The sequence below is a fragment of the Triticum urartu genome, chromosome 1, assembly GCF_003073215.2.
Source record: "Triticum urartu cultivar G1812 chromosome 1, Tu2.1, whole genome shotgun sequence".
Lineage (NCBI taxonomy): Eukaryota > Viridiplantae > Streptophyta > Magnoliopsida > Poales > Poaceae > Triticum > Triticum urartu.
Window position 1 is genome coordinate 443,514,981 of NC_053022.1, and position 72,089 is coordinate 443,587,069.

Sequence of the window (72,089 nt, forward strand, 5' to 3'; positions counted from 1 at the left end):
GGGAGGCCCTGCTCATGACGTACGGCACCGGAGCGTGGCGGCTGCCGAACTGGCCGGAGACGAGGCAGACGGCCTCCCTCCGTCGATTGCTAGCTATGGGAGCACTAGGGAGATGTCCTGAGGTCGCCTGAGGGTCTAGACGAGCTCGGGGGCTCCTTTTATAGGCGGTCGAGGTCGGTTCCCGCGGCTGCGGATAAGAACGCCGGCGAACCGCCGTTCTGTTGCTGGCAGGGCGACGTGGCGGCGACGGGCGGTAGCAGACGGGCTCGTGGATGAGCTCGAGCTGTTCCAGAGGGCAGCTGGCGGGCGGCTGTGGCTTGGGCGGCGCTGCCATGGCAGGGGCATGTTGCGGACGCCGGCGTGCCGCCAAGAGGGCTCTGACAGCGGCGTTGTAGGGCGCCAGGGGTGGCTTGGAGGGTTCTGGTGAGCGGACGAGAATGGGGCGCGGCCCTGCGGGCGAGCAAAGGCCAGGGGCAAGACGCGGCGGCTCGGTTGCGCGCGTGTGCAAAACATGCGCTCTGGGCGCGCCCAGAGCACGCACGCTACATGCTCGACAGAAAGCCAGGGTGGCTTAGTGGGCTTGGGTGAGGCTGGCAATTAACAGGTCTAGGTTAGAGGTGGCTAGGAGATTAGTGGACATGGTTGTTAGGTCAGGGGATCATGTTCACAACGCAAACTAAAAACTAAGCCAAAACTGGCCATGCCCACAAGGTGCTCGACAAAATGCCGTGGGCTTCTAGGCATCTCTTCTGGTGGCCCAAATCTCCAGGTTGGGGTCTCTTTAGGTGCAAGTGGTGATGGAAAAGTTATTTGGGTAAAACCAGAAACTTGCTAGTGCAAGTTTTGCAAATTTTCAGTTCTAGATAGAAAATAAAGGCTGCTATTGTATGGACCAAAAGTATTCCAATGGGTCCAATCTCCTGGACTTAAGAGTTTGGTAGGCTGGTCTATAAGCAGGAGAAAAATCAAGGGCAATAGGGCAAGATAAAACATGGTTGCAGTACAAAACACCAAACTAGACCAGAATGATGATGAGGATGATTTGCTCAAATTTTTCAAAGAACACCGATGGGTTTTTGCATAAAGTTGAATTATACACTACTACTAACATCCCCCAATTTTGGTGGAATTTTTAAAGAAATATTTAAATAGGTTGTAGTGCAAATGGAACTCTAAAACTTACGAAAAATCATTTTTTTAAGAAATAAAGCTCAGGAAAAATAATTGTAGAAATAATTCCACTAGTAAAAAGAAATGGTCTTGGGAAGATATACAAGTCCAACAATATTTTTGAAAGGTTTCCACCTAGAAGGAAAAAAACTCAAAAATTTAGAGGGACAGAGTGATCTAAAATTAAAAGATAAAACCATAAAATATAAATTTTAATTTCCTGGAAAAAATTTTAATTAATAAATCAAGGTCAAAATTTTGGGGTGTTACAATAATACCCCCCTTAAGAAAAATCGCGTCCTCGAGATTTGCTAAATGTTGTTTCGAAAATATTAGTTCTACTAACACAAAGTGACATCACAAAAATAACCATCCTACTCATGCAATAAAATGTGGCTACTGTGAGTGGGCAATTTAAGTGGTGTAAAACTACAGTGTGGAATACTGGCGCTGGGCGGAAAAATCTATGGTTGGGGAAAAACGAGAAATTTCTACTTTTGGTTACAGTGAATTTAGAATAAATTTCTAAAACACGCCGGTCGTACCCGAGAGCACAGTGCTCTCTTTGGCTGACAGGTGGACCCGGGGCCCACTGTCAGTCTCTTCTTCTACCTCTGGCTCTCTTTTCTTCCTCTCTCTCGCGTGCTTTCCCGCGCTTTCTCCACCGGCGACATCTAGCGCGTAGGGCATCTAGGCCGTACTGCAGTAGTGTGTGGCGCGCTAGCTGCTGGTGCAGCGTGCACTCACCTCGCGGGCCAGTGCGCTATCGGCACTGCTCGTGGATTCGCCTCCGAACACCGGCGATCGAGCAACGAGCGGCGCTGGTGGACTTCGCCCACCGTACACCGATCTTGAGCTATAAAATGACCGAGGTGCTCCTTTCTTCTTCCTCACACCTGGCCTCGCTTCTCCTTCTCCTTCCTTCTCCTCCATTTCTGTTTGCAGGAGCTCGAGACGAGGCTCTAATGGCGGAGGTGATGCCGGACTGGTACATGATCCTGATGTGCGGAGGGTTGGCGGCATTGTTGGGGTTCTCCGTGCTCTTGTGCGTGATGATCCTCGATGATCATCGCGATGCTGCCGCTCGAGTGTTAGCTCTCTGCGGTGGCGGTGATCATGAGGATTAAGTGCGGTGTCGGGTGCTAACTGTTGTCAGTGTGCTGGAGGCAACTTGCACCCGAATAATTACCCACAAATCTCTCCTTCAGAGACGGTGGTGTGCTAGGGAGGTGATCAGTTAGGTGCAAAACATGCACGCGGATCTGTAATTAGTGCACGTGGTCGAGTGGTTGTGGTTGTGAGTCTGCTGTCGTGGTGCTGCATGAATAAAAATCTATGTCATGAAGAGATATGCGGGTTTGCGGGAGGGATGTGCACCACTGCCCAATATTTCGAGGTGGATGGGGTGATCCTCGATTTGAGCAACTCGTACTGGGATGGGTAAAGTGTCGGTCTTAGTGTCGGTCTTTGGAGGAAAAATTGCTAAACCAGAACATTGATCATGACTTGGGACATATGATGATTATGATTATTATTACTATAGCCTAACCATTGGTATTAATTGAATTACTGAGTATCCCTGGGACGGTTCTACCTCCAGGATATTCACTATGATTATTCTCTTATAAGCCCTTTATGTGGTGTCGCTCAGACGCCCGACTGTGGCATGCTTGCTATTTAATTATTTATAAGCCCTTTATGTGGTGTCGCTCAGACGCCCGACTGTGGCATGCTTGCTATTTAAATTACTTATAAGCCCTTTATGTGGTGTCGCTCAGACGCCCGACTGTGGCATGCTTGTTATTTAAATTACTTATAAGCCCTTTATGTGGTGTCGCACAGACGCCCGACTGTGGCATGCTTGTTATTTAAATTACTTATAAGCCCTTTATGTGGTGTCACACAGACGCCCGATGATACGTCTCCGTCATATCTACTTTTCCAAACACTTTTGCCCTTGTTTTTGACACTAATTTGTATGATTTGAATGGAACTAACCCGGACTGATACTGTTTTCAGCAGAATTGCCATGGTGTTGTTTTATGTGCAGAAAACAAATATTCTCGGAATGACCTGAAACTCCACGGAACATCTTAGGAAAAAACAATAAAAAAATCCTCGCCAAAGATGAAGACTAGGGGGCCCACACCCTTCTCACGAGGGTGGGGGGTGTGCCCCCCCCCTAGGGCGCGCCCCCTACCTCGTGGGCCCCCTGGAAACCCTCCGACGCCAACTCCAAATGTATATATTTGCTTTCGGAGAGAAGAAATCATCGCGTTTTACGATACGGAGCCGCTGCCAAGCCCTAAAACCTCTCGGGAGGGCTGATCTGGAGTCCGTTCGGGGCTCCGGAGAGGGGGATTCGTCGCTGTCGTCATCATCAACCATCCTCCATCACCAATTTCATGATGTTCACCGTCGTGCGTGAGTAATTGCATCGTAGGCTTGCTGGACGGTGATGGGTTGGATGAGATTTATCATGTAATCGAGTTAGTTTTGTTAGGGTTTGATCCCTAGTATCCATTATGTTCTGAGATTGATGTTGCTATGACCTTGTTATGCTTAATGCTTGTCACTAGGGCCCGAGTGCCATGATTTCAGATCTGAACCTATTATGTTTTCATGAATATATGTGAGTTCTTGATCCTATTTTGCAAGTCTATAGTCACCTACTATGTGTTATGATCCGGCAACCCCAAAGTGACAATAATCGGGACCACTCCCGGTGATGACCATAGTTTGAGGAGTTCATGTATTCACTATGTGCTAATGCTTTGTTCCAGTTCTCTATTAAAAGGAGGCCTTAATAACCCTTAGTTTCCAATAGGACCCCGCTGCCACGGGAGGGTAGGACAAAAGATGTCATGCAAGTTCTTTTCCATAAGCACGTATGACTATATACGGAATACATGCCTACATTACGTTGATGAATTGGACCTAGTTCTGTGTCACCCTATGTTATGACTGTTACATGATGAACCGCATCCAGCATAATTATCCATCACTGATCTGGTGCCTACGAGTTTTCCATATACTGGTTCTCGCTTATTTTACTTTCCTGCTGCTACTATTACAATCACTACAAAATACCAAAAACATTACTTTTGTTGTCTTTACTTTTGTTGCCGCTACCACCACTATCATATTACTTTGCTACTAAACACTTTGCTGCAGATACTAAGTTTCCACGTGTGGTTGAATTGACAACTCAGCTGCTAATACTTGAGAATATTCTTTGGCTCCCCTTGTGTCGAATCAATAAATTTGGGTTGAATTTCTGGCGCCGTTGCTGGGGAGCATAGCTCTATTCTTTGAGTCACTTGGGATTTATATCTGCTGGACACTATGAAGAACTTGAGAGATCCAAAAACCAAGATCTATCCCTCAACTACGAGGGGAGGTAAGGAACTGCCATCTAGCTCTGCACTTGATTCACCTTCTCTTATGAGTAAGTTTGCGACACCTACACCTGCTTATGCTATTCGTTCTGATATGTCGCATGTTATTGATGATGCCACTTCTGCTATGCATGATACTTATGATGAAACTGCTTCTATGCCTGATACTACTGTGCCACTTAGTGATTTTCTAGAAGAACGACTTGCTAGGGCTAGAGAGATTGAAAATATTGAATCTGATTATGAAGATGAAAGTGATGATGAAGAATCACTTGTTATTCCTGAGGGTTATTTATTTGATCAAGATGCTTCTTTAGCTATTTTAGCTTGCAAAGATAGATATGAGCTTAAGAGGTTATTAATTAAATGGAACAAAGAATCACTTAGAGATAAAATGAAACCTGACCCTGATTTTGCTACTTCACCTATATGTGTTCCTGATAAGGATTATGAATTCTCTGTTGATCCTGATATAATTAATTCGGTTGAATCTGATCCGTTTTATGGCTATGAATCTGAAACTGTTGTGGCGCATCTTACTAAGTTAAATGATATAGTTGCCTTGTTCACTAATGACGAGAGATCACGTTACTTTTATATACTCAAAATATTTCCGTTCTCATTAAAGGGTGATGCTAAGATATGGTTTAATTCTCTTGATCCTGGTTGTGTTCGTAGTCCCCAGGATATGATTTATTACTTCTCTGCTAAATATTTCCCTGCTCATAAGAAACAAGCTCCTTTGAGGGAAATATACAACTTTGTTCAAATTAAAGAAGAGAGTCTCCCACAAGCTTGGGGGAGGCTTCTCAAGTTGCTTAATGCTTTGCCTGATCATCCTCTTAAGAAACCTGAAATACTTGATATCTTTTATAATGGACTAACCGATGCTTCCAGAGATTACCTGGATAGTTGTGCTGGTTCTCTTTTCAGGGAAAGAACACCGGATGAAGCTGAAATTCTATTGAATAATATGTTGACAAATGAAAATAATTGGGCACCTCCTGAGCCAGCTCCTGAGCCATCTCCTGCTCCAATTATTGAGTCTATTCCTAAACCAACTCCGAAGAAGAGAGGTGTTCTATTTCTCAGTCCCGAAGATATGCAAGAGGCAAAGAAATCTATGAAAGAAAAGGGTATTAAAGCTGAAGACGTTAAGAATTTACCTCCTATTGAAGAAATACATGGTCTTAATATACCGCCTGTTGAAGAAACATATGAACTTAATTATTTATTTACTAAAGAACCTCCTGATCCTGATATCCCGACACAGGTAGTAAAGGTAAATTCTCTCTATAGATTTGATGAAGGTGATATCCCTCACAATAAGCCTGCTAGGAAATGCTTTGATGAGTTTGATAATTTTATTGTTAAATAAGAAAATTTCAATGCTTATTTTGGTAGACAATTGAAATATGATTCCGATATGCTTAAATACTTGGGTGATTATATGGCTAATATTAAAGGTGAACTTAAAATTGTTAGCAAACATGCTTCTATGGTTACCACTCAAGTAGAACAAGTACTTAAGGCTCAAAAAGAAGTGCTTAATGAAATGAATAATAAGAAAAATGATTATGCTGTTAGAGTGGCTACTAGAACTGGTAGAATGACTCAGGAACCTTTGTATCCTGAAGGCCACCCTAAGAGAATCGAGCAAGATTCTCAAAGAAATAATATTGATGTGCCTAGTTCTTCTAAAAAGAAGAAGAAGAAAAATGATAGAACTGTGCAAACTTCTAGTGAACCTATTGCTGAACCACCTGATAATCCAAATGATATTTCTATGTCTGATGTTGAAACACAATCTGGTAATGAACAGGAACCTAGTAAAAATATTAATGATGATGTTCATGATGATGCTCAACCTAGTAATGATAGTGATGTAGAAATTGAACCTGTTGTTGATCTTGATAACCCACAATCAAAGAATCAACGTTATGATAAAAGAGACTTTGTTGCTAGGAAACATGGTAAAGAAAGGGAACCTTGGGTTTAGAAACCCATGCCTTTTCCGCCAAAACCATCCAAGAAAAAGGATGATGAGGATTTTGAGCGCTTTGCTGAAATGATTAGGCCTATCTTTTTGCGTATGAGATTAACTGATGTGCTCAAAACAAATCCTTATGCTAAATATATGAAGGATATCATTACTAATAAAAGAAAGATACTAGAAGCTGAAATTTCCACCATGCTTGCTAATTATACTTTTAAGGGTGGAATACCAAAGAAACTTGGAGATCCCGGAGTACCTACTATACCTTGCTCCATTAAAAGGAATTATATTAAAACTGCTTTATGTGATCTTGGAGCTGGTGTTAGTGTTATGCCTCTCTCTTTATATCGTAGACTTGACTTGAATAAGCTGACACATACTGAAATATCTTTGCAAATGGCTGATAAATCAACTACTATACCTATCGGTATTTGTGCGGATGTGCCTGGTGTGGTTGCAAATGTTACTATTTTAACGGACTTTGTTATACTTGATATTCCCGAGGATGATCGTATGTCTATTATTCTTAGAAGACCTTTTCTTAATACTGCAGGGGCTGTTATTGATTGCAACAAAGGCAATGTCACTTTTCATGTTAATGGTAATGAGCATACGGTACACTTTCCGAGGAAACAACCTCAAGTTCATAATATCAATTCTATTGGGAAAATTCCATCAATTATATTTGGAGGTTTTGAATTTCCTCTCCCTACTGTCAACAAGAAATATGGTGTTCTTATTATTGGGGATGTGCATATCCCCGTTGAGGTAACTTAGTGTTATTCGAAATTTCTCCGGTTTCATGATTATCGGAATGAGTTTGTTAACAAGACTTGATCAACCTTGTTAGTGGATTCTTTTTGATGAGCATGAGATGGATGAAACTAGAAGCACAAACTTCTGTACCCTCTCTATACTTTCTGTTATTTATATTAAATAAAGTAAAAATAGTATTTTCTGTCTATTTCCTGACTTATCCATGCAATATAAAATTATCCCGAAAATAAAAGTCCTTAGAATGCCATGCCAATTTAATATGATTTTTTCGGGAATATTTGAGGATTTACTGTGCAAAAATTACCGCAGGAGGAGCTGCCACCTGGCCACGAGGGTGGTGGGCGCCCCCCTAGGGTGCCCCCCCCCTAGGGCGCGCCCCCTGCCTCGTGGGCCCATGGTGGCCCTCCTCCACTTATCCCAGCACCCATCTTCTTCCTCTAGTCTCACAAAAACCCAAAAAACCAACTCAAGCACGAGTTCCAGTCACTTTTACTGCGATTTTCGATCTCCTTGCTCAAAGCACCTCTCGCAAAACTGCTTGGGGAGATTGTTCCTTGGTATGTGACTCCTCCATTGGTCCAATTAGTTTTTGTTCTAGTGCTTTATTCTTTGCAAATTTGTGCTGCATAGGTGACCATGTTCTTGAGCTTGCATGTCAAATTTATATGGTTCTAAGTAGTTCTAATGATTGATATAGGCTCTAGGCACTTGTAGGAGTAGTTGCTATCAATATTATTGAGTTTGTTTTACTTTTATTTTGAAGTTACTAAAAATTTCAGAATTTTTCAGAGAAAAACAATATGCTTAGGAAGATGTTCCAAGGTGGTTCCTCTAAGAAGCAAGGACCCATGATTGCTATGCACGATGCTGACGAGGATCCACCAAGAGACGCTCCAGTACGGCCTTGCGAATGGCCGTCGGAAAATTTTATGGACCGTGCGGGAATTAAAGAAGAATTCAAATCATATTTGCGCAATGCCGGTCTTGAGGATTTTGAGGCTAACAAATGCCCCCAGTATCATGATCTCACAAGTTCATTTGTGAGGTGGTTTGAGTATTCATCTTCGCGTAATTTTCCTTCAGTCATGTTTGATCTTTATGACAAATCTTATACCATGAACCTAGAGGATTTCACTCTTGCATGCAAACTTCCATCATGGGGTAGTGTTAGGGATCCCCCTAAATCTGAATTTAGAAACTTTCTTGCTAGTATAACTGTGGGGGAATCTAGAGATATAATGCAGGCTACCATAGGGAGCATTCACTTTCCTGCTATACATTATTTTGCTCTCTTCATCGGTAGATGCATAAATTCTAAGGATGAAGCATGTCACATGTGTGTCCCTGATCTTAGCATTCTTAGGAGTGCTGTGTTAGGAGACCAATCTTATCATATGGGAGCCATTGTAGCTCGTAGGTTGCATCATAATAGGCATAATGGAGATTTCTTTGGAGGAATTTATGCAACCCACTTAGCTCATTTTCTTGAGATAGACATTCGTGAGGGTGATATGGAGTTGCCTCCTGCATATTTAGATTATGACTCTATGGCTTCGCACCAGTTTGTCGAGAGGCCTGAATCACCTCTCTTATATCGCTTAATTTTTGATAAACGACGTGTTTTCCGTATTACTCTCCCTGCTCCTGCCTTCTTTGATTCACAGACAAAATGAAGATATGTTATTACCAGAGAGGAGGCAGAAGAGTACGAGAGGAGAGCGGAGGCAGCTCGACTCCACGCTGCAGCACAGCAGGCGATAACCGCTGTACATCAGTATGATCCCAACTATTCCTCCTCATCACAGTACGACCCCAACAACTATTATTATGGATATCCGCCAGGCCAGCCGTGGCCATAGAACAACTTAGGACAAAAGCCTAAACTTGGGGGAGTACGTATTTCTCACTGACATTACATTTATGCTCACATACACTCATTGCTAGATGTCGGTGCTCATACTTTTTCACTGTAATATCCATGCTAGTTTATTTTCTTTTTCCTGTTTTCTTCTTGTGTGTTTGTTAAACCTTAAGAAAAACCAAAAGATTGGTAGTAGTTTATTTTTCTGCTGTAGTAGTAATAATTAAAAAGAAAACTCAAAAATATTTCCCGTTCTTTTTTTGCTTGTTGGGAGCTTTCCCGTGTAAATAGTTTTATTTCTTTTCTTTGGGGGTCGATAGGAGAAGACCATAAATTAAATTGTTGAAGTGGCTCTTATATGCATTATTGTTGATCTGACAAAAGAGCCCATATTGCCTTGTCTTCTCCGGTTTATTGAATCCTTGCAGATTCCAGCTTAGTCCAATGCACGTGCACTATTATTATTATTCACATCATTCGGTCGTGCAAGTGAAAGGCAATTATGATGATATATGATGGACTGACTGAGATGAGAAAAGCTGGTATGAACTCAACCTCTTTTCTTTGTGTATATATGATGAGTCCCTCATTCTTGATTCAGCTTATTATGAATAAACATGTTTGCAATGACAATTAGAGATCATAGTTGCTTGTGCCATGCTTGATTAGCTATGCGTTATAATGGTTTACCTTGTGTGCCAACATGCTATTGAGATGATTATGATGTGGTATGATGGGGTGGTATCCTCCTTTGAATGATTTAAGTGACTTGACTAGGCACATGTTCACGCATGTAGTTGAAACAGAATCAACATAGCCTTCACGATATTTATGTTCATGGTGGATTATATCATACTCATGCTTGCATCCAATGTTTATTAATTTTAATGCATGTACATGGCTGTTGTCGCTCTCTAGTTGGTAGCTTCCCAGTCTTTTGCTAGCCTTCACTTGTACTAAGCGGGAATACTGCTTGTGCATCCAATCCCTTAAACCCCAAAGTTATTCCAGATGAGTCCACTATACCTTCCTATATGCAGTATCTACCTGCCGTTCCAAGTAAATTTGTATGTGCCAAACTCTAAACCTTCAAATAAACATTCTGTTTTGTATGCTCGAATAGCTCATGTATCAACAAATGTTGTCCTTATCTTCCGAGTTAGGCGGGTTATTCTCAAGAGGAGTAGACTCCGCTCCTCACTCACGAGAAAATGGCTGGTCACCAGGATGCCCAGTCCCGTGCTTTATGCAAACTAAATCAAAATTAATTGCAAACAAAACTCCCCCTGGGACCTGATGTATGTTGGAGGCACTCGTTGTTTCGAGCAAGCCATGGATTGATGCTTGTTGGTGGAGGGGGGGTATAAACTTTACCATTCTATTTGGGAACCGTCTCTAATGTGTTTGGCATGGAAGATATCGCCATCTCTTAGTTGTTACGTTGACAATGAAAGTATACCGCTCAAAATACAATTTATCTCTATTGCAAAACCGAGCTCTGGCACCTCTACAAATCCCTGCTTCCCTCTGCGAAGGGCCTATCCATTTACTTTTATGTTGAGTCATCACCCTCTTATTAAAAAGCACTAGCTGGGGAGCGCAGCCGTCATTTTCATTCATCACTCTTAATTTATATTGGGTATGACTATGATTGGATCTCTTTTACCATGAATTACAATGTCTAGTCAGTCCTTGATCTTTAAAGGTGCTCTGCATTTATATTTTGCGGTCTCGGAAAGGGCTAGCGAGATACCATCTTGTTATATCATATTATGATTGTTTTGAGAAAGTGTTGTCATCCGAGATTTATTATTATGACTTTCTAGTTGATTATGCTATTGATATGAGTAATTGTGAGACCTGAGAATTATTGCAAGTGTGGTTAGTTATGATCTATGCTGAAAACTTGAATGCTGGCTTGACATAGTTACAACAACAAGAGCAAACAGAGTTTGTAAAAGTTTTTCTTTCTTTCTTTCAGTTTGTCAACTGAATTGCTTGAGGACAAGCAAGGGTTTAAGCTTGGGGGAGTTGATACGTCTCCGTCGTATGTACTTTTCCAAACACTTTTGCCCTTGTTTTGGACTCTAACTTGTATGATTTGAATGGAACTAACCCGGACTGACGCTGTTTTCAGCAGAATTGCCATGGTGTTGTTTTATGTGCAGAAAACAAATATTCTCGGAATGACCTGAAACTCCATGGAACATCTTAGAAAAAACAAAAAATCCTCGCCAAAGATGAAGACCAGGGGGCCCACACCCTTCTCACGAGGGTGGGGGGCGCCCCCCCCCCCTAGGGCGTGCCCCCCTCCCCCGTGGGCCCCCTGGAAACCCTCCGACGCCAACTCCAACTCTATATATTTTCTTTCGGAGAGAAAAAAATCAGAGAGAAGAAATCATCGCGTTTTACGATACGGAGCCGCCACCAAGCCCTAAAACCTCTCGGGAGGGCTGATCTGGAGTTTGTTCGGGGCTCCGGAGAGGGGGATTCGTCGCCGTCGTCATCATCAACCATCCTCCATCACCAATTACATGATGCTCACCGTCGTGCGTGAGTAATTGCATCGTAGGCTTGCTGGATGGTGATGGGTTGGATGAGATTTATCATGTAATCGAGTTAGTTTTGTTAGGGTTTGATCCCTAGTATCCATTATGTTCAGAGATTGATGTTGCTATGACTTTTCTATGCTTAATGCTTGTCACTAGGGCCCGAGTGCCATGATTTCAGATCTGAACCTATTATGTTTTCATGAATATATGTGAGTTCTTGATCCTATCTTGCAAGTCTATAGTCACGTTATGATCCGGCAACCCCAAAGTGACAATAATCGGGACCACTCCCGGTGATGACTATAGTTTGAGGAGTTAATGTATTCACTATGTGCTAATGCTTTGTTCCGGTTCTCTATTAAAAGGAGGCCTTAATATCCCTTAGTTTCCAATAGGACCCCGCTGCCACGGGAGGGTAGGACAAAAGATGTCATGCAAGTTCTTTTCCATAAGCATGTATGACTATATATGGAATACATGCCTACATTACATTGATGAATTGGAGCTAGTTCTGTGTCACCCTATGTTATGACTGTTACATGATGAACCGCATCCGGCATAATTATCCATCACTGATCCGGTGCCTACGAGTTTTCCATATACTGGTTCTCGCTTATTTTACTTTCCCGCTGCTACTGTTACAATCACTACAAAATACCAAAAACATTACTTTTGTTGTCTTTACTTTTGTTGCCGCTACCACCACTATCATATTACTTTTCTACTAAACACTTTGCTGCAGATACTAAGTTTCTAGGTGTGGTTGAATTGACAACTCAGCTGCTAATACTTGAGAATATTCTTTGGCTCCCCTTGTGTCGAATCAATAAATTTGTGTTGAATACTCTACCCTCAAAAGCTGTTGCGATCCCCTATACTTGTGGGTTATCACCCGACTGTGGCATGCTTGTTATTTATTTTATTTGTAAGCCCTTTATGTCCATTGCAATCTCGTGGCTATATAAAAGGCCACCTCGTGATCTTCCCAAGTACCCCTCACCTTATGCACAACACTCACAGCCATTCCTTGCCATGCCAAGCCCTGGTATTTATCTGAGAACTCCAGATGCAACCCCATGTAGTTTTGTTAAAATATTGTGGGACTTTACCTGCAGTACAATGAGTTCTACCCATCCACCCCAGTACGAGTTGCTCAAATCAAGGATCACCCCATCCACCTTGAAATATTGGGCAGTGGTGCACATCCCTCCCGCAAACCAAAACCAAGACCCAACGGAAGTCCCCTTCGTGGGGGAATCTATGCCGACTCCGCAAATGGCCATAGAAGCTGATGCGTACGAAGCGCTTGCTCGCCTTCGATTCGCGGTACCCTATGCCAGCGAACTAGGGTATTATTACTTCCCGAGCCGTGTAGCACCCGGAAGAGTAGCATCTTTTCCCGGTGGACGAATTGAGAGACACCCAGTACTGGCCAACCTTGCCCAGTATGTCATCGCCCAAGAGCGCTTGACCCAACGAGTAATGGGTTATCTCCAGAGCCTCACTGATTTAAATCCTCAGATCGCCATCGGCAGACCACTGAGGCCCGACCAAGGGAGACGTGTTCTTCGACTAGTCAACCCGCTTCCCCTGATAGAAGAGGAGTGTGCCCCAGTACCAGAGACGTTTTCTCAGGACCATGTCTATTTGCCGTTTTCATTGTAGACGTCACTGCTATGTTTATTGTCCCAGCATCTAGTCATGTGTTGCAACTTATGCGTGGTATCCTAAATTTGTGTGATGAATTAAATATTTGGTTTCAATTAATGTGAGTAGTTTTTACTGCTGTTAATTTTGATTAACTAATTTCACTCTCGGTAGATTCTGAAGTGAGATTTTTCCCTGAGTTGTTGTAGCGTATATCTCTTCGCGACATAGATTTTTATTCACGCGGCACCACGACAGTAGACTCACAACCACAACCACTTGACCACGTGCACTAATTGCAAATCCACGTGCACATTTTGCACCTAACTGGTCACCTCCCTAGCACACCACAGTCTCTGAAGGACAGATTTGTGGGTAATTATTCGGGTGCAAGTTGCCTCCAGCACACTGACAACAGTTAGCACCCGACATCGCACTTAATCCTCATGATCACCGCCACCGCGGAGAGCTAACACTCGAGCGGTAGCATCACGACGATCATCGAGGATCATCACGCACAAGAGCATGGAGAACCCCAGCAATGCCGCCAACCCTCCACACATCAGGATCATGTACCAGTCCAGCATCACCTCCGCCATTAGAGCCTCGTCTCGAGCTCCTGCAAACATAAATGGAGGAGAAGGAAGCAGAAGGAGAAGCGAGGCCAGGTGTGAGGAAGAAGAAAGGAGCACATCAGTCATTTTATAGCTCGAGATCGGTGTACGGTGGGCGAAGTCCACCAGCGCCGCTCGTCGCTCGATCGCCGGTGTTCGGAGGCGAATCCACGAGCAGTGCCGGCAGCGCACTGGCCCGTGAGGTGACTGCATGCTGCACCGGCAGTTAGCGCGCCGCGCACTACCGCAGTACGGCCTAGATGCTCTACACGCTAGATGTCGCCGGTGGAGAAAGCGCGGGAAAGCACGCGAGAGAGAGGAAGAAAAGAGAGCCAGAGGTAGAAGAAGAGACTGACAGTGGGCCCCGGGTCCACCTGTCAGCCAAAGAGAGCACTGTGCTCTCGAGTACGACCAGCGTGTTTTAGAAATTTAGAAATTTATTCTAAATTCACTGTAACCAAAAGTAGAAATTTCTCGTTTTTCCACAACCATAGATTTTTCCACGCAGCGCCAGTATTCCACACTGTAGTTTTACACCACTTACATTGCCCACTCACTATAGCCACATTTTATTGCAAGAGTAGGATGGTTATTTTTGTGATATTACTTTGAGATAGTAGGAGTAATTCTTTTCAAGCAGCCCTTAGCAAATCTCGAGGACGAGATTTTTTTCTTAAGGGGGGTAGTGTTGTAACACCCCAAAATTTTGACCTTGATTTATTAATTAAAATTTTGCCAGGAAATTAAATTTTTATTTTCTAGTTTTATCTTTTAATTTCAGATCACTCTGCCCCTTTGAATTTTTGAGTTTTTCCTTCTAGGTGGAAACCTTTCAAAAATATTGTTGGACTTGTATATCTTCCCAAGACCATTTCTTTTTATCAGTGGAATTATTTCTACAATTATTTTTCCTGAGCTTTATTTCTTTAAAACATGATTTTTCATAAGTTTTAGAGTTCCATTTGCACTACAACCCTTTTAAATACTTCTTTAAAATTTCCACCAAAGTTTGGGGATGTCATGTGATGTTCCCACACCACTTTTATGCAAAAATCTATTTTAGTCATTTGGAGATTTTGAGCCCTACCCCAAGTTTTCAAATCTGGTCCAGTTTGTAATTTGCACTACAACCTATTTAAATATTTCTTTAAAAATTCCACCAAAATTGGGGGATGTTAGTAGTAGTGTATAATTCAACTTTATGCAAAAAAAACCATTGGTGTTCTTTGAAAATTTTGAGCAAATCATCCTCATCTTCATTTTGGTCCAGTTTGGTGTTTTGTACTGCAACCATGCTTTATCTTGCCATATTGCCCTTGATTTTTTCTCCTGCTTATAGACCAGCCTACCAAACCCTTAAGTCCAGGAGATTGGACCCATTGGAGTATTTTTGGTCCATGCAATAATGCACTTCACTTTCTGTCCAGAACTGAAGATTTGCAAAACTTGCACTAACAAGTTTATGGTTCTTCCAAAATAGCCTTGCCATCATCACTTGCACCTAAAGAGATCCCCAACCTGGAGATTTGGGCCACCAGAAGAGATGCATAGATGCCCATGGCATTCTGTCGAGCACCTTGTGTTCATGGATAGCTTTGGCATAGTTTTATGTTTGCACTGTGATCTTGCCCCTCTGGACAAACCAGCATGTCCACTAATCTCCTAGCCACCTCTAACCTAGACCTGTTATTTGCCAGCCTCACCCAAGCCCTCTAGGCCACCCTGGCTTTCTATCGAGCATGTAGCGTGCGTGCTCTGGGCGCGCCCAGAGCGCAAGTTTTGCACACACGCGCAACCGAGCTGCCATGTCTTGCCCCTGGCCTTTGCTCGCCCGCAGGGCCGCGCCCCATTCTCGTCCGCTCGCCAGAAGCCTCCAAGCCGCCCCTGGCGCCCTACAGTGCCGCCGTCAGAGCCCTCTTGGTGGCACGCCGGTGTCCACAACACGCCCCTACCATGGCAGTGCCGCCCAAGCCACAGCCGCCCGCCAGCTGCCCTCTGGAACAGCTCGAGCTCATCCACGAGCCCGTCCGCTAGCGCCCGTCGCTGCCACATCGCCCTGCCAGCAACAGAATGGCGGTTCACCGGCGTTCTTATCTGCAGCCGCGGGAACCGACCTTGACCGCCTATAAAAGGAGCCCCCGAGCTCGTCCAGACCCTCAGGCGAACTCAGGCCATCTCCCTAGTGCTCCCATAGCCAGCAATCGACAGAGGGAGGCCGTCTGCCTCGTCTCCGGCCAGTTCAGCCGCCGCCACGCTCCGATGCCGTACGTCGCGAGCAGGGCCTCCCCAGTTCTTCCAGCGCCACCGTCCGACTCCCCTCAACCGTGCGGAGCCGCCCCACCTCTCTAGCCCGATCGGGAGCCACCATAGCTCGAGACCCCGATCCACCCGAAACCACCGTCCGCCGCGGAGCTCGCCGCCGGCGACCCACCCCACCTTGCCAGCCTATCGACCACTGGGAGGACCGCCCTGGACCAGTGGATCCATCCCCGCCCTCAGAATCTCGTGGGGAGCCGCCGTTCGTCGGCGGCAATCGTCGGAGCCCCGCCACCGCTCGGCCAGAGAAGGAAGGAGGGCGTGGGCGACTGGTCAAACCTGACCAGTGGACCCGACGGCCCCACCTGCCAGTGACCCCAGCTCTGTCGACGTGTTTTAAGTGGAAACGTAAAACACAGGAGTACGTCTTCTCTGTCTCGAAAGCGTATTCTTATTCGAACCGTTTTTCTTTTTCTGTTTAATTTAAAAACAGATTTGACTGAAACTTTGACTAGCTATAACTTTTTAAATATAACTCTGTTTGACCTGATTCTTTTTTTGTTGTTTCCCAAATTCCATCTAGTTTATTTCCATATTTATTTGAAAATTTTCCAAACAACTTTTTTGTACTGTTTTGAAACTATGTGTTAATTTAAATTTTCTTAAAATAGGATTTTGAAGAAGGAAGCAACTTTCAAAAAGTGCACCCCCACTTGCATACTCTTGAAGGCAAGCATTCTGAACCCTGGCATAATATTTTTTGTGTGTCGTTCGATGATAATACGACACCACCTTGACATGAAGTGTTTGGTATTTTATGTGGTGTTATGATCATATTCATGAGTGCATAATGATGATTCCTTGCTGTTGGAATTTGATATGCTTCTGATAGTAATCACCCTTGTATGCCTTTCATGCCTATCGGGAGGAATCCGGGAAACTCTCTGTCTTGGGTAGACATGAACTTGTCTCTAATAATTCGTTGAGACGATTATGTCCGGTAAGGCATGGTGAGGTATGATGAGTGGTGATTCTGTTTGTTGGTGTGAAATATATTTGTTATACTAATCCTGCAGGGAATGCCTTAATCTCCTGAGTCGACCGTAGATCGAGTCTTGTTCCAATAACCCCCATACTTGTTTCGTACTACCACTTGTCCCTGCCATAGGTAGGGTACGGTTCAGTAAGTTGTCAACCCCTTCCTAGCACACACCATACAGAGAGGCCATGGTGGAAGATACTAGCTGCATCCAGTAGACATGCCACCTGGTCCGGGGGCATGGGTGTTTCCGGTTGGAGCCGAGGGGGTAGCTCCCCTAGTTTGCGCGCGTTATAAATTTTGTGATCCCATGCTAGTCGAGGTTGTAGCCTCCCCACTTAGAGTTTCGCTTAACGGGTGTCGTGGGTGATTCCAGACACCGGTAAGTTAGGCTGGTGTGTGCGGTCAGGTGTGTTTTCAATTAAAAGACCGTAGACGGAATTAGCCCCAATGGACTAAAGGAATCTGTTACTCGTGGGTAAAGAGTACACCCTCTGCAGAGATTATATCTATTCGAATAGCCGTGTCCATGGTTAAGGACTATAGTCTGGGATGGGTCAAGTGTCGGTCTTAGTGTCGGTCTTCGGAGGAAAAATTGCTAAACCAGAACATTGATCATGACTTGGGACATATGATGATTATGATTATTATTACTATAGCCTAACCATTGGTATTAATTGAATTATTGAGCATCCCTGGGACAGTTCTACCTCCTGGATATTCACTGTGATTATTCTCTTATAAGCCCTTTATGTGGTGTCGCTCAGACGCTCGACTGTGGCATGCTTGCTATTTAATTATTCATAAGCCCTTTATGTGGTGTCGCTGACGCCCGACTGTGGCATGCTTGCTATTTAAATTACTTATAAGCCCTTTATGTGGTGTCGCTCAGACGCCTGACTGTGGTATGCTTGCTATTTAATTATTTATAAGCCCTTTATGTGGTGTCGCTCAGACGCCCGACTGTGGCATGCTTGCTATTTAAATTATTTATAAGCCCTTTATGTGGTGTCACTCAGACGCCCGACTGTGGCATGCTTGTTATTTAAATTACTTATAAGCCCTTTATGTGGTGTCGCACAGACGCCCGACTGTGGCATGATTGTTATTTATTTTATTTGTAAGCCCTTTATGTGGTGTCGCTCAGACGCCCGACTGAGGCATGCTTTATATTATTATCCTTTCGAGGCGTCGCTTCAGACACCCGATCGGTGCATTCTAATTCTACTCTCTGATTGCATATTCATGTTTGACATGAATAACCTGCTTGCGTGCATCATGGATTTTTATTTCGTGACTGACATTGTGATCATGGAATATTTCAGAGCATGATTATCATTTGTTATATTATACATGTGTTCATAATGTTTGCGAGTACATTCAAAGTACTCACTGGCTTGTCCCTGGCTATTGTCTTGGCTAGATTTCTTGCATGGAGAGGAGCGTTGCGATGACAGCCCCAGAACCTACGCAATGGTGTTAGCAGCCTTGCGAAGATAGGAGTTATCCAGGTCAGTTGTTCCTGTGGGAAATGGAGTCCCATAGACACTGACGAACCACAAACCGCTTCCGCCATCAGCCACTAGAAACCTTGTGTTGTACTCATAGGCCAGAATGGTCTTGTACTACATATTTTGTATTTTTCTTGGAATTTATGTATGAAGTTGGTGCCTCATCAGCTAACAGTAATCCTGGGGCTGGTGAGCACAAGGACCATTTTCTGGGAAATATATCCTGAAAAACCGGTCGCTACAAGGTTGTCAGGACCGGTTTTCCAATAAAACATTTATTGAAAAACCGACCATTATATCAGACCAGTATAGAAGAATCCTCCTTACTGGTAGACAAATCCTTGATACAGAAATCCATAAGTACTAAATATTATACAAGGTTGAGCTGAGGCTGCTCAACAATTTATTACAAGCACGCCGATATTATACATAAAGGCGGATATGACACAAAAGGTACGGTGGCATAACTACTGACTCGTAATAAAAGTGGTGGTGGATATGTCATAGTGAAGTGGGTGACATGACTCCAAAATCTTACAGTTCATCAAGCGCCGGAGTGAGGCTCGGTGATTTTATTAGGGTAGCGGAAGCGTATATAATACAAGTGACCAACTCCAGGATCCCACGGGACTGACTGGGACTCCTCTAGGTGTCGGACTCGCTATCATACTCTTCATCCACAAGATCGCCTTCGTCAACATCTGGCCAAATCAACAAGCCAGGTGAGTACTTTGAATGTACTCACAAGACAGTTTGGACATAAGATATAACGAATGCAAACATGATGCACATGAGCAGACTAGTAATGCGCACTCAGATAATAAATTTGCACTGCATGTTAAATAAAAACGAAGTCAGGCGGTAGTCCTCCTGAAATCCCAATAAAATAGTTGAAGAGCGATCGGGTGTCTGAAGCGACGCCTCGAAAGGAAAAATAACTTAACATGCCGCAGTCGGGCGTCAGGGTGACACCACATAAAGGGCTTATATTGAAACGTAAATGACAGTACGTGCCACAGTCGGACATCTAAGCGACATCTCGAAAAAGGGCTTATAATGAAAGTAAATAACAAGGATGCCGTAGTCGGACGTCTGAGCGACATCACATAAAGGGCTTATATCAAAAGTAAATAATAAGAATGCCACAGTCGGACGTCTAAGCGACATCACATAAAGGGCTTATATCAAAGTAAATAACAAGAATGCCACAGTCGGACGTCTAAGTGACATCACATAAAGGGCTTATATCAAAGTAAATAACAAGAATGCCATAGTCGAACGTCTAAGTGACATCACATAAAGGGCTTATATCAAAGTAAATAACAAGAATGCCACAGTCGGACGTCTGAGCGACATCACATAAAGGGCTTATATCTCATCATTCGAATTCAAGTAGCTCATGAAGATAACGTCATTCCACGGAATACTCGGTACATGATAATAAACTGGTTAGTCCATCCACAGGAATAACATTCGGCCGGGTTTACCACTCTCAGTTTCATGCTTATTCTCTGGAGACTGTCACTGAGACTGACACTGGGACTGATACTGAGATTGACACTAATATGTTGATCAAAGTCCTTCACCATGGACATGGTTACTCGAATGGTTTTGACTCTGCAGAGTTTGTACTCTTTAACCACAGCCAACGGATTTCAGTAGTCACAAAGGACTAGTTCCGTTTACGGTATCTTAGGAGAAACACATCTAACCAGTACACACCCATTCCACATTCCGCTGCCAGGAATCACCCTAGGCAACGTTCAAGAAAAACTCTAAGACGGGGAGGCTACAACCTCGAATAGCATGGGATCAAATTTATATCGCGCGCTCTAAGGGGTGCCCCCCTCTCGGTCCCAACCGGAAACACCCATGCCCCCTGACTGGATGACGGGCTTTAATCCAGGGCCATGGAACCCTCATCACGGCCCCTCTATTTTGTGTGTACAAGGAAAGAGGTTTGCAACTTACTAAACCGTATACTTTGTAGAAAACATGGTAGACTATTGCTCTATCCTGAGTGATGTATTGTATAATTACGGCTTGCGTGTAAGATATGTACTGAGCGGTCCTTCTCCTTGCACAATCAAGTATTTTCTTGAAAAATCTTGGAGTTTTTTTAAAAGAAAAAAAATTCCGCCTTTGTAAAATTATTTATTTTTGCCACTCAGTTTTTCTCATGAATTCTGCAAAAATACCCGAGAGTGGAAAATGCCTTGTCCCTGGACTCGTTCCATGCCAAGTCCGCCGGAAGAAAATTATGGTACCCAGACAAGTAACAATTTCACACAGGGGCAGTCAAGTCAGCAAGGCAGTGAAGCAGCATTTTCTCAAGTATGCCGCCTTTATGAGCAAAGTCAACAGCAGCATCAAGAAATGATGAACCATGTTATCAATATGGGAAATCACCGTGAACCATATCAGCAGCATTCCAAATTGTCTGAACTACAAAAGACACGTCCCCCAACGTTCTCTCACACTGATAGACCTCTTGAGGCCGATGATTGGCTTCGAGACATTGAAAGGAAGTTAATTATTGCACAATGTTCGGACCGTGAGAAGGTACTTTATGCACCTCACTACCTCACTGGAGCAGCTGCATCATGGTGGGAAAATTTCCTACACATGCACCCCAATGAAAATAACATCACCTGGGAAGAATTTAAAGAAGGTTTTCGTGGGGCGCACATTCCCAGAAGCATTATGAGGATCAAGAAAAGGGAGTTTGATGACCTCAATCAAAGAAGCATGACAGTGACTGAGTACAATAGTCAGTTTACTCAATTATCTCGTTATGCCAATGAAGAGCATATGACTGAAAATAAAAAGATGGAAAAAATTTCTAGACGGTCTGGCACCAACACTTAAATGCCAGCTGGTCGTACACACCTTTCCGGATTTCAAAACACTTGTGGACAAAGCTATTACATTGGAAAATGAGCGCCGCAGCTTGGAGGATTTTCGCAAGCGCAAAAGGGACAAGACTACTCATGCTTGCAACAACCGAAACAAGACTGATTTTCAGAAAATTGGAGCGAACAAATCCACAACCATTGTTCCACGCCCAAGAAAAAAAATTCATGCAAGGGACAAGGATTTTACATATCACCCAGGTGTTACTTGCTACGCTTGTGGAGAGGAAGGACACTATGCCAAACAGTGCCCAAAGCCAAGAAACTCGGCCCCCAAGCCGAACAACCGTGGAAATAATTCAACACCCAAGCGTAACAACTTCAACCCTAATAACAATCACAAGAAGGGTCACTTGAACCATGTGACCAAGGAGGAAGGATAGAATGCCCCGGATATCGTACTCAGTACATTCCCAGTCAACACAATACCTGCCACGGTTTTGGTTGATTCTGGAGCTTCTCACTCGTTCATTTCAAAGAAATTTTCTTCGCAACATGATTTTTCGATGCTTCCCTTGGAAAAATCCATGACCATCAAGTCCCCCGGGATTAAGCAAATCACTTAGAGTTACTGCCAAGGTGTGGTTATTGAGATTGAGGGACTAAAGTTTCAGGCAAACCTCATTGTATTGGAAAATAAGGGACTGGATGTTATCCTCGGAATGGACTGGTTAACCACCAACAAGGGATTTATCGACTGCTTCAATCGGACTGTAAATCTGACTCATCATCACGGGAAGACGATAAAAATTGCAGCTCAAGAAAGACCAATATCACGGCAACCAAGGTTGAACAAGGTGGACATTTCAGAGTTAAGAAAAGTTCCAGTGGTGTGTGAGTTCCCTGGCGTATTTCCCGAAGAACTACCAGGCATGCCACCAGACCGAAAAATAGAGTTCATCATTGAACTAGCACCTGGAACCACCCCCATTTACAGGAAACCCTATAGAATGGCACCCTCCGAGTTGGTAGAATTAAAGAAGCAAATAAAAGAATTACTGGACAAAGGATTTATACGGGCCAGCTCCTCACCTTGGGGTTCACCAGTATTATTTGCCAAGAAAAAGGATGGGACACTGAGATTATGTATAGACTATCGATCACTCAACATGGTCACCATCAAAAACAAATATCCGATGCCACGAATAAATGATTTATTTGACCAGCTCGCACAAGTCAAGGTTTTCTCAAAAATTGATTTAAGGTCGGGGTATCATCAATTAAAAGTACAAACAGAAGATATCCCTAAGACAGCATTCACCTCTAGATACGGATTATATGAATTTATAGTAATGCCGTTTGGACCGACAAACGCCCCCGCATATTTTGTCCACCTCATGAACAAAGTGTTTATGAAATTTATGGACAAATTTGTTGTGGTGTTCATTGATGATATTCCGGTATACTCTAAGACACTAGAAGAACATGCTGAACATCTCAGAATTGTACTGGGAGAATTAAAGAAACATCAATTATACGCCAAATTCAGCAAATGTGAATTTTGGTTAAGACAAGTTGGTTTTCTAGGCCACGTATTGACCCAAGAAGGTGTTGCCATGGACCCAGAAAAAGTCAAGGCCGTACTTGGCTGGAAACCACCAGCCAACGTAACAGATGTACGAAGTTTCCTGGGGATGGCTGGATATTACCGAAGGTTTATTGAGGGGTTCTCCACCATAGCAAAACCAATGACACAGTTACTCAAGAAGGATAAGAAATTTGTATGGACTGAAGCTTGCGAGAAAAGTTTCCAAGAACTCAAAAGGAAATTAACAACAGCACCAGTATTGGTTGTACCAGACATACACAGAAGTTTTGAAGTATATCGTGACGCATCCCGGAAGGGCCTCGGATGCGTACTAATGTAAGAAGGCAAAGTAGTCGCATACGCTTCCAGGAAACTACGAAGGCATGAAGAAAATTATCCTACTCATGACTTGGAATTGGCAGCAGTCATTCATGCACTCAAAGAGTGGAGGCACTTTTTGCTTGGAAATCGTTGTGAAATATATACGGACCATAAAAGCCTCAAATATATTTTCACGCAACCAGAACTCAATTTACGACAACGATGCTGGTTGGAATTAGTGAAAGATTATGATGTTGGCATTCACTACCATCCAGGAAAGGCGAATGTAGTGGCAGATGCTCTTAGTCGAAACCCTAGCTCGGGCAACGACAATCTACAGAACTTGAGACCTGAATTTCAGCAGGAGTTTGCCAAACTCAACTTGGTGATGGTCACTGAAGGCAATGTGTCAAATTTGGAAATACAGCCCACCCTAATGGAACAAATTAAGAAGGCTCAGCATGGACACCCCAGCATCGAAGGCATAAAAAGAAAAGTGAGTCTGGGCAAGGCTTCAGAATTCGTCGTAGACGATAAGGGAATATTATGGTACGGAGACAGACTTTGCGTACCAAATATAGAGGACCTCAAACAGCAAATTCTAGCCAAAGGCCACACCGCTCCATATTCAATCCACCCTGGAGGAACCAAAATGTACAAGGACATTCAGGAAAAATTTTGGTGGCACGGTATGAAGAGGGATATAGCCACATTCATTGCATGTTGTGATTCATGTCAGCGCATTAAAGCCGAGCACGAAAAACCAGCAGGACTATTACAGCCAAACATGATACCTGAGTGGAAGTGGGACGAAATTGGAATGGATTTTATTGTCGGACTACCTTGGTCACGACACGGAAATGATGCCATATGGGTCATCACAGATAGATTAACTAAGGTGGCACATTTCATCCCAGTAAAGACAACCCACACCACTCAGAAGCTTGCCAAACTTTATCTCTCCCGTATAGTCTATCTGCATGGAATTCCAAAGACTATAATATCCGACAGAGACACTCAATTCGTCTCTAGATTTTGGGATCATTTACAACAAGATCTGGGAACTCAACTAGTATTCAGTACAGCATACCACCCCCAGACTGGAGGACAAACTGAACGTGTGAACCAAATTTTAGAGGACATGCTAAGAGCATGTGTTCTCACCTATGGAACCAGTTGGGAAGAAAGCTTGCCGTATGCCGAGTTCGCATACAACAACAGTTACCAAGCCAGTCTACAAATGGCACCTTTTGAAGCCTTGTACAGGCGAAGATGTCGTACCCCATTAAATTGGCCAGAAACAGGAGACAGTCGTATCTTCGGCCCAGACATGCTCAAGGAAGCTGAGGAGAAAGTTAGACTAATCAGGGATCGACTCAAGATAGCCCAGAGCCGACAAAAGAGTTATTACGATCAAAAACATCGTGAAGTCAGCTTTGAACCCGGTGAATATGTGTACCTACGAGTATCTCCTATGAGGGGTCTGCAACGATTCAAAGTTAAAGGAAAGCTAGCACCACAGTTTATTGGACCCTTCTGTGTGATTGCACGAAGAGGCACAGTGGCCTACCAGCTAGACCTACCCGAAGAACTATCAGACGTCCACGACGTGTTCCATGTCTCATAGTTGAGGAAATGTGTAAGCAACCCAGAAAAGCATGTCTCACGAGAAAATTGACATGCAACCAGATCTCACCTACACGGAACGTACAATAAAAATATTGGAGGAGTCTGAAAGAAGGACCCGTCAGAAAACAATTAAGTTTTTCAAGGTCCAGTGGAGTAATCACACCGAGGATGAAGCAACATGGGAAAGAGAAGATTTCCTTCGGGCAGAGTACCCACACCTATTTGAGGATCAGCTGAAATCTCGGGGGCGAGATTTTTCCTAAGGGCGTAGGTGTTGTAACACCCCAAAATTTTGGTTTTGATTTTTATCAACTTCTTTATTTGATTTAAAGAAGGTCACTTGAATTTTTCAAAAAAAAAGGGGCTCATCTTCTCAAATCTTTTTATGACAAATATTTCATGAGTTCTTCCCAATCTTGATTTTTGGTCTTGAAGATTTTTCATCTTGTGTTGGCTCAACACAAATAATTTTGGAAGGTTTTTACAATTCCTTTTTATTAAAAATAATTCCTATAAATTATGAATTTTATTCTTCCCCATTCAAAAATTACTCTCTTGCCATGACCTATGTTGAAAACTTTCTTCCAAAACCCACCTCCCCACTTTGGGTCAAGTCAAGCATCAAGTCCAGCAAAGTTCAACTTCCCCTAGATTTTAATTCTATTTATTTTAAACTCAAAATCTTTTCCTGCCATTTATTTGGACCTTAGTGATTTATAAAGGAACTACTAGATTTCCTTTGAGTTTTGGTTCCAAATAAATTCCTCTGGCTAGTCCTTAGTGTCCTCAACCGAGATCCATCAAGATCTGCTAGTCCACAGTACAAATTTTTCAAAATTTGCTTGCTGCAAGTTTGGACCGGATTTGCCATTTTTGGTGAATTTCATTCTTTTTCTTTTCCAAAAATTCTGAGATAATTCAGGCAGTCTCCAGATGCATCAAGAGATCACTTCACCAAGTTTCAGCTCTAGAAAAATTTCCCACGTGCATAAATCATTTCGTCAAACAGGTGGCCGGCACTATTCCTGTCAAGTTTCAGAAGTTCAGTGTTGGGTTCAGTCGTAGTGTCGTTTTCGTCAGGGCTCTTCGTCAATCTCGCCAGTAGCTGCCTTGGATCGTTGCTCGCTGCTCCTTCTTATCCAATGAGCCGCACGGTTGTTTGGCCGGTCGCAAGCGTCAGTGGCGACGTGTCATGTCAACTCCGGCGTCTTCCGCGGTGGCAGAACCGCCGTGGCGACCAGCAGGGGCCAGCCCTGCAGTACGGCGCCGTCCAACACCGCCCACACCACCAGGAGCCTCCGCGTGGCCGTCCTCTTCCCTGTGCGTGCTGCAGAACCGTCGCTGTGGCCTGAGAGGCGCAGAGCGCGCTCTCTGCCGCCGACGAGCCTGTGAGCTCTGTTCCGTCGAGGCCTCGGGAGCAGGCCAAATCCAATCAAGCTTAGCTGTTGAATGGAACCAGTGAACCAATCCGAAGGTGCCCAGTCACCTAAACCTCCAGCCCGACCACTGCCTCGCCGTAATCGCTCGCCGGAGTGATCCCGTTCTCGGCAACCGCCTCGGGCCGACTATAAATAGAGGCCCCGAGCTCGCCTTCGACCCAGCACCACTCCTCCACCTCACCAGAGTCGCGCCTAGCCGCTAGAAGGACCTCGAGGAGGCCTTCTTCCCCAACTCCAGCCGCCACGACCCGCTCTAGTAGCCAGCTTGATTCACTCGATTCCTTGCATAGCTCTAGCTCAAACTTGGGGAGGAACCTCCTAGTGCACCCACTCCCCTAACTCGTGCTTCAATTTGGCGTTTGCAGCTCTCTTCGGAGGGATCCATCCTCGACCGAACCGCCGTCCGCCGGAGTGGAAGCCGCCGTCGGCGTGGTGCTCGCCGACGACCAAATCCACCACCCACCGACGCGGAATTGTCCCGTGAGTGCAACCATACCCTTGCCCTCCTCTGGATCGCCGTCGATCGTCGCCGGCGATCATCGTTTGCTTCGGCCGGCGGTCGGATTTTAAACCTGACATGCGGGACCCCCTCGTCAGCCTCTCCTCTTTTATTCGAAACATTTTCTGAAAGCGCCTTTGGGCAAAGTACGTTTTCCCTTTGGGTTGGCGTATTTCCAACCGAAACGTTTTCTGTTTTTTTAAGCTAGCCCCTGGAAAGTTTTTGTTTCATCACAGATTAGTCCCTGGACTAAAACCTTAATAACTTTTAAACAGAAGATGATTTTGAGTTGATTCTTTTTCTGTCATCTTTATTTTTCTATCTAGTTTTTTATAATATTTATTTGAAAAATATTTGGAACAATTTTTATGCACGCACGGTATTTACGTTAGTATCCGATTTCTTTTATAACGTAGATACCGAAGGAGGTGATGGAGCCGCAAACTTCGCCGAGCTAGACTCTGACTACTCCGAACCAGGCAAGCATGTTTGAACCTTTGATATGATGAGTGTTTTTCATGATTGCTTAAGTGGTTTTCTCATGACATGTTTATAAGCATTTGTGAATGTTATATTTCATGCAACCAAGCTGCAAGTGAGCTTCGAAATTCGATGTGTTCATATGATGGTGAGATAACCTGATCATGTGGTGGCATGATAGGTTGCAAGCTGGTATTGTTGAATCATGCCAGTTTTATATCAACTGTTTAACTCTAGTATTAACGTGGATCAAGTCTTGTTCCCGTTCGTCCCCTTCCGTGCTACCACATGTTTTCTGCAAAGAATACGGTTTAGTAAGTTGCAAACCTCTTTCCTTGTACACACAAAATAGAGGGGCCGTGATGAGGGTTCCATGGCCCTGGATTAAAGCCCGTCATCCGGTCAGGGGGCATGGGTGTTTCCGGTTGGGACCAAGAGGGGGGCACCCCTTAGAGCGCGCGATATAAATTTGATCCCATGCTATTCGAGGTTGTAGCCTCCCCGTCTTAGAGTTTTTCTTGAACGTTTCCTAGGGTGATTCCTAGCAGTGGAATGTGGAATGGCTGTGTACTGGTTAGATGTGTTTCTCCTAAAATACCGTAAACGGAACTAGTCCTTTGTGACTACTGAAAACCGTTGGCTGTGGTTAAAGAGTACAAACTCTGCAGAGTCAAAACCATTCGAGTAACCATGTCCATGGTCAAGGACTTTGATCAACATATTAGTGTCAATCTCAGTATCAGTCTCAGTGTCAGTCTCAGTGACAGTCTCCGGAGAATAAGCATGAAACTGAGAGTGGTAAACCCGGCCGAATATTATTCCTGTGGATGGACTAACCAGTTTATTATCATGTACCGAGTATCCCGTGGAATGATGTTACCTTCATGAGCTACTTGAATTCGAATGATGAGATATAAGCCCTTTATGTTATGTCGCTCAGACGTCCGACTGTGGCATTCTTGTTATTTACTTTGATATAAGCCCTTTATGTGATGTCGCTTAGACGTGCGACTGTGGCATTCTTGTTATTTACTTTGATATAAGCCCTTTATGTGATGTCGCTTAGACGTCCGACTGTGGCATTCTTGTTATTTACTTTGATGTAAGCCCTTTATGTGATGTCGCTTAAACGTCCGACTGTGGCATTCTTGTTATTTACTTTTTATATAAGCCTTTTATGTGATGTCGCTCAGACGTCTGACTGCGGCATCCTTGTTATTTACTTTCATTATAAGCCCTTTTCAAGATGTCGCTTAGATGTCCGACTGTGGCACGTACTGTCATTTATGTTTCAATATAAGCTCTTTATGTGGTGTCGCCCTGACGCCCGACTGCGGCATGTTAAGTTATTTTACCTTTCGAGGCATCGCTTCAGACACCCGATCGGTCTTCAACTATTTTATTGGGATTTCGGGAGGACTACCGCCTAACTTTATTTTTATTTAACATGCAGTGCAAATTTATTATCTGAGTGCGCATTACTAGTCTGCTCATGTGCATCATGTTTGCATTCGTTATATCTTATGTCCAAACTGTCTTGTGAGTACATTCAAAGTACTCACCTGGCTTGTTGATTTGGCTAGATGTTGACGAAGGCGATCTTATGGATGAAGAGTACGATAGCGAGTCCGACGCCTAGAGGAGTCCCAGTCAGTCCCATGCGATCCTATTGTTGGTCACTTGTATTATATACGCTTCCGCTACCCTAATAAAATCATCGAGCCTCACTCCGGCGCTTGATGAGCTGTAAGATTTTGGAGTCATGTCACCCACTTCACTGTGATATATCCACCACCACTTTTATTACGAGTCAGTAGTTATGCCACCATACCTTTTGTGTCATATCCGCCTTTATGTATAATACCGGCGTGCTTGTAATAAATTGTTGAGCAGCCTCAGCTCAACCTTGTATAATAGTTAGTACTTCTGGATTTCTGTATCAAGGATTTTTCTACAAGTAAGGAGGATTCTTCTATACTGGTCTGATATAATGGTCGGTTTTTTCAATAAACGTTTTATTGGAAAACCGGTCCTAACACACGCCTAGCTTTGTTTTAGCTAATAGGAAGGCTAATTTGATCTTCGGTTGTTTTCTTCAAAGCCCTAATACTAATGTTGAGACTTTGTTCCATAGTCCTTTGCATCCTCTGTGACACATATTATGTGGTCACACTGTAGTGATCTGAAAGAGTCCTAGTTTGCTCATAGCTATGGGCCACTATTTTTATGATATGCCATGGCTGACATACCCCAGGCTTCAGGCGAGCGACAACTCTTCCAAGGCAACCCTCAGCGGAATGGATGCAGATGACCTTCAACTCTTTTTTATCAGACTGCTCCACTCTATGCTGGTGTGGAGGGCGATTGCATAGTTATTTATTGTCTGGTAAGCAGATTTGTTGTCTGGGAAAATCTGCCCAACCTGTAGACTTCCCGCTTCTAGTCCGGAAACAAAGTGAAATTCATTGACGATGCTCATAACCTGTAAAAACTTAGGTTCCAATGGTGCCGCGACCGCCCTCTGAGGAGGAACAACTTCTTATTTCTTCCTGAGTCCGAAGAGGCAGAAGAATGACCAGCATCGTCATCGTCTAGCGCCTCCGGCAATCTTCCACATGTCCGCTCAAGTAAACGATTGCAGACCAATATCTTGTGCCATACACTTGGTTGCCGCCTGTCGGTTCTGATGGGTCGGCGCTAGGGGCTGTTGTGATGGCCAACTCGGCCTCACCACCGCTGCTACTACATCCGGCATCATCATTGATAGAAATGAACTCCACATACACCATCGGTTCTCCAAACATAGAGCAACTAGGATTGCTTGCAAACCTCATGTACGACCCCCACAAGTTTTCTCCTATGACCTGCCGCAGACCCCAACGGGCAACTGTACCATCATTACATCCGACAACGACAAAGGCCTCCATGGTCATTTTCTTTCCATGCATCTCAAGGCCAAACGCCGCTCAGATGTATCTTCTGACTGCCGCATAATCTAGTTTGACCATGTCTCTCACTACCACTGTCGTCGATCCGAACATGGACACATCGACCCCGGAAGGACCTTCACGTACAACATCCCCATATAGAACACTAACAAATTTTCCATTATGTATAACTGAATCCTTTCCAAGTCCTCTAACACCCCCACTGATTTAGGTCGTCAGATCACGCGTCTCGGCTGTCCCTGACCGTCCAGGGCAAGTTTTTGTCACGTGTGGGCTGATCCTGGTACGGATGTCCTGGGCCGCTATTCCCGCGGCCGAATCGGAAGAATCTCGTTCACTGGCATGCGCTAACGTCGGATGCCGATTGCCGAACAAACAACGGCAGCGGCCACCTCTCGGGGAAAAACTAGGCTAGGCGCCGACTTCACCGATCTGATCCTCCGGCCCCGATCTCAATCTCTTCCTGCTTGTCAAGTAGGTCGTCATCCACATGTGCATTGCCATCCAAGTTCCAAGATGGCTGCTGCCCTGCTGCACTTGCTCCATGCTGGTCGTCCCTTGCCTACAGGTACAGCTCAAGATGGCCGCCGCCCTGCTGCACTTGCTCCATGTTGGCAGTCCCTTGCCTACAGGTACAGCTCAAGATGGCTGCAACCCGGCTGCACTAGCTCCATGTTGGTAGTTCCTTACCTACAGGTACAGTTCTCCTTTCCCCTTACGCAATATGCCTAGGCTACAGGGGAATGCCATCGAGCAATACATGAGAATCCCAAAAGAAATGGCTGCAGACGCTCTCATGCAGCTTGCTAGGTCTTAGAATATCTCCTTTGCGTGAGAGCTTTGACATGATACAAGGCCCTTGACAATTATCACTGATACACTCGATTGAATCATGTGAGTTCCATTGTATCTATTTGATCATTTTTTGTCTACTTGTTCAAGATATTCCAAATAAAACTCAAATTTCTCTTGTTTCTTTTATGTACCATTTGATCATTTTTTTAAGTGTAAAATGTATGTTGGTGATACTTTTTTAGTTGGTTCTTTCTCTTTTACAGAATTGAGCAGAAAGAAAATGATATAGCTTTTCATTTGCTTTAACAATGAAAGGTTTGAACTTGGAAAATACTTCAATTCTGTCACAGGAGTCTTGTGCATTTAATCCTGAGGGGAAACCACATGCAGAGAAATTCAAGAAGTAGTTGTATAAGACTAGCCACAGTGGGAATAACTTCAACAGTAACATCGAGTCCAACTCAGCAAATTGCTTATGTGGCAATGAGTTAATGAGGAGAGAGGTAGTTTGAGTAACTTAGCTAATTACTGTAACATCACATGTCCCAATGCAATATGAGTCTATAACCTAATAAATGAAGCTTTGCATGACACCACACTTATGTTACTACCCACTATGAAGGTAGTAACATAGTCTAGGGATATGTGTATGTTACTAGTGTATGTTACTCTCCATTGTGGCTAGTCTAACCAGGTTTACTAACATCTATGTGTTTCTCTTATTTATATTGTGCATTCATTTATATTTTTAATTTCTCTCTTCATCTCTTGAAATTAGTACAGTAACCAATCCACTTTCTGATTTTCTGTGCAGCAACTATACTAGAAGCTGGCATGCACAACGAGGATGGTTACGTGCCTCTTTAGGTCATCCAGTGTTACATTAATTCTTTTCTTAGCACTAATTTGTTAAAAAAATATAGAATTCCCTCTTTAAAAAATATAGAATTCCCTCTTTGGAACATCTCAATTTAATTTTTTTTACATTCCAAAATAGTCAACTTTTTTACATAACATTTTTTTGGCTCACATAATTCTTGAATGCCTTCCATGGGATGACAGGAATCTTGCTCATCTAGCAAAATAAAAGATAACGAAGAAATTTGGAAGGTGGGAAAACTTGGAATTTCTCGGAGGTATTGTCATGGCGGTGCCCACATAGTTTGGGAAATTTTGCTTTCAGCTTGGATGAAGCTTTGTCATAAAGGATGGCACATACAATCTTAAAGGCAAGAGAGTTTAGTTGCTTAACTAATAAGGTTTATACTACCTCCTTTTCGGTCTATATGGCTCAATTTGTAAATCTCTCCAACCAAGGTAGATGGTGAGTGGTGAAATAAATTTCGTAGTTTGAAAAAAATACTTGAAATGAGGGAGTATATGGTTAGTTTTTTGTTGATCCTTGCATGCAGTGATTTAATGCATTTTGAAATCTAAACATGTGATGATGAGTAGTAGAATTGATATAAAATGGAAAAGGATTTTTTGTAGATGAGCCATATAAACCAGAAAGGAGGGAGTACATCTTGCGGTGGATTCAACCTACAAACCTCATAAAGTGCGCCCCCAGTGTCTGACTAATCAAACCCTGAAAGTTTTCGCTAATGTTATTTAAAAAATTGTGTGGTTACATGTTTCCTACAATTTTTTGGTTACCATGCATTTCCTTCCCATTTAATAAATGCATCGCACAATATAAATGCTCAAATTTTAACTTCCGAGATAGGGCAAAGTCAATAACAGTGGAACATAGTATGTTAAATGTTGGTTTCTCTGGCTTATATGATGACAGATTGCCCCGCTGGCGCAGCCTGAGCCCACTAAAGATTACTTTTGTAGTACTAAGAAAATATTTAGCCTAGGAGAAAATAAGTAAAGAATAATATTTTCCAGGTTATGAGCTTATCCTTTCTGAAGCTTGGCCAGCTTCGATTATCATGAACATCTATGACAATAATAAATTGAATATTTCTCCTTTTCGGCTATATTTGTAGTGGACTTATCATTTGTATGGGTAAATGTAGTTTACTAATTCTGTGAGAAGTACCAAGAGGACACATTGTTAAAATTGGAACTATTTGTAGCTCTTGACTTTCCTGGTTAAGTCGTTGTCGCATGGAATAACTCTCTTTGTTCTGCCTGTTTAGGATAGACTCTGACTTAACCAACTTCGGCACTCTGAATTCTGCTACAGTGCTCTTCTCTAGCTGCTGAGCTCCCTCATTTTGTGGGATTTAGTTAATCTACATGCATCCCTCTTATATTCCACAAAGTAGAAAGTTGGCAAACTATTTGACCATGTGTAGGATTAGAGGCAATTATGAGTACAACACTTACTTATTTCGTTACAGCCCAAGCTAAGATATCTTAATTTTATAAAAGATCAAAGATACATAATCAGTAAATCTACATGCTTTCTAATATCATATTGCTACATGTTAATGATTTGTGCTATACTACTGTAGGATGTGGTCGTATTTGATCGGATTTTTTGTCGAAAAAGACCCTCTGGCCAACACAATTGACAAAAGGACTACCTATGTATCAAATTGACAAAAAAGACCCCCTCAACGGTGGCGGCAGGCGCGGCGGCCGACACGTGGCTCCTGCCGCCACGCTAGGAGGCGGCGGGCCCTACCACCACGCGCTGAGGCAGGCGGCCGACTATTACGTAATTTCCAGTGCGCCGGGAGCCGGGACGGAACGGGGCCGGGCATGTGGGCCCTGCCGCCACTCGTCGAGGCGGTCGGCACTGTTGCTACTGCGTGCATGCCGACAACACCTACTGCACACGCGGCGAGGAGGTGGGCCACACCACCACTCCCCGAGGCAGTCGCGTTGTTGCTGCTGCTCGCGGCGCGACAACTTCGCTGTGGTAGACGGTGATGATTCCCACATGCGGACGACGCTGATTTCCACGGACAGGAATCCGATGTTGTGCGGTAGGTGAATTTTTGACGTCTTGTGCCGACACTCTACGGTGCTCCTCTGCACTCTCTTTGCTTCCCTGCGTACACTCTCCACTCCACTCTGTGTGGTTCACATGTCGTTCGGCGGGAATCGTTTCTGGCAGTGATTCCGCTGCGGTGCTGCCCGTTGTTTGATAATTCCCACTGCTTTCTATGCAGACGACACCGATCAAAAGCAGTGCGTGATTCCTACCTAAAGTTTTGCTCATCGGTTGTTGCGGCCGACGCGACAGCACCAAGGCATGCTATGCCGACACTGGTTGCACAGTTTTGAATCACGCGTATTTCACACCTAAAATTTCATCTATTCACGCCTATTTTCTCGCCATCATTTCGTGAGGCCAAGGCAACAGAAGAAGCTGGCGATGGAAAAGAAAAATATCCGCGTTGGACTCAGTAGATACATGTGCTACTATTTTAAATTTCGCAACCATTTGCATCTTAATTTCGGCAGTTTAATGTAGCTTTATTTCAGTAGTTAAATGTAGTTTTATTTCAATAGTACAATGTATCTTATTTTCAGTTGTGCCGTATCCAAATGTCTTATTTACCTTATTTCCTTCTTTCTTTCTCTCCCCACCCGAAAACACTTTAATAATACAAACTAATTATCAAACGTTGTGCAACAACTACAGCATCAAATTAAGATCAAACATAATGACCGTACAATAAGGCAGTACAAACTAATAATGCAAGTATATCTGAATTAAACAGTAGAAATGAACTTAAAAACTAAAAATACAGCTTAAAAACTACATGAAGGCATCATCGTCATCCTCTGTCGATGCAGAACTCTTGCTCTTCGACGATGCAGAACTCTTGCCCTTCGACGATGCAGAACTCTTGGCCTTGGTACTCGGCGTGAAGATATCGTCTTCATCCTCGCTGTCCATAGTCCATAAAAAAGTATTTTCTGCTGCAAACTTTAGGTATGATTCACCCTTACTCTGTTGCTTCATCCATTTTCCATGCAACCTGAGAAGTTCTTTCTGTATCTCCTCAAAGGTCCTGGAAGGCCACTCGCACCTACTTAATGTGTGAGCCAGTTCATTCAGTAGGGTGTCAGTATTGATGAATTTGTCCCATGGAACTAATATGTTGTCTACCCTGAAATCGGCAGCTAAATCCAGAAGGCACTGAGACATACGAGGGTGAAACTACGATCAAAAGGATATCCGGACATCTTGGCAAGACTACGAGATTACACTAGAATGTTTACCCAAGTTAGTGTCGAGGGTGTTTTATAGGTTGAGAACACAAACAGAGGCGGCAACTCGGAGGCGGGAAAATATGGCAGGAACTAGATAGCGGGAACTAAGAAAGCAGGAAAATATGGCGGGAGATATAGGCGGGAAACTATGGCAGGAGATATAGGCGGGAAACTATGGCAGGAGATATAGGCGGGAAACGACGGTGCAAGATAAATGCGAGAACTTAGAAGCGAGAAACTATGGCGGGAGGTATACGTGAGAAACATTGTTGTCGCCTGGTCCAGTAGCGGCAGGTCCTCATACATAGATGTTTATTACATACATCGGTAAGTCTAAAACTGATATAGGTAGATACAATAGGTCGCACACGTAGATAAATGAATCATCCTAGTCGACGACGGCCACCTAGCCTTTCCCAAGGACCGGAAAGCGTCAAGCGATTAGGTGGTCGAGTTACACGAAGACCGCGGCCGTACTCCCCTTCGGCTTCATGTGTCTACGACTCCTGCGTAGGTGATGGAGAATGGAATCCTTGTTGCGATCCTGATGCGTAATTGTAGACGTATGGTTGTGACTCCTCAGGGATAAAAGATGGGCCAATAACGTCCCCTCCAAAGAAATCTGTAACTAATGCTATAACCATGTCGCCATGATCATGTGATGCTCCCCGTATGTGTGTGTTCAGGCCATGTTGGGTGTCCTCATCGTCACATGTACGATCGGGTATGTCCTGCACAGAGAAACATTGTAAATAAACCGTTAGATGATAATATATGATATCATTATAAATGCATTAAAAACATAAACATGACTACCTGGTCAGATCCCTCGCCTGTAGTTTGTGGCCATTGTTTGTCATAGTGGTTTATCTCTGGCACACGAGTCTCCTCGGGCATGGATATCCCTCACGTGGAGAGATATGGATAAGATCCCTCACCTTGGGTGTATGCGCCATATCCTGTGTACGCATATGGGTTCGGGGAAAGAGTTTGCTCGAGCATCAAATCCAAGCCCGTGCCATGGTCCTGGGATGTCTGCCCATGACGAAGCTGCACCGAATAAGAGCGATGCAGTGGCAGAGATGAGCCATGTCATGGCAATGTCGTTGTAGTACTCGGACCATCCCCCACCGCCCATGGCTCGTATGCGCCTCGCTCGGTCTGGACAACGGCGCCGCAGTCGATCTGGATGACCTCGCTACCGGCATGTTGTACGCTCCAGTGACAATGTCGTCGCCTCTACATGGCCACAAAGTTGAGTTGCGGTAGAGGCAATGACATTGTCACTGGAGCATACAACATGCCAATAGTAAGGTCAGCCAGACCGAGTGCGGTGCCGCCGTCCAGACCGAGCGAGGCGTGTACGAGCCATGGGCGCGGGGGGGGAGGGTCTGAGTACTACAACAACATTGCCACGACATGACTCATCTCTGCTATTGCATCGCTCTTCTTCGGTGCAGCTTCGTCATGGGCAGACATCTCAGGACCATGGCACGGGTTTGGATTCGATGCCCGAGCAGACTCTTTCCCCGAACCCATGTGCGTATGCAGGATATGGCGAATACACCCAAGGTGAGGGATCTCAGCCGTATCTCTCCACGCGAGGGATCTCCATGCCGGAGGGGACTCGTGTCCCAGAGATAAACCACTATGACGAACAATGGACACACACTACGGGCGAGGGAACTGATCAGGTAGTCATGTTTACATTTTTAATGCATTTACAATGATATCATATATTATCCTCTAACAATTTATTTACAATGTTTCTCTGTCTAGGACATACATGATCGTACATGGGACGATGAGGACACCCAACGTGGCCTCAACACACGCATCCGGGGAGCATCACATGATCATGGCGACACGGTTGTAGCATTAGTTACAGACTTCTTCGGAGGGGATGTTATTGGCCCATCTTTTATCCATGAGGAGTCACAACCATACGCCTACAATTACGCATCAGGATCGCAACAAGGATTCCAGACTCCACCACCTACGCAGGAGTCGCAGACATAGGAAGCCAAAGGGGAGTATGGCTGCGGTCTTCATGTAACTCGACCACCTAATCGCTTGACTCTTTCTGGTCCTCGGGAAAGGCCTGGTGGCCATCATCGACTAGGGTGATTCATTTATCTACGTGTGCAACCTATTGTATCTACCTATGTCAGTTTTAGACTTTCCGATGTATGTAAGAAACATCTATGTATGAGGACCTACCGCTACTGGACCAGGCGACAACAATGTTTCCCGCGTATATCTCCTGCCATAGTTTCTCGCTTCTGAGTTCCCGTGTTTATCTCACGCCACCGTTTCCCGCCTATATCTCCCGCCATAGTTTCCCGCCTATATCTCCCGCCATATTTTCCCGCTTTCTTAGTTCCCGCCATAGTTTCCCGCTATCTAGTTCCTGCCATATTTTCCCACCTCCGAGTTCCCGCCTCTGTTTGTATTCTCAACCTATAAAACACCCTCGGCACTAACTTGGGTAAGCATTCTAGTGTAGTCTCGTAGTCTTGCCAAAATGTCCAGATATTCTTTTGATCATAGTTTTCACCCTCATATGTCTCAATGTCTTCTGGATTTAGTCGCCGATTTTAAGGTAGACAACATATTAGTTCCATGGGACAAACTCATCAATACTGACACCCTACTGAATGAGCTGGCTCACGCATTAAGTAGGTGCAGGTAGCCTTCCAGGAATTCTGAGGAGATACAGAAAGAATTTCTCAGATTGCATGGAAGATGGATGAAGCAACAGAGTAAGGGTGAATCATACCTAAAGTTTGCAGCAGAAAATATTTTTTGATGGAATGCAGACAGTGATGATAAAGACATATCTTCACGCCGAGTACCAAGGCCAAGAGTTCTGCATCGTCGAAGGGCAAGAGTTCTGCATCGTCGAAGGGCAAGAGTTCTGCATCGACGGAGGATGACGATGATGTCTTCATGTAGTTTTTAAGCTGTATTTTTAGTTTTTAAGTTCAGCTCTACCATTTAATTCAGATGTAATTGCATTATTAGTTTGTACTGTCTTATTGTACGGGCATTATGTTTGATCTTAATTTGATGTTGTAGTCGTTGCACCACGTTTGATAATTAGTTTGTATTATTAAAGTGTTTTCGAGTGGGGAGAGAAAGAAAGAAGGAAAGAAGGTAAATAAGACATTTGGACACGGTACAACTGAAAATAAGATACATTGTACTATTGAAATAATGCTACATGTAGGACCGTGTAGAGAAAAATCATGCGACAGCCCGTTCCCCTCCCGAAACCCGCCAGAGGCGACTCCATTGGCGATTTCCTACCCTCTTGTGGAAATCGTCGATGGCTTGTCCCTGTAACCCAGAAACCTACGAAAACCAACCTCGAGACCCCTCTATGCAACCTTCCCCAACCAGAGCACACCCTTTCACCCACCCTCCAGAGTCGTTTTAGGAAATCTCTGCAGGAGATCCAGAAATTAAAGCTCCGCCTCCTATTCCTGAGGTTTCGAGTGAAGATCGTGAGTGGCCAACTATTGCCTTCCCGTAAGGAAGGAGACAAGGAGCCACCTGATCCAGGTCGTGATCCACCTTCAGAGACCCTTCCGTTTTATGAATTAAAAGTCCATGATGAACTGGAGCGTATATGGGTTCCGTTTCAGTTTGAGGAGAAACTTTCGTTTCCATCTTCTGGGAGTTATTTGGAGAATAATGAGGGCATTTACAAGCCCATGGAAGATCTGCTATTTAGGAGGCTGCTGGTGATGCGCTTTCCATCATTCTCCTTGGGAAGCCACACCAGCCTTTGCTCCACGCACTACAGGTGTTCGACCGATTGCCTGATGGTGACATCTGAAGCCCATCTGAAGATGACTTCCCTGGTGTCTCCAGGGATGGTGTCCAAGTCCACGAGGGATGCGTCAGGGTCCCTGTTGGCCGCTGGGAGCTCAGCCTCTCAAGACAACGGCGAAGCCATTCGCCGGCCGGGTAAGGAGCTTGCCCTCTCTGCTGCGGATCCAGTGAAGAAAACCCTGATCATTAACATATCGGGGGCTCGCGAAGCGGTTCAGACGCATTTTTCTGGCTGTTGGTCTCTTCTTGTCTGTGCTGATGGTGAACCCCCGTCAGTTGATTGACCATATGAAAGGGGTTTGGAAGATCCGTGGGGCGTTGGGCGATCATCAGATGTCGGCAAAGGAAGGACGTAAATTCGTCCTAGAATTCTCAGAAGATGGTGATCGACAACATGTCATTAGGGGTGGCCCATGGCAGTACAAGGGAGACCCGTTCTTGGTTGTAGGCTTGGAATCTGGGGCTGACCCTGCTTCGGCTATGTTCTCTCATGTTCCTATTTGGGTTCAGTTCCGGGGTATTCCTTTTTACCTCCTTACAGAGGAACTTGCCCAAAATCTGGGAGAACAGGTTGGCAAGATGCTGCTGGTTGATCAGCACGCGAGGGGCAACATCTGCGACAAATTTCTGCGTGCGAGAGTGTTGCTCCCCTTGTACTCTGCTCTACCAAAGGAGATCACCCTGGCTGACGAGATAACTGGAGAAGAGGTGATTGTTTTCCTGCGCTATGAAAGACTTCCAAACTTCTGTTTATTCTGCGGCTTCTTAGGACATATGGAAGCCAGTTGTGATCTTCCTAATGATGAGAAAAAACTGAGGTATTCCAAGGACATCAGTGTGCGTCCAGTGCACTTTGATGACCCCCGTGCCTGGTTCCTTGCCGATAAGATGGGGAAACCAAAGCCCTCGCAGGCTACTACCTCTCCTTGGCGTGCCCCAAAGCCAAACTGCAGCTCTCAAATCAACACTCCAAGTGTGGATGTGGTGTTGAATACGGTTGAGAAAGTGAGTGAAGATGTTGCTCGCCTTTCAGTGGGTGAGCTAATGGAAACCGATGCCCCCCGGAAGGGTTCAGACAACAACATTGATGTGGGGGATGGATCTCCCAGTGATCCAGTTGGCGCCTCGGCTGTTGTGGGTCTGCTGAACGACATGGTGGATGCTTCTCGCACCGCTGATGCTGCCTTGGTTTCTGCACCTAACCCCAGCAACACAAAGAAGGAGGGAGACAAGGTGCAAATGCAGACCAATGTGCTGGGCCAAATGCAGGGAAATGAGGCAGAAGACAAGAAGACGCCTGAGCCTGAAGAAATAACTTTACCGGCGGGGCTGGTCCCGGAGCTCCCTCCAAAGACTAGTGCTGGTGGAGGCTCCATCGACGACGCCCAGCGTGTTGTTGAGGATCTTGTTAATCTGCAGGGGGTCGTTAAAGAGATGGACCATCCAAACACGGTCAAGAACAAAGTATATCTGAGAAAGAGAGGCCATAAGGGGGACATGCATTCTGGTAAAGGAGGAGGCGCCGCTTCTGTTCTCGGCAAGCGGCTGGACAGAGTCAAGGATCTTCTATCTGTAGAACCTGAGAGCAATAGCGATGATGTAATCACAAGTAACAAAAAGCCTAGAGATGTGGGTTCTGTAGAGGTAGAGCACTATAAGGTTGAGAAGGGTGGTCGGGAAGCTGCCGGCCTAGGGGCTGCCGGTAAACTGACGGGCGCGGGTGATAGCGCCCGTCAGGAGCCATGAAAATCTTGGCCTGGAACTGCCGGGGACTGGGGCGGCCCCGGACAGTTCAGGAGCTGACACGCCTTGTGCGTGTTCACTGCCCGGAGATTGTGTTCCTCTCCGAAACTAGGCAAGGCAAGTATTTTGTGGAGGGGGTGGGGCGTAGAATTGGCTTCAGGCACAGTATCATTGTCTCTGTGAAAGGGAAGGGGGGAGGCCTAGCCCTCTTCTGGGATGATTCCGTAGATGTCGAGTTAATAAACTTTGGAATCCATCATGTCGATGTAAAAGTTTCTGTTTCTGGTGAAATAAAATGGAGAGGAACCTTTGTTTATGGTGAGCCCAGGTCCCAGGACCGGCATTGTATGTGGGATATGTTAAGACGCATCAAATCAAACGCTAGTGAACCTTGGCTCATGATCGGTGATTTTAACGAGGCCATGTGGCAAAGCGAACATATTTCTAGAAAAAGAAGGAGTGAACCCCTGATGAAAGCTTTCAGGGAAGTTTTATCTGAATGTAATCTGCATGACCTTGGGTTTAAAGGAGTGGGCTGGACGTATAATAACAATCAATTAGGGGATAAAAATGTTCGAGTGCGGTTGGATAGAGCTGTTGCTTCGCCTGAATGGCAGGACATTTTCTCTAATGCGTGCGTCAAACATCTTGTGTCGCCGAGATCTGACCACTGTCCTCTTTTACTCTGCCTAGAGAAGTTGCAATTTAAGAGAAGGAAAAGGAAAAAAAGGTCGCTACGAAGTGATGTGGGAAAGATAGGAGGCCTTGGCTGGGATAATTGAGAATGCCTAGAACCATCATGCCCCTGTCCGAGACCTCAAGCACCTAACTGAGAAGGTGGACTGTATCATGGAAGTTCTTAAAGCCTGGAGCAACCAATCTATTGGTTCTATTACAAAAGAAATAGCCAAATGTAGAGGGAAACTAGCGGATCTGTTGAAGGACTATAACACACATGAGCAGGAAATAAAGATCTTATCAGCAAAAATGGATGAATTGTTATTGCGGGAAGAGCTTCTTTACCTTCAAAGGAGTAGAGTTACGTGGCTTCGTGAGGGCGACCAAAATACCAAATATTTTCAACGAAGGGCCTCTTGGCGTGCCAGAAAGAACAGGATCAAAAAACTTTGGAAGGCTAATGGGCAGTTCACAAACAATGAAGAAGAAATCAAAGCGATTGCAAAGGGGTTTTTCTATGATCTGTTTACAGAAGACTCAAATGTGAACCCTGCGGGCTTGCTGAATCATTTTGAGACCTTGGTTACAAATGAGATGAATGAAAAATTAATGGAAGAGTTTACGGTGAAAGAGATCAGCGACGCCCTATTTCAGATTGGGCCGCTAAAATCCCCGGGGCCGGACGGTTTCCCCGCGCATTTTTACCAGCGAAACTGGGATGTTCTAAAAGAAGAGGTGGTCGGAGCTGTAAAGCAATTCTTTACGGATGGTGTCATGCCGAGTGAGTTGAATACTACTACTATTGTTCTCATCCCCAAGACTAACCAAGCGGTGGAGTTAAAAGATTTTCGGCCAATCTCTTTATGCAATGTTATTTACAAAGTGGTGTCGAAGTGCTTAGTGAACCGCTTGAGACAGCTCCTGGACGACCTTATTGGCATTGAGCAAAGCGCTTTCATCCCAGGAAGGCTCATTAGTGACAACACTCTTATCGCGTTTGAATGCTTCCATGCCATCCAAAAGGGGAGGAACTCAAGTGACTCGTTCTGCGCTTTCAAGATGGACCTCTCAAAAGCTTATGACCGTGTGGACTGGAAGTATTTAAAGGGTGTGCTCACTAAGTTGGGGTTCAACCCTAGATGGGTGAGTTGGGTCATGGCGTGTGTTACTTCTGTCCGATATGCCATAAGTGTGAATGGGGAGCTTTCTGAGAAGTTCTCCCCTTCTAGAGGTTTACGCCAGGGCGATCCTCTTTCTCCCTACCTGTTCCTCTTTGTCGTTGATGGTCTGTCCAGATTACTAAAGAATGCAGTAAACAAGGGCGAACTAAGAGAGCTAAAGATTGCTCGTTCTACCCCTGGGATATCTCACTTATTTTTTGCTGATGATATTACCCTGTTTTTCGAAGCTAATGGTCAGCAAGCTTCAATGGTAAATAAGGCGATTCAGGTGTTTGTTAGGAGCACTGGCCAACTGGTTAGCCATGAGAAATGTTCCCTCCTGTTTAATTCTGAGTGCCCAGCTTCTAGGATGGAAGAAGTGAAGGAGATTCTAAGTGTCCAAAATTGTACTTTCGAGGAGAAATACCTGGGGCTACCCACACCGGAAGGGCGTATGAAGGCTGAGAAGTTTCAGCCTATCAACGACAGGTTCAACAAAAGGCTATCTGACTGGAATGAAAGATATATGGCCATGGCTGCAAAAGAGGTTCTCATCAAATCCGTTGCTCAAGCGCTTCCCACTTACACGATGAGTGTGTTTAAGATGCCGATGAGTTTCCATGATGATTATATGAAACTTATGAGGCATTTCTTCTGGGGGGAGGAGCAAGGACAGAGGAGGGTTCATTGGGCCTCTTGGGAATGCTTGATCAAACCAAAATCTCAGGGAGGAATCGGTTTCCGCGACACTATTTGTTTCAACCAGGCTCTCTTAGCGCGACAGGCTTGGAGATTAATCTAGTCGCCAGAGAGTTTATGTGCTCAACTCTTCAAAGCAAGGTACTACCCTAACGGCAATGTCCTTGATACAGTGTTTTCTGGTGAAGCATCTCAAGCGTGGAGGGGAATCGAATTTGGTTTGGAGCTTTTGAGGAAAGGAGTAATCTGGAGGATTGGAAATGGTAATTGTATCCGTATTTGGAGGGACAATTGGATTCCTATAGAACCGTCCCTAAAAATTCTTGGCAGTAGGAAACGGTCTAGGATTCGCAGAGTGTGTGATCTCTTCTTACCTGAGAGAAAGGGATGGAATGAGGAGTTGGTGAGACAGGTGTTTTGGCCAAATGATGTGGAGGTGATCTTAAAGATAAAGATTCCGATACATGAGATGGAGGATACTCCAGCGTGGCACTATGAAACGTCTGGGCATTTCTCTGTCCGTAGTGCGTACAAGCTTGCATATAATTTGAAGCACTGTAATAACAACCTGACCGGAAGTAGCGCTGCTCCAAAGGGGGACAGGAATATGTGGAAGTTGGTGTGGAATGCTGATATCCCAAACAAGGTCCGGTCCTTTGGTTGGAGGTTGGCCTGTGATAATCTTGCTACAAAGCAGAATAAATGCAAAAGGAATCTGGAGATTGATAGTACGTGCAATATTTGTGGTATGGCAGACGAGAACAGTTTTCATAGTACGTGCAAAAGGAATCTGGAGATTGATAGTACGTGCAATATTTGTGGTATAGCAGACGAGAATAAATGTTGATATTTGTGGTATGTACCAAAGCCCGTGCCTTAAGAGATCAGTTGCGAGGGGTGTGGGATCTTCCTGGGGAAAGGGTTTTTATTTACAATGGGCCTGACTGGCTTCTAATCCTCCTTGCAAAAATCAAACCAAGGCAGCGTGATTTGGTGCTTCTTGTGTTCTGGCATGCTTGGTTCCTCCGAAATGATGTGGTCCACAACCAAGGGAAGAGCTCCATTTTAGACTCGGTTAGATTCCTGCAAAACTTCTCTGTTTCTTTTTGGGGTGAACGCCTCGCTACTGATGATAAAGGAAAGAAGCCGGTTGTTGCGCCTTCTCCGCAGAAGTGTCATAGGTCGGTGTTGACCAAACCTGGTCCAAGCCATGCTGGTATGTCTAGTTGGACTAGACCTCCTGTGGGATGGCTGAAAGTAAACACAGATGCTGCGTTTGTGGCCATTTCGGGTGAATCTAGTGCTGGGTACATTATAAGAGACTTCATGGGCAGACTTGTTAGAGCAGAGGGCGTAAAACTCCATCCCTGTGCAAGTGCCGAAGAGGCTGAAGTTTGTGCGTGTGTCACTGGGCTGAAGGCTGCTCTTGACTTGGGAAATGATAAGATCATCATAGAATCTGATTGTGCTGCAGTTATTTTGAACATTCTGTCCCCTGCAACCCCTCTTGCAGCTTGGAGAGAACATTATATTATGATTAGGGATCTTATTCAAGATAGTTCAAACATTGTCTTTCGAAAGATTGGGAAAGATGGCAACAAAGTTGCTCATGAGTTAGCCAGACTAACCCAGAGCAGTGGTAGGGGGGCTGTCCATATGGGCCAACTACCACTGGTTTTGGCGTTGCTGGTGCAATCTGATTGTAATGACTGTGATGATATTTTAATATAATTGCAATCTTTCCCCTCAAAAAAAAGAAATAATGCTACATGTAACTAATGAAATAAAACTACATTAAACTACCGAAATTAAGATACAAATGGTTGCAAAATTTAAAATACTACCACAAGTATCTACCGAGTCTAGCGTGGATATTTTTGTTTTCCATCGCCAGCTTCTTCTGCTGCCTTGGCCTCACGAAATGATGGCGAGAAAATAGGCACGAACAAAAAAAAATTAGGTGGGAAATACGCATGATTCAAAACAGTGCTACCAGTGTCGGCATGGTGTGCCTCGGTGTTCTCGCGTCGGTCGCAGCAACCGATGAACACAACTTTAGGCGGGAATCACGCACTGCTTTTGATCGGTGTTGTCTGCATAGAAAGCAGTGGCAATTATCAAACAACGGGCAGCATCATAGTGGAATCACTGCCAAAAACGATTCCCGCCGAGCAGCATGCGAACCAGATGGAGTGGAGTGGAGAGTGTATGCAGGGAAGCAAAGAGAGTGCAGAGAAGCACCACAGAGTGTCGGCACAAGACGTCAAAAACTCACCTACCGCACAGCATCGGATTCCCTCCCGTGGAAATCAGCGTCATCCGCGCGTGGGAATCATCGCCGTCTTCCACACCGAAGTTGTCGCGCCACGAGCAGCAGCAACAGCACGGGCGCCTCGAGGAATAGTAGCGTGGCCCACCTCCTCGTCGCGCATGCAACAAGTGTTGTTGGCTAGCGCGCGGCAACAACAGTGTCATCCGCCTCGTCGAGTGGAGGCAGGGCCCACATGCCCGGCCCCGTTCCATCCCGGGACCGGCGCGCTGGAAATTACGTAATAGATGGTCGGCTGCCTCAACGTGTGGCGGCCGGTCCCGCCGCCTCCGAGCGTGGCAGCAAGAGCCACGCGTCGATCGCCGCGCCTGCCGCCACCGTTGAGGGGGTCTTTTTTGTCAATTTGATCTGTAGGTAGTCATTTTGTCAATTGTGTTGGCGAGAGGTCCTTTTCAACAAAAAATCCTGAAGCAACAGCAGATGCTGTCGGCTGGTAAGCATCACAAACAATGCGGCCGCCTCATGGAGTGGCGGCATGGCCCACCGCCTTGTCGGGCGTGCATATGTCATGTCGGCAACCAGGCGGCAGCAGTAGTACAGGCTGCCTCGTACCGTGGCGGCAGGGCTCACCTGTCCGACCCCGTTACGTCCCGACACGGAAACACGTTATACGATGTTGGTCGCCTCAATGTGTGGCGGCAGGGCCCGCAATTTTATCCATGGACATGGATACCCGCGGATACCTGACCCGAATGGGTAGGGTCTGAGTACATTTTTACGTCCATGGGCAGAACCCAAACCCGACCCGATTAATCGTGGGTAGGGCATGGATATAATTATGTATCCATGGATATACCCGAACCCGACCCGATAGTATGACATGCGTGGCAAAATTCGATGATCCCCACTATCCCATCTTTCAATGTATTTTTCCTTTATAAAAAGTAAAAAAGAAACTATGCGATCCCTCCCCAGTTCCCATCGTAACTTCTCTGCCTCTTCTCATTCTTCTATATCCTCGGTAAATGACTCGCAATTAAGCGTCATCTCCATCACCTCGACTTCCTCCTCCCGCAGCCCTAGATGCCGCTAGACTTTACCTCTCTACATATGGTGGTACATGTGCTTGCTTGACATTGTGTTATGCCATTTTATGAGAAATCGAGATCGAGAAATGATGTTGTGTTATTGCTATGTCATTCTACGAGGACAGAGAATTGTGTACTTAGGTTTATTTAATGTTATGTCATTATGAGAATCGGAGAGCTTTCTTGGTGATGTTCACTTGTCCTATGTCATTTTGTGAGAATTTAAGAGCTTATTTGATGTTATGCACTTGTGCTTTGTCATTTTGTGAGAATTTGAGAGCTTATGTGAATGTTGTGCTACTTCTTATGTATATGTGTTGCGACAACCCGATGGTTATCCATACCCGATGGATATTCGTCGGGTTTGGACATGGACATAATTTTTCGCCCATGGATTTTTTGTGTGGATGGGCACATAATGTCTTCATGGATTTGGGTATGGATATGATATTGTTCAACCCGAGCCGAACCCGATCCATTGCCATCCTTAGCGGCAGGTGTCACGTGTCGCCTGCCGCGCTTGCCGCCACGACCGGGGGTCTCTTTTGTCAATTTCATCTACAGGTAGTCCTTTTTGACAATTGTGTTGGGCACCTGGTCCTTTTCGACAAAAAAATCATTTGATCGAAAGATCCAGGTTGGAAAAGGCACATTTCTTTGACAAGCACAAGTAATGGAAGGAACCAAAGGTCCAGATTAGGAGGACAGCATTACAAGGTAGAAGCACATGCCATGGAAATATTGCTACTGGTTGTAAAGTCCACATATCAGTATGTGATGTCGATGAATGATGTTGTATCTTGTTCCTTTGTACGTCTAATTTTATGATGGTGAATTGATGGATGTTGACTATTGGACAAGTGATGCCATTTATTTTAGATTGTTAATTCCTAATGAATAATGTGAAATTTTGTCTCGGATAAAAGTGACTTTACCTTCCAATTTGGTGATCAAGGACTCCCTTATACTTATGGAACGTATTATCACTATATTGTCAAAATAGATGGGTGCAACAACGCCGCCATCATTAATCTATATTTACATTTCAAATAATTAGTAACCGAATATTTTATTATTAGCTGATTAAAACTTTAAATATATTAAAAGGGAAGAACATTTTTATATCCATATTTACATTTGAAATAACTAGCACATATGCCCGTGCGTTGCAACGGAGGAAAATAATATGCATTTAAAGCTAATTAGAATTATATGTGCAAGTAAACTGTGTGCACGTGAAAAAGGAACATTTAGCTTCTCGGTTTCGCTAGGTTTGAAGTGATCAATCTGTGATTTTTTTTTACATTCATTGATCGCATTTAAGAGTTTTGTTACGTCAACGTACGCCAGAGAAGACCCATGAATTATTCAATCTACTTTTCCTTTCAATCGAGGAGATTTTAAGGTATGAAGTTTTTGAATATTTTAGAAAACATGAACCATATTTAAAATCCTAAAGATGCTCTTGAAAACCATGTACACTTTCAGAAAAAATGCGAACAATATTTGAAACAGAAACATCTTTAAAAATTCACAAACATTTTTTAAAAACACCAATATTTAAAAATTCAAAAACATTTTTAGAAAACACCAAATTTTATTATAAAAACATGGAAATTATTTGAATTTGTGATTTTTTTAAAATACGAACATTTGTTGACAATTCATAATATTTTTCGAAAATGTGTATCTTTTATACGCGAACATTATTTTGAATTGTGAAAAATTCACTAAACCAAGATTATTTTTTGAATTTGGAATATTTTTAAAATACCATTTTTCTTTAGAAATCTCGAACATTTTTGCAAAACAGTAATTCTTTTCAAAAAATAGGAAACTTTTTAGAAATCTCGAACAATTTTGTAAAACAGTAATTTATTTTTGGAAAAATGGGAAACTTTTTTCAAAGTTCCAAATATTTTTTCAAAATAGCAACAGAATTTTGGAATTCTGAACATTTTCCAAAATTTGATTTTTTTTGCTTTTGTAATATCACTCGGTTCGACTCTAAACATAATAATACGATCATAACACTTTAATAAGATACGATTAAAACTTTTAGTATATTTTGATTTTAATAACATTTTCATATCATCCAATAAAAATAGTTTATTACAACTAATGAAATGAGAATACATTTTAATAACATATTTTCATTAGAAAATAGTCGACTTTTTTTAGTATCATTCGGTTGGACCTTAAACATAATAGTATGATGATAACATTTAAATATCATATGACTAAACAAATAACCGTAGTTTTGCTAGAAATATTTGCAGCAGAAGTAACATCATTCACAATAGTAAATCAATATAAAAAATATATACAAAATTACACAGTCTCATTTATACCTCAGCTTCAATTTGGATGTTGTTCTGAATAAAATTAAGCGCCACAATAGTTCAAAAAAAATCCGTCAGCATGAACATATCACCAGTAATATATCAATGGACTCAACCTATTATCACATGAACATAAATATTAGACATGGATTTTTTTTGCTATCAAAAGCATCAAAATGGCACTTTGCATGTATGTGATCATCACCTCAAAAGGGACATCAAAGATCGAAACACAATTTCTTCAATCACACCATCTCCTCATTGTTTGCTACTCAGATGATATTTTTTACCTAATTACATACATCATTAAGGATATTAGCATCTAATCTTAATATACAAAACTTAGATTATTGCGACATAAAAAAATAGACCTACGGTTTCCTGACTATAAAAATTATTAATAAACATACCACATGAAATAGCATCACATTTAATCATGCAATGACCAATTACAGTACAAACTTTTTCTTAATTAGCATATTAAGAACTTTTCGCATGTCAAACTAAATTAATGCATTTGAAAGGCCTAACGTGATCTACAATACCGTCAAATATTTGTTGTCCAAGTTTTGGCTCTAACCCAACCTATACGTTCAACAGAAGTACTAATTATGACTTAATGACAAAAGTAACAACATCTTGCTTGTCAAAAAAATTACTAGTAACGGATACAGCTAACATTGATCTACAACATCTTCAACTTACTCATGTGAAAAGAATGGCTATAAATGCAACATACGTTACTCCACACAAAAAATGCAACATACGTCATCTGAAAACTTTTCTAACTTCTAAGCAGTAAACATCACATAGATAATGATGGGCTAAAAGACTAACTAATTTTCACCGTGCATGCACAAGCAAATCCATGTATTGCAAAGCTTGTACCTTGATCTTCAACTTCGTAGTTCACTTCACACGGCAAATCCTACTCCATAAGCTCCAAATGGCTCCACAAAGTGATGAAATCATGCCTAAAACAATAGAGAATACATACTTAGAAACTAATCAAACAGAACAAAAACATCATGCATGTGAACGAAACCAACAAAAATGAATAGATCTTACCTTGATCTATCTTTTCTTCAACTAATACTTCTTCTGAATCGGCCTTCAAATCGCTCAAAATCATGATCAAAGAAGCTATTTGAGCTGTTTTTCTCAGTGTGCTAGGGAAAGTAAAGAGCAGAGACGAGAGGAGTGAGCGGGCGGCTGCGCAAAATGAGGCACTTCCTGCCTCATATAAAGAAACGAACGTCGTGTATTATCTCCCGCAAAAAAAAAACGTCATGTATTATGAGAGAAGTGTCGGCACAACTGGACAAAAGCCACCAACCGACAGCTCGCAGTGCTGTCGCGTCGCGCCCAGCAGAAACAATGCTGCCGCCTCATTGTGTGGCGGCAGGGCCCACATGCAGAGCACCGTCCCGTTGCCGTTGGTTGCTTAGAGCATCTACAAACGGGCTTTTCAAATTAACCAGATGGATGCAGGGATTACTGATCGGATAAAAGAGAGAAACAAAAAATTAACCCAATCAAACCCCTCAAAGTCTTTTTAAATGCCCCTTATATTCATTTCATATATGAAATGAGTATGAAAAGTGCCCAAACATGTCTGGTCACTGGACCTGCGCAGTCACACAAAATTAGGCCCACCACAAAGCATTTATTTATTATTATCTTTTTCTATCTCTTCTTCTCCATTGATCATATGTATGTGATCCGATATACTCCCTTCGTTTCTAAATATTTGTCTTTTTAGACATTCCAAATGACTACTACATATGAATGTATGTAGACATATTTTAGAGCGTAGATTCACTTATTTTGCTTCGTATGTAGTCATTTATTGAAATGTCTAGAAAGACAAGTATTTAGGAACGGAAAGAGTAAAAAAAAATGAAAGACACGGCTTGTAAACAGAAAAATAGAGAGTTAAAATGGACACGCACTAACGGGCCAAATTTGTTCAGTCCGGATGCCCTTAAAACAGAGTAGAGAGAGCCAGGAGAAGGAGATCACGGGCAGTGTCGGCAGAAATGGCCAAACTTCACCAACCGACAACCAGAGTGAGCGGTCGCGTCGCGCGCAGCAGGAACAGTCGCTGCCGCCTCAGGGCGTGGCGGCCGGGCCCACATAACCCTGCTCCGCTCCGTTGCGAAACGCGCGCGGACGAAAAATCTGGTGGCCAGGCGGGTGGCATCGCGGCGATGGCGTGCCGCCGGTGGATCTCTTGTGCCGGGAAGCGGAGGAGGGAGCCGCGGTGCGAGGCGCCGCCGGCCGCGACAGCTTCCCCACCTCCTCGCACCGCCGCCGGGATCCGTGGCACCCGGTTCTTCGTCGCCGCGTACCGTAGTGCGCCGTCACCGGGATCCTTCTCCTCCTCAACACCGCCGCCGGGGTCTTGCTCCTCTTCCCGGCCGCCGGCTCCCCGCCAGAGCACGATTAGACCTGATGACTCACTACCTCGACCCTCTTTTTCATGATTTTGTCTTGTTCTTGTTGATTGTGATCATCAGCTTCAGCAATTAGTAATGCAGCAGGCTAACGTGTGTGATGAATACATTTTGCGGGGTAGCAGGCCACTGCGTGTGATGTTTCTGGTGCAATGTATGCTGCAAATCTGTGTGTGCAATGTACAAGTTGTGTTATGTGCAAATTCAGAGGAGATTACTACCGTATCTAGCTCTGAAATACAGGAGATTAGCAACACTTATATATTCAATGTGAATACTCAGAATTAGAGTTGATCATGGTCACTTTTTTTGTAAGCATCCTTATATAGATTTGTAGTATGCCCAAGAAATTTTCATGTTAAAATCAATGGGGATGCTTTTTTTTCTATTCGGAAGATTTCTGAACCCTCAGTTTTCTTTGTGACAGGTGGGATGTATAACATATTAAGATCAGACTTGGATATGAAAAGAATATGCAGTGTTGCCCGAATAAACTTCTTCAGCTGTGGGATGCTACCATAGGTATGAGGTATCTGTGTAACGGGATGCCCGTGCGTTGCACGGAACAATAAACTTACACATATAGACATTGATCAAATATTTTTGCTATATATTCTTTAATGGTGTATAAGATATGAGTTGCCCTATTTTTTCAAGAGTTCATTAGTTGGGTATGACCATGAGACTCTAAAGACATGATACATGGTCTTCCGCAGTTTATATTTTGCCTCATGTCGTATGTCCATTGAAAAGTTTTATTCGTTAGTATATTAATAACGTAAATATTTGTGTGATTAAAAATCGCAGCGTATTCCTTTGAAAGATGTGAGAAATATATTTGGATTGGGGAAGCACAAAGCAGAAGTAATCATCTCGTCATATAGAAAGGGGCTTGCAAAATCCTTTAATATTGATTTCGCTGCAGCTCCTAGGAAAGCACTGTTCCTCCAAAATCTCTGCGATGAGTTACAGTTTGATCCTGAGCTTACTAGCAAGATGCATGAAGGTACCACCCTGACACTTGTTTTTTTATTGCATAATTAATTTACAACATTGCTTTATTAGCTACAATTTGATCTTGCTCCTGCTAGCAAGATGCGTACCATATAAACTACAGCTTGAAGGTTATAATCCTTTTTTTAGATTGAAGGTTATATAATCCTGCAGTGTGAAAGTTGCAATTTTCTGTCCAAGTCTCTTCTGTGCATATGTTCTGCTATGTCTTTCAGATCCTAAAACTGTCAAATTAGTTATTGTTATACATATCGAATGGCATTACCGCGTCCGATGCTCCTATGTACTCTTTTCCATTTACTGGTTGCAAACTTCATTTGTGTTCTAACTATATGTATTTGGCTATCAAACTATTTTACCATTATCTGCTTTTGTTCCTGCAAAAGTTGTTTCGGTTGCATATAGTTGTGTCGTTTTCATGTTAATTGGAAATTTATAATAAAATGTGTTATTTGCTTGGAGAAAATTTGTGGGTTAATTCTCAAAAGGCGTTAAGTTTCCATCCATGTTGGTACTGATCAATCCGTCCCTCTAAAAACAGGGTAACCTCTTTTGTGTGCTTCATATATGCTATTTACATGGCATATCGCCAAGCACTGTTAACATGTTTTATTCAATGGGTGTGCAAAACATTGATGTTCGTTGTTCCTCGAATGAATGAATATTTCTACTCATGGCTTTCTATTCCCGTTGCAAAGCATGGGCATTTAGCTAGTAGATGTGAATGGTCACAAGGTGTGTACTTGGTAACCAAAAAGGAAATAAACAGTTTAGGTTTGTTGATTCAATCATGTGCCAATCCAATGAGGATTGAGTGTAAAAAAATGATAGATGTAAATGAGATGGCAGTGGCATATAGCCATCGATTGGCTATACTATTAAAACTATCATAAAACTGTTTGACAAATAAAATACACATTTGAAAATAAATTGAACCTATGCATGGAGATAAACTTGTTTGTCACTCATCATTGAGGTGATCGTACTAAAAAAGCAACGCTTTGGGCGTGCTCAATTTTCTTAGATAATTTATAAATTTAGTCTTCAGTTGTGTCATATGAAGCGCTCATACTATACGAGTGTTTGTGCGGTTGGTGTTTCACACAATTTAGGAGGCATGCGTTTGTCTCTCTCACACACAGATAGCGCGGTAGGTGATTTCCCCTGAAATTGCGTCATAGTACCACCCGTCCATATGGTCTCTCTTTCTCTGCACACTGGCAGTCCCAGTTACACACATAGCCATTTCCGTTTGGCTGCTTCCAAACTGTCATATCTGCTGCTCCACTGACACTCCCTTCCTCTGCGCTTTCTTTTCTCTCTAGTCTAGTAGTTCCAAGCAAACAAACTCGGCAACGCTCTCTCACACTCTTTCTCTCCCTCCGGATTCCAAGCCACCTTCTCCTCCAATTCTGAGAGCAGAACCGACAGACAAGATTATATCTTCCGCCAGCCGCACTGGAAGCAGAGTCATCGGTCATCAGGTAAAACAAGTGAAGTCATACTTCATTGATGAGGTTCTCGCCTGTCTTGCGGTTGATCGAGCATTCTGTCCAATTCTTGGCACAAGAATTCAGCAGTTACTGCCGTGTGTTGCGTCTAGCCGTTTGCTGCTGCTGCTGCTGCTGTTGTTGTTGCTGCTGCTGCTGTTGCTGCTCTTTTTGTTCTCCTGCTGAGCAGCTTGTACTTGTAAATGAAAATGATGCTCCTGCTTAGGTTGTTGCTTGCGCAATCAAGCCTGCACTGATTATTCTTCAACAATATAGGCAAATCATTCACAATCAATCAATGGTACAGCGTCACCCACGATTTTCTTAGTGTACTTTGCTCTTTTTGTCCTGAATCATCATATGACTCTTTCCGATTGTTGTAAGCAGAAAGTGTTCGAGAGAAAAAGTGTTGTCAGCAGAAACATGTTTTCTAATGCCGTAACAATTAGGGGCCATAAAAAGATCATTGCACTAGTAGTTCCTTTCATTTGCTAGAAATAAACATCTAAAACCGCAATATCTGTATATCTAGCTGAAGACCTAACTTACTAATCCTGTGAATGACCTGCAGTGCAGTGGCGTCAGCCGTGTTCTCAATGAGGACGAAGACTTCTTGGTGCAAATGTGGAAACCTATTAACATTCAGTTGATGCAGCATAAATGTTGCAAGCAAAAATGGTAACATAACGGGAATATATTTCATTTTTTTGTTCGACCTGTTCATTTTTTGCATCATGTGATCACTGAATTTCATATGTACATATTTGCAGATCGTGTACTCATCTAAAAGCTCAAAGGGAACGTTGTTTCCTGTACAATCAATGCTTGTCTTCTTCATTGCACTATTTGGTTTGTATGCCTGCTACTTCTCCTTCACTCAAATTGCCTTAGAAAATGAAGAAGAAATGAACGGAGCAGAAGAACGAACAAACGTTCTATGCAAAAGACCTTCAGAAATTCCATATGATCAGATGCAGTATGTGCACTTTCCAAGACCTATGAGTTACGACAGGTAACTTTTGTCGTAAAACTTCCTCTGTACACAGACAGATTGCCTCGCTTCTGTACCTGACCCTGTTTTTGTAGAGCAATGCAGTGCATATTTACATGTTGTGTTTTCTGTTTTTGACTCTTTCTGATCCATTCATGTTGTTAAAATCGTAGGGGAGAATGCGCATGTACCCCGGTCCGTTTCTTCGTCATTATATCTATGCAAAGATCAGGCAGTGGGTGGTTTGAGACTCTGCTCAACAGCCACCCCAATGTGAGCTCAAATGGTGAAATCTTCTCGGTGAGGGAGCGCAGAGAGGATATTGCGTCGATCTTGTGGACTCTTGACAAGCTGTATGATTTGGATTGGCGCACCAGCGCAGCAAAAAATGAATGCACGGCTGCATTTGGATTGAAGTGGATGCTAAATCAGGTACACCATCATTCAGTTATTTAACAGCTATCTTATACTGCTGTTGCTATTAAACCGACAAAGTTTAGGTGCAAATATATATATAGATTGCCAAACAAAAGTAGTTTTAGGTAGAATGATTGTAGTAATAGATAGAGTATAAAATAGGGAGTTTATGAATTGGTGCGTGCATGTGTTTGCAGGGTCTTATGGATTATCCAGATGAGATTGTGGATTATTTGATCAAAAAGGGTGTGATGGTGATATTTCTCTTCAGGAGGAATACATTAAGGAGGCTCGTCTCTGTGTTAGCGAACGACCATGACAAAAAGGAGAAGCAGTTGAACGGCACCCACAAAGCGCATGTGCACTCACAAGAGGAGGTGACTCTCGCATGCAATCATCTCAGATCCATTCATCTGTTCTTGTTGCCTAGAGTGAAAGAAGAGAGTAAAGCTCTTGTCCATTATGTGGTGTGCATGCAGGCTGAGATCCTAGCGAGGTTCAAACCGGAGGTGGGCGTGTCATCTCTGATCCCAAGCATGAGAAGCGCGGAGCAGTCCATGGACGCCTGCCTGCGCCGCTTCCGCGCCACGCGCCACATGATCCTCTACTACGAGGACTTAATCCGCGACAACAATGTAAGCTCCCCGGCCATATCAATCATATCATATCATATACTCCCTTCATTTCAAAATATAGTGTGCCCGCGCTTCCTGAGGTCCAACTTTGACCATAAATTTAACCAACGAATTCACTGGTATAACTTTTGCTCCCGCCGCAGTCGGTCTCGTTGGTTAAATTTATGGTCAAAGTTGAAGCACGGGAATAGAGGAAGCACTATAATTTGGAATGAAGGGAGTATCATCCATCGGGGTAAGTGGGTGACGAAGCATTGTTGTTGGAATGGTTTGGTTTGCAGGCGCTGTCTCGGGTGCAGGAGTTCCTGGGGCTCCCGGTGAGGAGGCTGTCCAGCAGGCACGTCAAGATCCACACCAGCCCACTCCCGGACCTGGTGGACAACTGGGAGGACGTGAGACGCACGCTCAAGCCCACGGAGTTTGCTCGTTTCCTTGACGGCTGAAGACTACTAGCAGACAGAACATGTCGATTCATCTGTTTTTGCTACGACAGGCCCTTCTGTTTTCTTTTCTTTCGTGGGACTGCACAATGGGGTTGGAAGTTGTTGTTCAGCTGTTTTCCTTCTCAAAGGTAGGTGTAGCATTCTTGTGCAAAGGATGAAGCAAATATCATGAGACTGAATAAGTTTGCTTTTCAGATAACGGAGTAGTGCCCAGATAATAAAGTATTCAAAAGTCAAAACTATTGATTGTTTCAGGAATGAATGATACTAGCAAAAAAAAAAAGACTTGCACAGATTCTCATCTACAGGTAAATATTACCTCCGTCCCAAATTACTTGTCTTAGATTTGTCTAGATACGGATGTAATTTGGGTGGATGCAGTAGGCAACTGTTTTTGCTCTGAATCTGATCAGGTACTCAGGTACGTTGGCAATCCATGTCCCAATTCACACAATGTTCAGTTATTTAGCTCGAAATCATTAATAGCTCATTTTGATGAATTTTATAGTGTCATTCATTTTAGCCAATCAAAAGCTACTTCAAGTTACAAACACCCACCTGTCAGGAAAAAGAAAGATCACAAATATCCACTATAAATGAATAAAAGGCCACCAAGGTTTTTAAGTTTTAGACCTGACATTGGTGTTCTTTTTTCCTGGATTTATTTGAGGCTCTTCGACGATGTTTGTTTCAGTGGGAGACGATGTTTCCTTCATGTGTAATGACTTCATCAATCTTAAAATGTGTTGGCTCAATCTCTCGAATATGTTTATAGGGATATGTATGTATGTGCTCATAGGTATGAGTATATGTGTTTGTGTGTATGAGTATATGCACCGGTGGAAAATCAACTTCCTCTTACCATGTGCCTGTTGTGTGCTACTCCTACATTAGGTGTGGCTTCTTCTTTTTTTTACAATAACCAGACTTTATTCCTCAAATAATACAAGAATTAAAAAATGAAGTCAAGGAAGTAAGAATCCCAAAAGGCTGAAGATCTGTTACTAAAAGCATGTTTAGCTAAACTACTCCAATAGAAGATGCAAATTTGAAGGTGTAAAACAGGAGATGTAAATTTGCATCTCTAAAAAGTGCCTTTTGCATCTCCAAAAGTGCCAACTCCAACAGAAGATGTATATTGACGATGTAAAAGAGCAACTCCAATAGAAGATGCAAATGGAGATGTAAAACTATACTTCAACTACTATTTCATTTGAAATCTATACTTCAAACATAACAAGTTCAACTGCTACTTCATTTCAAACATAATTAAACATAGTTCTAATTAATAAAAACATAGCAAACTCAACTACTACTAGTAACTTGATGAATGTAGTAGCTCGAACGAGTAGTAGTCGTCCTTTAATTTATGTTTTTAATTAGAACTATGTTTAGTTATTATGCTGAAATGAAGTAGTAGTTGAATTTGCTATGTTTGAATTATATGTTTCAAATGAAGTGCTAGTTGAAGTATAGTTTTACATTTTCATTTACACCATCTATTGGAGTTGTTGTTTTACATCTCCAATATACATCTTCTGTTGGAGTTGCCTCTTTTTGAAGATGTAAAAAACACTTTTTGGAGATGTAAATTTTTACATCTCCTGTTTTACATCTTCAAATTTACATCTTCTATTGAAAATGCTCTTAGGTGTGGCTTTGCACGGCTCAAGGTAGTATTGTTGTTTTGAAAGTATGAGACTGCCTCAGTCCAATTAAATCGACTCTATTCCCTCAAATTCACTTTAAAGCAGTATAGTTGCAGCTTCATAGTTAAGCAATTTATTATGTTTGTTTTTCAACTGGCTTCAAGAATAGAATTTGTTTTGGTGGGAAAGGTCTAGGTTGCGTGACATAGGAAAAATCGAATGGATATCCATTTACTGGTGACACTGATGGTTAATTTTCCCCAACTTCACGAACGTTGTGTTTGGATCTCCCAATTGGGGCCCTTGAATTGGATTTCGTATTGGTAAACTTTCAATTCACCTGTTTGGCTGGACACTGAATTGGCAGTCTGTATTGAAACCAAATTTCAGGCTGAAATTACTCCCACGGGAAGTGCCCATCCGCAATACAGAGGTCTATTGCTCCGAATTGCTCTAAAACGAGAAATCCCGCAAAACATACAGCTTCGGCCCTCACGCCCCTTTTTGTTTCCCACGCTCGAACAGATAAGGAGAAAACGCAGAGCGGCCGATGCCCCATTCGCTGCCGCCCGGATCGTGCCTCCCGCTTCCGGCATAGTCCCTAGATGCGTCGGCGTCGTTCGTCTGGCTGGATGAACGGCCGCCCCATGGCATGCTCTGAACCCTCAATCTCTCAATCTCTCTTGTAGGTGATGGTCGTACATCAACCAGAGCATCACTAGTACAGCCGCCCCATGGCACTCCCTGCCTTTGTCCTAAAATATCTCTGGTTATCTCACTGAACCAGAGATAGTTGTATGTTCGGTTTCATATGTGTATGGACGAATTTGATGTTTCATGTGTATGGTCAGATTCATCATATGTGTAAGTGCATCTAGTGCCCCTTAGTGATTTTGGTGTATTGAAGACTTATAGGTTAAGGGACTGATGTGTTTGTGAGTGTACACAGGTCTATAAGTCTATGAGGAGTTTGATATTTACAGAGAAAGTCGACCCCTAAAAATGAAGTTCTTCGATTGAAGACTTTGGATCTCTGAAGACTTTTTAAAGACTTTGAAAGTGAAGAAATTGGTGTAATCCTGAAGACTTGGTATTCATTCGAAGAACATGAAGCATGAAGACTTTTGTTTTCTTAGTTTCTTTTTCTTTTTCTTGAGTCATAGAAAACACCGTACTGTTAAAGGGGGTCGAGGAAATACTAAGGAAAATTTTCCATGTGATGCTCAACTCAAATCCTACACCTACCAATCCCTTCGAGTGAAGCCATTGGAAATCTCATACAGTTCAGTCATATTCTTCAGTGACAGAGACGAAATTCTTCTGGTCTCCGAGGAATTTGTTCTGACTGAGGAGTTAGGAATTCGCCAGTATGGATTGCCTACACGGTGAGGAACATGATAGCCCTGAGGAATTTGATACTCAAAATTCTGACCGTTGATGTGCTATGCGCCAGCTGTCCCAAAATATCTACCCACCTAACGGTCATATCATTGAAGGGCATTTATGTCTTATCATGTCGGGCTGCTCCCTAGGCTATAAATAGTCGTCCCCTACAACCACTAGCTGGTTGGCTGCTCCGAGAGAAACTGACACTTGTCATTTGAGAGCATCCCATCCTCCAAGGACTTTGAGTGAAAATCATCAAGTGAGGAAAACCCAAACCCAAACACCTACAAACCCAAAAGTGATTGAGCATCACTAAAGAGATTGATCCTGCGTCGATCCGACGCTTGTTACCTTTGAAGACTGTGCATCTTCCAGACGGTTAGGCGTCATGGTCTAGAGCATCCAAGAGAAAATTGTGGATCGCTGAGTGACCAAGTCTGTGAAGGTTTGGAAGTCACCTGAAGACTTACCACGAGTGATTGGGCGAGGTCTGTGTGACCTTAGCTCAAGGGGAATACGGTGAGGACTGAGTGTTCAGAACTGCGTGTTCAGAACTGGGTGTCCGGGACTGTGTGTCCTCAGGTTTAAATACCTAGCCGCCCTAACCAGACGTACAATTGTCACAGCAGTTGGAACTGGTCTACCAAATCATTGTCTTCACCAAGCTACATGGTTCCATTTCCTCAACCCTTCCATTTCCTCATTTATGTGTTGAGTGCTTGTTCATATCTGTTTGAAGACTTTGACTGAAGACTTCCTCTATTTCCTCAGTTCAATTTCTTCAGTTTGTTTGTCTTATCTTGTGTTATCCTGTGTTTACGCTTTCTGCACTCTGTGCTTGTTTTCATTTCATCATGAAGACCATGCTCATGCACTGTTATGTTTACTTCTGAGTACTTATTCCGCTGCAAGTAGTTCTTCACTCAGGAATTTCCTCACCCGCGAATTCCTCAGTGAAGAATTCATAAAAATCGCCTATTCACCCCCCTCTAGTCGATATAACGCACTTTCAATTGGTATCAGAGCAAGGTACTCCCTTGTTCTGTGTGATTTTGGTTTAACCACCTGGAGTTTTAGTTATGTTGACCACAGGAATGAAGACTGTGACTTGCCCCATCTTTGACGGTCATGATTATCCCAAGTGGAAGGCCATGATGAAGAAGTGCCTCATGGCGATGAACAGCGAACTCTGTACCGTCACCGAGATTGGTCTTACTGACCTATGCAAGATGGCGGAGGCTGATGATATTCGCAAATACACACTTCTCAACCTCACGGCGAAGGACATCATCTGCTCCAGCTTGTCACAAAATCAGTTCAGGAACGTTATGCATCTCAGCCATGCAAAACTCATCTGGGACCGACTCTCTGAGGTCTATGAAGGTCATCGATCTCATCGTGATCCCTGGTTCAAAGAATTCGTGGAATCACGCAAGGCTATGACTTTCAATCCAGAGTCATCATCCTCTGCACCATGCCTTATGGCAAAAGGTGCCAAGGTAACTGACTGCTACTTATCTGAGTCAAGTGATGATGAATCTGGTGACGAATTTGGACCCAGTTATGTCAAACTTGCTTCCCTTGCCACTAAACAACAAAGAGCTTTGGAAAAAGTTCAATACATGCTGGATAAAAGTGATGATATGTTGGGTGAAGAAATGGATCAGTCGAAAGCTTTGGCTGATAGTCTTCAGAGACTTCAGTCTAAGTTTGACACCCTTCAAGCTCATCATAACACTCTCTTATCTGATCATGAGAAGCTTTCTTATGAATTTCTTCAAAAAAGCAAGATCTTGAGCAGTTAAGAGTGAGTTATGAAGATCTTCAGAAGGAGTGTGATTCATTACTTGCTCAACAGATCAGCGCTACTCAGGATGAATTTGTTCCTCCATGTTTGAAGTGCATTGAACATGAAACTGCTAATTCTTCACCTGAATACTCAAATACTTCCATTGCTGCAAATTCCTCAACTGCCTCTGCTATCACTAATTCCTCATCTGAGGACATTGCTAGTATCACTGATGATGCAGGGCTGAAGGAATTGTATATGGCAGGCATGTACAAAAGCCTCAAAGGGCATCAGGCTCTTTGTGATGTGCTTAAAAAGCAGATCCTTGATAACCCACAAGTATAGGGGATCCCAACAGTTTTCGAGGGTAGAGTATTCAACCCAAATTTATTGATTCGACACAAGGGGTGCCAAAGAATATTCTCAAGTATTAGCAGCTGAGTTGTCAATTCAACCACACCTGGGAACTTAATATCTGCAGCAAAGTATTTAGTAGCAAAGTAATATGATAGTAGTGGTAACGATAGCAAAAGGTAACGATAGGAAAAGTAATGTTTTTGGTATTTTGTAGTGATGATAGCAATAGCAACGGAAAAGTAAATAAGCGAAGAACAATATATGGAAAGCTCGTAGGCAATGGATCGGTGATAGAGAATTATGCCGGATGCGGTTCATCATGTAACAGTCATAACCTAGGGTGACACAGAACTAGCTCCAATTCATCAATGTAATGTAGGCATGCATTCTGAATATAGTCATACGTGCTTATGGAAAAGAACTTGCATGACATCTTTTGTCCTACCCTCCCGTGGCAGCGGGGTCCTAGCAGAAACTAAGGGATATTAAGACCTCCTTTTAATAGAGTACCAGGCCAAAGCATTAACACATAGTGAATACATGAACTCCTCAAACTACGGTCATCACCGGGAGTGGTCCCGATTATTGTCACTTCGGGGTTGCCGGATCATAACACATAGTAGGTGACTAGACTTGCAAGATAGGATCAAGAACACTCATATATTGATGAAAACATAATAGGTTCAGATCTGAAATCATGGCACTTGGGCCCTAGTGACAAGCATTAAGCATAGCAAAGTCATAGCAACATCAATCTCAGAACATAGTGGATACTAGGGATCAAACCCTAACAAAACTAACTCGATTACATGATAAATCTCATCCAACCCATCACCGTCCAGCAAGCCTGCGATGGAATTACTCACGCACGGCGGTGAGCATCATGAAATTGGTGATGGAGGAAGGTTGATGATGATGATGGCGACGGATTCCCCTCTCCGGAGCCCCGAACGGACTCCAGATCAGCCCTCCCGAGAGGTTTTAGGGCTTGGTGGTGGCTCCGTATCGTAAAACGCGATGAATCCTTCTATCTGATTTTTTTCTCCCCGAAAGCAAATATATAGAGTTGGGGTTGAGGTCGGAGGAGCTCCAGGAGGGCCATGAGGTAGGGGGCGCGCCCCCACCCTCGTGGCTAGGGTGTGGGCCCCTGGTCTTCATCTTTTGCAAGGATTTTTTATTATTTCCAAAAGAATGTTCCGTGAAGTTTCAGGTCATTCTGAGAACTTTCGTTTCTGCACATAAATAACACCATGGCAATTCTGCTGAAAACATCGTCAGTCCGGGTTAGTTCCATTCAAATCATGCAAGTTAGAGTACAAAACAAGGGCAAAAGTGTTTGGAAAAGTAGATACGACGGAGACGTATCAACTCCCCCAAGCTTAAACATTTGCTTATCCTCAAGCAATTCAGTTGATAAACTGAAAGTGATAAAGAAAAACTTTTACAAACTCTGTTTGCTCTTGTTGTTGTAAATATGTAAAGCCAGCATTCAAGTTTTCAGCAAAGATTATGAACTAACCATATTCATAATAACGCATAGGTCTCATGTTTACTCATATCAATGGCATAATCAACTAGCGAGCAATAATAATAAATCTCGGATGACAACACTTTCTCAAAACAATCATAATATGATATAATAAGATGGTATCTCGCTAGCCCTTTCTGAGACCGCAAAACATAAATGCAGAGCACCTTCAAAGATCAAGGACTGAATAGACATTGTAATTCATGGTAAAAGAGATCCAGTCAAGTCATACTCAATGTAAACTAACAGTAATGAATGCAAATGACAGTGGTGCTCTCCAACTGGTGCTTTTTAATGAGAGGATGATGACTCAACATGAAAGTAAATAGATAGGCCCTTCGCAGAGGGAAGCAGGGATTTGTAGAGGTGCCAGAGCTCGGTTTTGAAATAGAGATGAATAATATTTTGAGCGGTATACTTTCATTGTCAACATAACAAGCAAGAGATGGCGATATCTTCCATGCTACACAAATTATAGGCGGTTCCCAAACCGAATGGTAAAGTTTATACTCCCCCTCCACCAACAAGCATCAATCCATGGCTTGCTCGAAACAACGAGTGCCTCCAACTAACAAGAGTCCCAGGGGGAGTTTTGTTTGCAATTATTTTGATTTAGTTTGCATAAAGCATGGGACTGGGCATCCCGGTGACCAGCCACTTTCTCGTGAGTGAGGAGCGGAGTCCACTCCTCTTGAGAATAACCCGCCTAACATGGAAGATACGGACAGCCCTAGTTGATACATGAGCTGTTCGAGCATACAAAACAGGATATTTATTTGAAGGTTTAGAGTTTGGAACATACAAATTTACTTGGAACGGCAGGTAGATACCATATATAGGTAGGTATGGTGGACTCATATGGCATAACTTTGGGGTTTAGGGGATTGGATGCACAAGCAGTATTCCCGCTTAGTACAGGTGAAGGCTAGAGAAGACTGGGAAGCGACCAGCTAGAGAGCGACAACAGTCATGAACATGCATTAAAATTAATCAACACCGAATGCAAGCATGAGTAGGATATAATTCACCATGAACATAAATATCGTAGAGGCTATGTTGATTTTGTTTCAACTACATGCGTGAACATGTCCCAAGTCAAGCCACTCGAATCGTTTAGAGGAGGATACCACCCTATCATACCATATCACAACCATTTTAATAGCATGTTGGCACGCAAGGTAAACCATTATAAGCTCCTAGCTAATCAAGCATGGCACAAGAAACTATGATCTCTAGTTGTCATTGCAAACATGTTTATTCATAATAGGCTGAATCAGGAACGATGAACTAATCATATTTACAAAAACAAGAGAGGTCGAGTTCATACCAGCTTTTCTCATCTCAGTCGGTCCATCATATATCGTCATAATTGCCTTTCATTTGCACGACCGAACGATGTGGATAATAATAATAATAGTGTGCGTGCATTGGACTAAGCTGGAATCTGCAAGCATTCAATAAACAGGAGAAGACAAGGCAATATGGGATCTTTTGTCAGATCAACAATAATGCATATAAGAGCCACTTCAACAATTTAATCATGGTCTTCTTCTATCGACCCCCAAAGAAAAGAAAAGAAATAAAACTATTTACACGGGAAAACTCCCAACAAGCAAAAGAAGAACAGGATTTTTTTGGGGGTTTTTCTTTTTTAATTACTACTACAAGCATGGAAAGTAAACTAATTGAAAGCTACAACTAATTTTTTTGGTTTTTCTCAAGGTTTATTAAACACGCAAGAAGAAAGCATAAAGAGAGAAAATAAACTAGCATGGATGATACAATGAAAAAGTATAAGCACCGACATCTAGCAATGACTGTGTGGACATGAATATAATATTGGTGAGAAATACATACTCCCCCAAGCTTAGGATTTTGGCCTAAGTTGGTCTATGGCCATGGCTGGCCTGGCGGATATCCATAGTAATAGTTGGGGTCGTACTAAGATGCAGTGACTATCGCCTCCTGAGCTGCAGCGTGGCGACGAGCAGCCTCCGCCCTCCTCTTGTACTCATCTGCCTCCTCTCTGGTAATAACATATCTTCCTTTTGCCTGATAATCAAAGAAGGCAGGAGCAGGGAGAGTAATACGGACAGCACGGCGTCTGTCAAAGATTAAGCGATACTAGAGAGGTGATTCATTCCTCTCAACAAACTGGTGGTGAACCATAGCATTAAAGTCTAGGTAAGCAGGAGGCAATTCAATATCATCATTACGTATGGTTACACCAAGAAAATCAGCTAAGCGGGTTGCATAAATTCCACCAAAGAAATCTCCATTAAATCTATTATTATGCAACCTACGTGCAATAATGACTCCCAAATTATAAGATTTGTCTCCTAACACAGCACTCCTAAGAATACTGAGGTCAGGGACACACATATGACATGCTTCATCTTTACCATTTATACACCTACCTATGAAGAGAGCAAAATAATGTATAGCAGGAAAATGAATGCTCCCTATGGTAGCTTGTGTTATATCTCTAGATTCCCCCACAGTTATACTAGCAAGAAAATCTCTAAATTCATATTTGCGGGGTTCACTAGCACTACCCCATTGTGGAAGTTTGCAAGCAGTGGTAAAATCCTCTAAGTCCATAGTATAAGATTTTTCATAAAGATCAAATAGGACAGTTGGAGAATTACGTGAAGATGAAAATTCAAACCTCCTCACAAAGGAACTAGTGAGATAGTGGTACTGACGACATTTTTCTTCCTCGAAGCTCACAAGATCAGCGTTACGCAAATATGCGTTAAATTATTCCTTAATCCCCGCTCGATCCATGAATTCCTCTGAAGGCCATTCACAAGGCCGCACTGGAGCATCACTTGGTGGCTCATCATCATCATCACGCATTGCAAGCATGGGTCCTTGTTTCCTTGAAGAACCACCTTGGTACATTTTCCTAAGCATATTTCCCCCTCTGAAAACTTTCTGAAATTTTTAGTAACTTCAAAAATAAAAGTGAACCAAACTCAACAAAATTGATAGCAACAACTCCTACAAGTGCCTAGAGCCTATATCATGCATCAAAACTACTTTTGACCATATAAATTTGACATGCAAGTTCAAGAACATGGTCACCTAGGAAACACAAATTTGCAATGAATAGAGCACTAGAACAAAAACTAATTGGACCAATGGAGGAGTCACATACCAAGGAACAATCTTCCCAAGCAGTTTTGTGAGAGGTGCTTTGAGCAAGGAGATCGAAAATCGCAGCAAAATGAGCTAGAACTCGTGCTTGAGCTGGATATTGGTGTTTGTGGGAGGAAGAAGAAGTGGGTGGGTGCAGGAATAAGTGGAGGAGGGCCACCGTGGGACCATGAGGTAGGGGGCGTGCCCAGGGGGTAGGGCGCGCCCACCACCCTCGTGGCCAGGTGGATGCCCCCCTGTTGTGTTCTCAGTGCCAAATATTCTCAAATATTTCAGAAAAAATCATATTTAAATTTCAGGGCATTTGGAGAACTTTTATTTTCGGGGTATTTTTATATTGCACGGATAATTCAGATAACAGACGGAAAATACTTATTTTATTTTATTTAATATAAATAACAGAAAGTAAAAGGAGGGTACAGAAGGTTGTGCCTTCTAGTTTCATCCATCTCATGATCATCAAAATGAATCCACTAACAAGGTTGATCAAGTCTTGTTAACGTACTCATTCCGAATAACATGGAACCGGAGAAATTTCGAATAACGCTATGTTGCCTCAATGGGGATATGCACATCCCCAATAATAAGAATATCGTATTTATTCTTGACAGTAGGAAGAGGAAATTCAAAACCTCCAAAAATAATCGATGGAATTTTTCCAATAGAATTGATATCGTGGACTTGAGGTTGTTTCCTCGAAAAGTGTACCGTATGCTCATTACCATTAACATGAAAAGTGACATTGCCTTTGTTGCAACAATAACAGCCCCTGCAATATTCAAAAAGGGACTTCCAAGAATAATAGACATACTATCGTCCTCGGGAATATCAAGAATAACAAAGTCCGTTAAAATAGTAACGTTTGCAACCACAACAGGCACATCCTCACAAATACCGATAGGTATAGCAGCTGATTTATCAGCCATTTGCAAAGATATTTCAGTAGGTGTCAACTTATTCAAATCAAGTCTACGATATAAAGAGAGAGGCATAACACTAACACTGGCTCCAAGATCACATAAAGCAGTTTTAACATAGTTTCTTTTAATGGAGCATGGTTTAGTGGGTACTCCTGGATCTCCAAGTTTCTTTGGTATTCCACCCTTAAAAGTATAATTAGCAAGCATGGTGGAAATTTTAGCTTCCGGTATCTTTCTTTTATTAGTAACAATTTCTTTCATATACTTAGCATAAGGATTTATTTTGAGCATAATAGTTAATCGCATACGCAAAAAGATAGGTCTAATCATTTCAGCAAAGCGCTCAAAATCCTCATCATCCTTTTTCTTGGATGGTTTGGGAGGAAAAGGCATGGGTTTCTGAACCCAAGGCTCTCTTTCCTTACCATGGGTCCTAGCAACAAAGTCTCTCTTATCATAACGTTGATTCTTTGATTGTGGGTTATCAAGATCAACAGCAGGTTCAATTTCTATATCATTATCATTACTAGGTTGAGCATCAACATAAACATTATCATTAACATTATCACTAGTTTCAGGTTCATTACCAAATTGTGTTTCAGCATCAGAAATAGAAATATCATTTGGATTCTCGGGTGTTTCAGCAATAGGTTCACTAGAAGCATGCAAAGTCCTATCATTTTTCTTTTTCTTCCTCTTAGAAGGACTAGGTGCATCTATATTATTTCTCTGAGAATCTTGCTCAATTCTCTTAGGGTGGCCTTCAGGATATAGAGGTTCCCGAGTCATTCCACCAGTTCTAGTAGCCAGTCTAACAGCATAATCATTATTCTTACTATTCAATTATTCTTTCTATTCAATTCATTGAGCAAATCATTTTGAGCCTTAAGTACTTGTTCTACTTGAGTGGTAACCATAGAAGCATGTTTACTAATAAGTTTAAGTTCACCTTTGACATTAGCCATATAATCACCCAAGTGTTCAAGCATATTTGAATTGTATTTCAATTTTCTACCAAAATAAGCATTAAAATCTTCTTGCTTCACCATAAAATTATCAAACTCATCTAAGCATTGGCTAGCAAACTTAGTAAGAGGGATTTCAGCTTTATCATATCTATAGAGAGAATTTACCTTTACTACCTGTGTCGGGTTATCAAGACCATGTATTTCTTCAATAGGTAATGGATTAATATCATATGTTTCTTCAACGGGCGATAAATTAAGACCGTGTATTTCTTCAATAGGAGGTAAATTCTTAACATCTTCAGCTTTAATACCTTTTTCTTTCATAGATTTCTTTGCCTCTTGCATATCTTCAGGACTGAGAAATAGAATACCCCTCTTCTTCGGAGTTGGTTTATAAATAGGCTCAGGAGCTGGCTCAGGAAGTGTCCAATTATTTTCATTTGTCAACATATTATTCAATAGAATTTCAGGTTCATCTAGTGTTCTTTCCCTGAAAACAGAACCAGCACAACTATCCAGGTAATCTCTGGAAGAATTGGTTAGTCCATTATAAAAGATATCAAGTATTTCATTTTTCTTAAGAGGATGATCAGGCAAAGCATTAAGTAACTTGAGAAGCCTCCCCCAAGCTTGTGGGAGACTCTCTTCTTCAATTTGCACAAAATTATATATATCCCTCAAAGCAGCTTGTTTCTTACGAGCAGGGAAATATTTAGCAGAGAAGTAATAAATCATATACTGGTGACTATGCACACAACCAGGATCCAGAGAATTAAACCATATCTTAGCATCACCCTTTAATGAGAACGGAAATATTTTAAGGATATAAAAGTAACGAGTTCTCTCATCATTAGTAAACAGGGTTGCTATATCATTTAATTTAGTAAGATGTGCCACAACAGTTTCAGATTCATAGCCATGAAAAGGATCAGATTCAACCAAAGTAATTATATCAGGATCAACAGAGAATTCATAATCCTTATCAGTAACACAGATAGGTGAAGTAGCAAAAGCAGGGTCAGGTTTCATTCTAGCATTAAGAGATTGCTGCTTCCATTTAGCTAATAACCTCTTGAGCTCGTATTTATCTTTGCAAGCTAAAATAGCTAGAGCAGCTTCTTTTTCAAAAACATAACCCTCAGGAATAACAGGCGATTCATATTGATTAGGGGGAGAGTCTTCATCATCACTTTCGTCAATATTATTAGTTTCAATAATTTCATTCTCTCTAACCCTAGCAAATTGTTCATCAAGAAATTCACCAAGTGACACAGTAGTATCAAGCATAGAAGTAGTTTCATCATAAGTATCATGCATAGCAGGAATGGCATCATCAATAACATGCGACATATCATAACGAATAGCAGAAGCAGGTTTAGGTGTCGCAAGCTTACTCAAAACAGAAGGTGAATCAAGTGCAGAGCTAGATGGCAGTTCCTTACCTCCCCTCATAGTTGAGGGATAAATCTTGGTTTTTGGATCTCTCAAGTTCTTCATAATGATAAGCAGATATAAATCCCAAGTGACTCAAAGAATAGAGCTATGCTCCCCGGCAACGGCGCCAGAAAATAGTCTTGATAACCCACAAGTATAGGGGATCGCAACAGTTTCCGAGGGTAGAGTATTCAACCCAAATTTATTGATTCGACACAAGGGGAGCCAAAGAATATTCTCAAGTATTAGCAGCTGAGTTGTCAATTCAACCACACCTGGAAACTTAATATCTGCAGCAAAGTATTTAGTAGCAAAGTAATATGATAGTAGTGGTAACGATAGCAAAAGGTAACGATAGGAAAAGTAATGTTTTTGGTATTTTGTAGTGATGATAGCAATAGCAACGGAAAAGTAAATAAGCGAAGAACAATATATGGAAAGCTCGTAGGCAATGGATCGGTGATAGAGAATTATGCCGGATGTGGTTCTTCATGTAATAGTCATAACCTAGGGTGACACAGAACTAGCTCCAATTCATCAATGTAATGTAGGCATGTATTCCGAATATAGTCATACGTGCGTATGGAAAAGAACTTGCATGACATCTTTTGTCCTACCCTCCCAAGGCAGCGGGGTCCTAGCGGAAACTAAGGGATATTAAGGCCTCCTTTTAATAGAGTACTGGACCAAAGCATTAACACATAGTGAATACATGAACTCCTCAAACTACGGTCATCACCGGGAGTGGTCCCGATTATTGTCACATCGGGGTTGCCAGATCATAACACATAGTAGGTGACTATAGACTTGCAAGATAGGATCAAGAACACTCATATATTGATGAAAACATAATAGGTTCAGATCTGAAATCATGGCACTCGGGCCCTAGTGACAAGCATTAAGCATAGCAAAGTCATAGCAACATCAATCTCAGAACATAGTGGATACTAGGGATCAAACCCTAACGAAACTAACTCGATTACATGATAAATCTCATCCAACCCATCACCGTCCAGCAAACCTACGATGGAATTACTCAGGCACGGCAGTGAGCATCATGAAATTGGTGATGGAGGAAGGTTGATGATGACGATGGCAACGGATTCCCCTCTCCGGAGCCCCGAACGGACTCCAGTTCAGCCCTCCCGAGAGGTTTTAGGGCTTGGCGGTGGCTCCGTATCATAAAACGTGATGAATCCTTCTCTCTAATTTTTTTTCTCCCCGAAAGCAAATATATAGAGATGGGGTTGAGGTCGGAGGAGCTCCAGGGGTCCCACGAGGTAGGGGGGCGCGCCCCCACCCTCGTGGCTAGGGTATGGGCCCCCTGGTCTTCATCTTTTGCAAGGATTTTTTATTATTTCCAAAAAGATGTTCCGTGAAGTTTCAGGTCATTCCGAGAACTTTTGTTTCTGCACATAAATAACACCATGGCAATTCTGCTGAAAACAGCGTCAGTCCGGGTTAGTTCCATTCAAATCATGCAAGTTAGAGTCCAAAATAAGGGCAAAAGTGTTTGGAAAAGTAGATACGATGGAGACGTATCAATCCTCAACGGGAACCCTAGGAAAGAGGGTATTGCCTTTGAGAGGAAAATCAATGCCGATGGGACCTACTAGAAACCTGAGCAGTATCCCAAAACCTCATGGGTTGCTGCAAAGGGACCTTCAGTGGATCCATCTACTTTATCTGGCTTTACATGTGAATCTTCATATTCTTCTGACGAGTCCATTGACTCCAACTATAAAGTATTCAAAAATCAGAATGGTGAAGTATTTGCTAGATATGTTGGCACTAACTGCAGGAACGGTCCTCCTATGAAGAAAATCTGGGTTCCCAAAAGATGCCTTGAAAATCTTCAGGTGAATGTCATCATGACGCCACCTGTGAAGAATAGGAACCCCAAATCAAATTCTTCATATGGACCAAATTTTTCATATGGATCCAAGTCCTCATACGGACCAAACTCCTCACATGGATCATATTCCTCAAAAGGATCAAAGTCCTCATATGAACATCATCGTGCTAACCCGTCTGTTTTGCAGGGAAGATCCAAGGATTATGGATATGTGCATTATTCTTCAAATCG

At 43.0% G+C, this 72,089-nt stretch overlaps 1 protein-coding gene and 1 long non-coding RNA gene across 6 annotated transcripts; one reads left to right on the plus strand and one right to left on the minus strand.

Annotated features, from left to right (window-relative positions):
• Nucleotides 1–19,166: 19,166 nt before the first annotated feature.
• LOC125517285 lies at nucleotides 19,167–50,593 on the minus strand. 2 transcript variants are annotated; one of them, XR_007287536.1, is made up of 5 exons: nucleotides 50,436–50,593; nucleotides 50,256–50,341; nucleotides 49,573–49,657; nucleotides 49,377–49,483; nucleotides 19,167–19,522 (listed from the first exon to the last, which is right to left on the minus strand). It is a non-coding gene; the product is annotated as an uncharacterized LOC125517285 (long non-coding RNA). The 2 variants fall into 2 exon arrangements; XR_007287537.1 differs by lacking the exon at nucleotides 19,167–19,522 and adding an exon at nucleotides 34,988–36,282.
• Nucleotides 50,594–51,387: 794 nt separating this feature from the next.
• Nucleotides 51,388–57,071, plus strand: LOC125517290 (nodulation protein H-like). Of its 4 annotated transcripts, none has more exons than XM_048682490.1 (9): nucleotides 51,388–52,134; nucleotides 52,251–52,345; nucleotides 52,631–52,829; nucleotides 54,899–55,005; nucleotides 55,098–55,339; nucleotides 55,492–55,750; nucleotides 55,933–56,112; nucleotides 56,215–56,370; nucleotides 56,652–57,071. In XM_048682490.1, exons 4-9 carry the CDS (start codon nucleotides 54,988–54,990, stop codon nucleotides 56,811–56,813), a joined length of 1,017 nt encoding a protein of 338 aa, XP_048538447.1. In that variant the 5' UTR covers nucleotides 51,388–52,134; nucleotides 52,251–52,345; nucleotides 52,631–52,829; nucleotides 54,899–54,987; the 3' UTR covers nucleotides 56,814–57,071. The 4 variants fall into 4 exon arrangements, with proteins under 4 accessions (XP_048538447.1, XP_048538454.1, XP_048538440.1 ...); XM_048682497.1 differs by having other exon boundaries at nucleotides 52,749–52,829; XM_048682483.1 differs by having other exon boundaries at nucleotides 51,388–52,345.
• Nucleotides 57,072–72,089: the final 15,018 nt, after the last annotated feature.

What these genes read in the sequence shown, in the direction of transcription:
- LOC125517290 (XM_048682483.1), top strand. An exon ending in TGAAGTGGATGCTAAATCAG is followed by an intron (nt 55,751 to 55,932) that starts GTACACCATCAT and finishes ATGTGTTTGCAG; the next exon opens with GGTCTTATGGATTATCCAGA. An exon ending in ACTTAATCCGCGACAACAAT is followed by an intron (nt 56,371 to 56,651) that starts GTAAGCTCCCCG and finishes TTTGGTTTGCAG; the next exon opens with GCGCTGTCTCGGGTGCAGGA.